The sequence below is a fragment of the Euphorbia lathyris genome, chromosome 3 (genome assembly GCF_963576675.1).
Source record: "Euphorbia lathyris chromosome 3, ddEupLath1.1, whole genome shotgun sequence".
Taxonomy (NCBI): Eukaryota; Viridiplantae; Streptophyta; class Magnoliopsida; order Malpighiales; family Euphorbiaceae; genus Euphorbia; species Euphorbia lathyris.
This window is the reverse complement of record NC_088912.1, coordinates 37,205,549-37,273,226: the sequence shown is the minus strand read 5'-3', so window position 1 is coordinate 37,273,226 and position 67,678 is coordinate 37,205,549. Positions and strand designations below refer to the sequence as shown.

General features: G+C 36.1%; 5 protein-coding genes across 5 annotated transcripts; 1 reads left to right on the top strand and 4 right to left on the bottom strand.

Moving 5' to 3' along the window:
• Positions 1 to 4,426: 4,426 nt before the first annotated feature.
• Positions 4,427 to 5,466, bottom strand: LOC136223628 (adenylate kinase isoenzyme 6 homolog). Its single transcript, XM_066011740.1, has 3 exons — positions 5,198 to 5,466; positions 4,896 to 5,041; positions 4,427 to 4,771 (listed from the first exon to the last, which is right to left on the bottom strand). Exons 1-3 carry the CDS (start codon positions 5,396 to 5,398, stop codon positions 4,597 to 4,599), a joined length of 522 nt encoding a protein of 173 aa, XP_065867812.1. The 5' UTR covers positions 5,399 to 5,466; the 3' UTR covers positions 4,427 to 4,596.
• An 11,889-nt stretch (positions 5,467 to 17,355) lies between these two features.
• LOC136223350 (adenylate kinase isoenzyme 6 homolog) lies at positions 17,356 to 20,221 on the bottom strand. The gene is made up of 4 exons (XM_066011285.1): positions 20,018 to 20,221; positions 18,127 to 18,374; positions 17,825 to 17,970; positions 17,356 to 17,700 (listed from the first exon to the last, which is right to left on the bottom strand). Exons 2-4 carry the CDS (start codon positions 18,325 to 18,327, stop codon positions 17,526 to 17,528), a joined length of 522 nt encoding a protein of 173 aa, XP_065867357.1. The 5' UTR covers positions 18,328 to 18,374; positions 20,018 to 20,221; the 3' UTR covers positions 17,356 to 17,525.
• A 9,108-nt stretch (positions 20,222 to 29,329) lies between these two features.
• LOC136222617 (exonuclease V, chloroplastic-like) lies at positions 29,330 to 48,816 on the bottom strand. Its single transcript, XM_066010362.1, has 7 exons — positions 48,577 to 48,816; positions 32,862 to 32,969; positions 32,601 to 32,722; positions 30,439 to 30,591; positions 30,192 to 30,345; positions 29,859 to 29,935; positions 29,330 to 29,785 (listed from the first exon to the last, which is right to left on the bottom strand). Exons 1-7 carry the CDS (start codon positions 48,814 to 48,816, stop codon positions 29,557 to 29,559), a joined length of 1,083 nt encoding a protein of 360 aa, XP_065866434.1. The 3' UTR covers positions 29,330 to 29,556.
• Positions 48,817 to 54,950: 6,134 nt separating this feature from the next.
• On the bottom strand, positions 54,951 to 58,440 carry LOC136224936 (exonuclease V, chloroplastic). The gene is made up of 7 exons (XM_066013362.1): positions 57,909 to 58,440; positions 57,706 to 57,813; positions 57,234 to 57,355; positions 56,363 to 56,515; positions 55,849 to 56,002; positions 55,517 to 55,593; positions 54,951 to 55,396 (listed from the first exon to the last, which is right to left on the bottom strand). Exons 1-7 carry the CDS (start codon positions 58,308 to 58,310, stop codon positions 55,132 to 55,134), a joined length of 1,281 nt encoding a protein of 426 aa, XP_065869434.1. The 5' UTR covers positions 58,311 to 58,440; the 3' UTR covers positions 54,951 to 55,131.
• A 6,320-nt stretch (positions 58,441 to 64,760) lies between these two features.
• Positions 64,761 to 66,528, top strand: LOC136223556 (vicilin-like seed storage protein At2g28490). The gene is made up of 4 exons (XM_066011623.1): positions 64,761 to 65,104; positions 65,183 to 65,364; positions 65,445 to 65,525; positions 65,613 to 66,528. Exons 1-4 carry the CDS (start codon positions 64,795 to 64,797, stop codon positions 66,438 to 66,440), a joined length of 1,401 nt encoding a protein of 466 aa, XP_065867695.1. The 5' UTR covers positions 64,761 to 64,794; the 3' UTR covers positions 66,441 to 66,528.
• The last annotated feature ends 1,150 nt before the right edge of the window (positions 66,529 to 67,678 follow it).

Here is a 67,678-nt window from a genome sequence, read left to right as displayed (position 1 = left end):
CTGATACTTCCTTGTTGCTGGTTGATCAAAGCAACCCTTCCAACTGCATTGCTAAAGCAAAATAAGCCATCACAAGAACCCACTATCTTGATATTATCACTTGGAAAAGTATTAATGATACTATCACTGGACACAACAATTTTTAAAGGATAATCGAGTTGGACAACTTTATCATGTGCATCAAAACTTAGGGAGCGAAGGGAATCGAGATGAGCATCAGAAAAAATCATATTTAGATTAGAAATGGAAATTCAATTGATTTTAGAGAAAGAAATTAATAAAAAGGAGGGAGAAGAGAGAGAAATAAAAGAAATTAGAGAAGATGGTGTATTTGATTTTTATTTTTTATTTTAGAGTTTGTTTGTGATAATTGGATAATAATGGAGTTAATTTATAAAATAAATAAATATAAGGATTAAATGAACTATTTTTCGTTTGACTTTTAACACCGTTAATCAATTTGGTCTGTGTTTGCTAACGGAATGAACCTCAAGGTACCATTTTGCAAACTTTTAAACCACGGGGTGCCAATCGAAAACAGATGTAACCACAAAGTTTATTTTTTATACTTTTCCCTAGTAAATATGATACTAAAAAACTTTAATTCTTGAAAATTTTCATTTTAAAGTCAATATCAGCCAAATTTGAAAAAATAAAATTTTTACCAACCATAAGTACCGATATGTAAAAAAATATGAAAACACAGTGCATTTATTTAAAAGGGATAAGTACAAAAAAAAAATGCATGTGGTATACCGGTTTTGCGAACTGGGACCTGTGGTTTTTTTTAACAAACTCAGGTCTGTGCTACACGCTGTTAGCAAACAGAGGCAAAATTGACTAACGATGTTAAAATTCAAAGAGAAAAGAGTTAATTTGGTCCTTATATTTATTTATTTTATAAATTAAAACCCCTAATTATCTAATTATCACAAATAAACCTCAAAATTAAAAATAAATATAAAAAATACCATCTTTTAATTTTTAATTTTCCTTCTTCTTTCTCTCTCTTCTTCTTCTTCTTCTTCTTCTTCTTCTTCTTCTTCTTCTTCTTCTTCTTCTTCTTCTTCTTCTTCCTTTCTTCTCCTTTCTTCTTCTTCTTTTTTTTAATTTTTTTTTTTGAAATTCCCGTTCTTCAACGTCTGTTCCAGACGTTGAAGAATGTCTGGAAATTCCAAACGTTCTTCAACGTCTGGAATTTCCAGACGTCTTCAACGTCTGGAATTTCCAAACGTTGAAGAATGTTTGGAATTTCTAGACGTTTTTCAACGTCTGGAATTTCCAGAATTGAAGAACGTCTGGAATTTCCAAACGTTCTTCACTGGAAATTTCAAAAAAAAAAATTTAAAAAAGAAGAAGAAGAAGAAGAGAGAAGAGAGAGAAAGAAGAAGGAAAATTAAAAATTAAAAAGAGATGGAAAGATGGTATTTTTTATATTTATTTTTGATTTTGGGGTTTATTTGTGATAATTAGATAATTAGGGGTGTTAATTTATAAAATAAATAAATATAAGGACAAAATTAACTCTTTTCTCTTTGAATTTTAACACCGTTAGTCAATTTTGCCTCTGTTTGCTAACGGCGTGTAGCACAGACCTGAGTTTGTAAAAAAAAAACACAAGTCCCAGTTCGCAAAACCGGTATACCACATGCATTTTTTTTTTGTACTTATCCCTATTTAAAATTACCGTATTACAAATCCCTTTGTATGAAATCATTAACTGTGGTATCAATTTTGTTAGTCCGTCAATAAATCATGTAGTGCAGTGGCGGAATCAGGACTCCGAATGACCTGGGGCTCAAACATATCAATAAAAAAATTTCAAAGTCCAGCCCGTTAGGGCTAGGCAAAATTTTTTTAGCCTCCAACGCATTAAAACTGTAAAAATATTACTACCTCCGTTTCATATTACATGTCTTTCTAGAGATTTTTTTTTTGTTTCATATTACATGTCATTTTATATGATCAGTACACGTTAAGTCATCTTTTTTTCTGCTATAAAATGCAGGTTTACGGAAATTAATTAGAATAATAGACTTATTATAGAATAAATAAATATTGGAATCAATAAATAAGGGATAACAACGTCTTTTTTCCAATATCCTTAATTTCTATACAATTCTCTAAAAAGACATGTAATATGAAACAGAGGAGTATCATTTTTTTTAGAAACTAGCATGGAACTAATTGAATATTAAATATGTTTATTTTTTTTAATGATAAAGACATAGGTCCTCTCAAATAAAAGAAAATGAGGTTGGAGGGAATTGAACATAGGTCCTCTCAAATAAAAGCAAGCATTTTTAACCATCTCATCTACCTTTAAACATTGATATAATACTACATAGAGTCAATATAATTCTGTCCAAAATATTACGAGACACCATTACGAAAAAAAAATTTTCTCAATTCTCGGACGGCCGACCGGGGCTGGAGCCCCCCAACCCCCCCTGGTTCCGCCCCTGATGTAGTGCATGCTCTAACGAGAGTTGCCTCTGTTGTTGAGTGTGAGATTAAATTCCTCTCCGTTTCTTTAAATCATTTTGCTTGAAGATTCTTAATAAAGTTTCTTTTTCCATAATATTACAAGTTCTCATCATTCTTTATGCAAAAAAAAATACTATTACGTTAACATTTTCAATATTGCTCATTTGTTTGTTCTTGAGACATGTAGAAATTTTCAATTTCAAATAATTGAAAATGCCGGGGAGGAAGGATTACAAATTCATCCCCAAAGACGGAGGAGTTTTCATTTATTTTTGTTTCATTTATTTTCTCCATGGATTAGAAATGAGAAAAAATATATCCACATACAGGAATAGGATGAGAATGGGCACAAGAATGTAAAAACAAGGAAAATGTACTTAGGATATATTTTGTTAACAAAATACAGAATTTTAAATTAGATTTTAAGATGACAACTAATGACACTTTATTTTTAAAAAAAATTAAATTTACAACAAAACAAATTCCCTCAAATTAAATTACAACTGTCTAAAATGAATTTAAGTATCAATTTAGTTTATAAACTGTCAAATTAAAAAAAACAAAAACGTAAAATATCTATCATATTTAAGGTGAATATTTGGGGGTTGTATTTTACAAGAGTTACGTTTTATCGACATTTAAATGTAATTTTTTTAAAACACAAAAAATATATTAATTGTTCTCTAATATATATATATATATATATATATAGTCTTGATCACATGCACCTTAATGACCATAACCATGTAAAATTTTATCATTCACCGTTAGATCTAGGCTTATTAAAATCTTAAGGTAGAAATTCAAAGCATCGTGAGGCTTAGATTTAATAAACCTAAACCTAACGGTGAATGACCAAAATTCACTTGGTCATTAAGGTGCATATGAACATTCATGTTTGTATATATCTTCAGAACTTAATACAGTAATTTAAAATATTGAATTTTACTGCAAATCTCTATTTGTAAACTTTGCTTATGTTTGCAATTAGGGGAGTTTTTTTTGTTGGCATAATACATCATTTGCCCCTGAACTTGTCCAAAATGGTTGATTGACCCCTGAACTTTCAAAGTGTCTCGATAGCCCCCTGAACTTGCATAAAATGTTCAGTTAGCCCCCTGAACTTGCGTAAAATGTAATCAATTAATCATTCGGTTGTAAAAAAGTAAATCAAATGCGGAAGATATGTTACACGTGTCTTAAAATGTTATTACATACTTCACAAAATAGATTAAAACATGTTAAAAAAGAATTTCTTAATTATTCAACTATAAAACATTTTCTTCGCTAATATTATAATTGCATACCCCGACTTTGGTCGTTTTATTTTTTTAAGATTCGTGTAACATATCTTCCGCATTTAACTTACTTTTTTACAACCGAATAATTAATTGATTACATTTTATGCAAGTTCAAGGGGCTAACTGAACATTTTATGCAAGTTCAAGGGGCTATCGAGACACTTTGAAAGTTCGGGGGGCCAATCAACTATTTTGGACAAGTTCAGGGGCAAATGATGTATTATGCCAACAAAAAAAACTCCCCTAATTGCAAACATAAGCAAAGTTTACAAATAGAGATTTGCAGTAAAATTCAATATTTTAAATTACTGTATTAAGTTCTGAAGATATATACAAACATGAATGTTCATATGCACCTTAATGACCAAGTGAATTTTGGTCATTCACCGTTAGGTTTAGGTTTATTAAATCTAAGCCTCACGATGCTTTGAATTTCTACCTTAAGATTTTAATAAGCCTAGATCTAACGGTGAATGACAAAATTTTACATGGTTATGGTCATTAAGGTGCATGTGATCAAGACTATATATATATATATATATATTAGAGAACAATCAATATATTTTTAATGAACATAAGACATGCATGCCCCTCTCTAATCAACAGTCTAATTGAAAAACATGCATGGGAATGGCATATTCATGTAGCAAATTCCAATATAGAGCTGGTAAATATTCAAGATTTTAGTTACATTATATAATAATTTCCACGAAACAAAATCTAACAGCATTCTAAAAGCGAAAACGATATATCAGAAACATTCCCAAGCAACATCCTTCAAACAGAAAAAACAGGATTACACTGCCAATTACCAATTCCTCACCCAATCTGTCAAACTACCAACATTTCTACTGATGTCTTCAATAGAATCACTCCTTAGTGCCACAACAATGTCTTCTGAGTAACTGTCTTTTGCCTCCTCTAAGAGTATTTGGAATATTTCACACTCTACATTGTTCGATATCTTCTTCTGCGAGTAATCCCTATAAAACATGGTTTTATTTTACGGAAACTTTTTTCGGTCAATAAGAATTTTTTGTCCCCAAATCGCACCTCCATATCAGGCCTCTATATATGCAATAAGTAAATGAAAGGGAAATTAGTTACCTTTTACTCAGCCGATCATACAAGAAAGAAGTTTCGGTTTGAAGCACCACAACTCGATCAAACCATCGCTCAGGAAAAAAATCACAGCCATGGTAGTCAACTATGTTTCCCCCTTCTTGCATAATATCTTCAAGCTCATCACATACCTTGCATAGTCACAAGCTTTTACACTCAACACTTTTGTCATTCAATTTAATATCACAAACTTCAACACATCCCTAAATAATTTTGCTACTTATATATGAATTGGTGCCAAACCATGCCTAAACTGAGGTAAGATAACATAGAAACAAATAGGATACCAGGTCCTCGTTGATGACATGACTTTCAAATTGCTCATCCCAACCGTCATGCAAATTCTTCTCTCTAACCAAATCTCCTATATTGATGTGGCGGAGCTGGGTTGCTTCTGCTAGAGCCAATGAAGTCGTGGTTTTCCCAGTTCCAGGTGTTCCTGTTATCAGTATATTTGGTTTACTCCTCTTGTTGCTATCTTGCGCCATGACAACCACTATGAACTTGCAGAAGGAAAATTTTGTGGCTGATTACTCTGCTAGGGTAACAGATTGAGATATTCAGAAATAGTAAATAAGAGATTTAAACCATCTCATAACATATACACATAGCACACAAAATTTTTACTGTCAAGATTGTAGAGTTTAGGTATTTATAACAGATTTGATTAATAATTTTTTGGATATTTTACATTAAATATAACCATAGATAAAGTTCATAAGCAGAGATTTATTTATTTTAACATACATTTTTGTAATATAATTGGGGGACTAAGGAATGAAGATGCTGAGTTTCAAACTCAATACAATTTACCTCCATTTTTGTGCAGATGTATCAACTGAGCTAACCCATTAGCTTTTTTAAAAATGCATTTTGAATTAACGTGATTATCATTCATACAAGATTAACTATTTTTATTTAACAAGTTTAGACAAATAAGATAGTAATTAATTAGGGGTGAGCCGTGAGCAACAGCGAAGCAAGCGGAACCACATTAACCAAACACCGTTTTAGACATTAGGGGTAAAATAAAATTGAATATGAGGATGTAAAATATAATGCTGTAAAATATTTCCTGATGTTGCATTGGAAAAGATAATGTTGCCTTTGTTCGTGGAAATGGAAATGATGAATAAAGCATTGACATGTATGATAAACAAGCACATAAATATTTTATTTATCCAAGTAAAATAAAGAAGTCCACATCATATAAGTTCTAAAACAAAACTACAACTACATCATGGTCCTATGATCTAATCCTCCTTGGAATCATCAGCATCCACGTCCAAGGCAGCTCCCGAAGAGGAGGCACCATACCGACGCTCCATGGCCTGAATCTGTGCTCGAGCCTCTGCCAACTCAGTCCTGCTATCCAGCAAGTCCTTATGCTTCCTCGATAGAGCGTTCTGCATTTTACATAAATTAGGAGTCATAAACATGCTTATATATACATACATATATACATACATGCATACGTTCATAATCGTATAATAAGCATGCTTACCGAGAACCGGACATTTTCCAAGAGAATAAGACGTTCCATCCCACGGAGGAGATGAGTCATCCTGACACTAGTGGATCGAGGGATCTATCTCAAGCAAAAAGTCAATAAATTAATACGAAAAGCAGCCAAAATAAAGAGATAAAGTGGTGATGATCAAAACTCACATGAGTGGTAGTCGATGGGTCAAAAGATGGCTGGAAGGTCGTCACTTGAGGCACCATCACAGTATCTTCATTACCGTCAAGACGAGAAAGTTGGAAACTGGTGTGCAAAGGCTCAGTCAGCTCCCCTATCACAAAGTCTAACATCGGAGCATGAGTCCTTGAGCCGGAGGCAGGTGTAATAGTAGTATCAAAAGTGGAATCGGTGTCTGATCCAACACTCTGAGCAAACTGCTCAACTCTGGGTCTCCATCTAGACTGTGCATTTGCAGATTTATCAGTGAATTGACTCCCTGAACCATCAGACATACCACCACCTTGATCGGTGATCGACCTTACCTTCCTCTTCTTCCCCTAGGGACAAACAAAAAAGAATGCACTCAAGTCACCAACAATAAGGTAAAAGATACATGTACATGTATGACTAATGCAGGTACCACTCACTGTATGAGGAGCAACGGAAGGACTATTAGTGGAAGGCTCTGGAACCGGGGGTGTGATCCTCGGGCGAGCAGGGAGAAGGCTCGTACAGAAGGTAGGATAGTCGCCCACCACACTAGATATTTCCACACCAACCAAGTAGCGACTAAGATCGATCCCTCCCACAAGCCCAGAGATCCACAACATATTTTCGGGAGGCGGCGGTGGCACAGGTCGTGCAATAGGGCCCTTGGTCCAATCCCGGACCCTCTCTCCCAAATACCAGACCCAGGAGTAATGACACTCCATCAGGAACCTTTTATACATGCGAGATTTGGCACCGATCATCACCGGGGACCACCCATCCTCCTCACCCCACGGGTCGACGCAGACCTGGTGCAAAACAAATAGAAAATTAGACAACACCGTCAGGTAAAAATAAAAGTGTACACATGTAATCAACAACAAACTCGGATATGTGTAGTTACGTTATCCCAGTTCAGTTGACAAAGCTCCTCCCTCGCATCGTCGGTATTGGAATGCGCCAACCTAGACCAGCTACTGTACCACCGCTTCAGATGCGGGAACTTCTTCACCCGGTCCGACAAGATAGGAGGAGAAAGGAGACGGTACTCGAAGGCCCATATCTGTGGAAACAAAGGAAGCAATCAGTAAAGGTAGTAAATAAAAAAGGAAAAAATATATACATGATAAAAGAGAGAAGGTGGTTGAGTTAAACACACAAACCTGGACGATAATGCTGAGCCCTTTTACCATTCTTACCCCATTTCGGATGCACGTGTCTAAGCCGTGTATTAGATGAGCAAGGCCAGCTGACCCCAATCGTAGGAGGGAACCTTCGATAAATCTGCTAGTGCGGAAAGCAAACTCAGACATGCCTCACTCGATCCCATGGTGAAGACCGTCGCGGATAGAGCGACTAGTATCACTGTTTGAGCGCACTGCTCCACCTGCTTCACATCAGTAGGGTCTATTTCCTGCACCGCCCACCACTTCTTCAAAGCCTTCAGTTGTATATGCTTGGACGGGAATGGGTACCCAATCAGCTCAGTGATCAATTCACCGTGCAAATCGTCGTGGGTGAGCCCCAGATCCCAAGGCAAAGCATCCCCTTCAAAAGGTAGGCCAGTAATGGCGGAAAAATCGACGGTTGTAATTGTCATCTCCCCCACATTTAGATGGAAGGTGTGCGTTGTGTCCATCCAACGCTCAATGAGGGCGGTCAGGGCTGGGGGGCTAGTAATTGGGGTCCTATAGGGAATGATCTCCATAAAACGATCAAAACCGGTCTCTCGAACTCGGTTCTTCACGATTAAATCAAGTTTGTTCCACCATGTGTTGAGATTCTCCACGCCTCTAGCAGACCTGTTGTTCTCGCTCGGCTGAAAAGAATAGGACGATGCAAAACAAAACATCAAAGATATGAAGCAATAAAAATTAAGCAATAGAGAGAAAAGCAAAAAAAAAAAGAGGGGAAGGACTAACCAGATTAGAACTGACGTGTGAAGCCACATCGAAACAAACAGGGACGGGATCCCCGTACTTTAACTTCCTTACGACAACCCCATGGGTCCTACCGTTCGTAGAACCAGCAGGAACACGCATCATGGACGATAGGTCTACGACCCTTGGGTCTGGAAGAGAAGGTGGTATGGAAGAATTATCGTCCATTTTGTGAGAACGGGTGATGTAATCGCTTGAAATTAGTGTATTTTGATCTATAAGATGTTCGATTTTAATTAGGAAGAAATTTAATGATTATTAGCATATAAATGATTTCTTAAAAAGAAATTAGTATATAAATAAATGAAGAAATTTTAACACTCCGGACTTATAAAAATCATGTTGAATGTCACTAAAAGTTTCCATATAAATGATAATAATCATAATGTCTTTCGATTATCATTATTATTTAACTTCCATATACTCCTACATGCCTTTCTTTAACTAATTAGACCAACAAGTCATTATCAATATCAAAAGTAGTTAAAAAAAATGAGCATGATTTTTTTTAGAGAAAAAACCGTTGACATCATGATTTGAAACCATGAATATGATAATTTATAGTTGAAAATAGAATAAGGGATGAATCTACCGGTTGGAAGGGATTTGAACACCCATTAGTTGTTAGAAAACTATAACAAATTTAAAACTTTAGAACCTTTTGGTTCAACCGTTAGCTAAAAACTGTTGTTATTAGCTTTTGTATATAAAACTATTGTATAAATCTAACCAAACAACATATTTTATATGGTTTGGAGTCAAAACATTGATAGCATTTCTATATATATATATATATATATATATATATAAAAAGTAAAACGCTACTGTTTATGTATATAAACTAAAACTATTGTATAAATCTAACCAAACAACATATTTTATATGGTTTGGAGTCAAAACATTGATAGTAAATCATGAATCTGTCACTGAAAGGAGATGCTTAATGATATTTACTAAGTCCCCATTCAGTTTTGGACAATCAACAATGGATACTCAAACATCCATACTCTCCTAGATCTGTTCCAGAATATTAAGAAAATCAATCTCCTTCAATTTCAAATATGGATAAAAGAAAAGAAATCCAACTTTGAATTGGAAAGCATGCATGTAATGTAAATGTAATTACAATTTTGAGAAGAAAATGTGCCTCTTGGCTCCTACCTATCCCTTTCCTATGAGCGTCAAAACGAAGGAGATGAAGAATTGGTCTTTATATAAGCAGGAGGAGGTTGTTGAACATGTCCCTCTGGACCGTTGATTAACTTGTCCTATTTCTATCACCGTTGATTACAATCGACTTGGATTGGTGCCTAAATTTCCTTTTTTTTTATTTCCCTGTAATCGGTTCCTAAATTTATGTATTTTCGTTAGAGCTGATTTATTACTTTTATATATTTACTTTTTTTTTTTGGGAAGATTTTGTATATTTACCTTTAAATAAATTAAAATATACATACAAGTTTTTTTTTTATATATATATATATATATACACTACATAAGAGTATTTCTTCAAAAAAAAAAAAAAAAAACTTTAAGTATTTAAAAAAAGGTCACAAAAATATTGTCATCAATATATATGTGTAGTTTCTTCAATTTAAATTTAATCTTAAACTCAATCGGTATATTTTTAAGCTAGGACTCTCAACTCGTTTAAATTAGAAACTTCAAGTTAAAATAAAATTGAATATGAGGATGTAATGGGTTTAAGGCTCTCTTCACCACTAGCCGACGAAATATTAAGGCATAGGTTGTAAAAGTACATGCAACTCAATTACTTAAAACACAATTTTAGTGTTACGATTTAACTTAATAGATAACATGTCATTTATGGATTGACGTATATATTTTTTGGTTGGGTTAGGGCTAACATGTTAACCTCAATATGACACGAATATTTAAACTATTATTATATTCTCTTATTTTTTAGAACCGAATGATATGCAATTGGTGCAGAATAAGGAACAAAATATATGTGTTTTATAATAATGTCTGAAATTGATTAAACTTGCAAACGTTAGTGGTAAAATTGTTCTTGGCTGTCAATGTTATGTGTAAAATTGCACCGTTTTAGACGTTAGGGGTAAAATAAAATTGAATATGAGGATGTAATAGATTTAAGGCTCCATTCACCACTGGCCGAAGAAATACTAAGGCAAAGGTTGTAAAAGTACATACAACTCGATTACTTAATACGCAATTTTAGTGTTACGATTTAACTTCATAGATAACATGTCATTTTTGGATTGACGTATACATTTTTTGGTTGGGTTAGGGTTAACATGCAAACCTCAATATGACACGAATATTTAAACTATTATTATATTCTCTCATTTTTTAAAACCGAATGATATGCAATTGGTGCAGAATAAGGAACAAAATATATGTGTTTTATAATAATGTCTGAAATTGATTAAACTTGCAAACGTTAGTGGTAAAATTGTTCTTGGCTGTCAATGTTAAGGGTAAAATTGCACCGTTTTAGACGTTATGGGTAAAATAAAATTGAATATGAGGATGTAATAGATTTAAGGCTCCATTCACCACTGGCTGAAGAAATACTAAGGCAAAGGTTGTAAAAGTACATACAACTCGATTACTTAATACACAATTTTAGTGTTACGATTTAACTTAATAGATAACATGTCATTTTTGGATTGACGTATACATTTTTTGGTTGGGTTAGGGTTAACATGCAAACCTCAATATGACACGAATATTTATACTATTATTATATTCTCTCATTTTTAGAACCGAATGATATGCAATTGGTGCAAAATAAGGAATAAAATATATGTGTTTTATAATAATGTCTGAAATTGATTAAACTTGCAAACGTTAGTGGTAAAATTGTTCTTGACTGTCAATGTTATGGGTAAAATTGCACCGTTTTAGACGTTAGGGGTAAAATAAAATTGAATATGAGGATGTAATGGATTTAAGGCTCCCTTTCACCACTGGCCGACGAAATACTGAGGCGTAGGTTGTAAAAGTACATACAACTCGATTACTTATTACGCAATTTTAGTGTTACGATTTAACTTAATAGATAACATGTCATTTTTGGATTGACGTATATATTTTTTTGTTGGGTTAGGATTAACATGCTAACCAGAATATCACACCAATATTTAAACTATTATTATATTCTCTCATTTTTTTTTTTTTTTTTTTTTTTTGCACACTTCACTTTAGACCCTCTTGCATTTACTTCCCAGGATACAACTCCTCTATAATACAAGATTAGATTAGAAACACACACAATAACGAAAACTAACCTTTTTTTTAGATAAGGAAATTAAATTACTGCTAAGTGAATTTTCATTTGTCAGAATGAAATACTTTGGTCTGTAAAGTAAATTACTTTTTATTTCTGCAAAATTGAATTAGAATAAAACCTTAAAATAAAAAATTTCAAGAATTAATTGATATTTTAACCAACTTTAATGTTTCAACTTTTTAGGTTTGATGTCATTTAGGTTTTAATTTTTCATGAGAGAGAAAGTTAATGTTTAGAGAGAAAACTCTACAAATGATGATTTTGAAAAATAAAAATGTGATTCCATAGTAAATAGGGAAAAGTACAAAAATAAACTTTGTGGTTACGTCTGTTTTCGATCGGCACCCTTGTGGTTTAAAAGTTTGCAAAATGGTACCACGAGGTTCATTCCGTTAGCAAACACGGGTCAAATTGACTAACGGTGTTAAAAATCAAATGAAAAAGAGTTAATTTAACCCTTGTATTTATTTATTTTATAAATTAACCACCCTTATTATCTAATTATCACAAACTAACCCCAAAATAAAAAATAAAAATCAAATACACCATCTTCTCCATCTCTCTTTAATTTCTTTTCTTTCTCTCTTTTCTCTTCTCTCTCTCCTCTTTGTTAATTCCTCTTTCTAAAATCAATTGAATTTTCATGTCTTTCTATATAATCTTTAATTAATTTACTGCTCTAAATCAAAATCTATGACCAAATTAAAGATTTGATGATAGCCATTTTCCAACAGTTCCTGTGCAGGTGGAAAGTGGTTGTGGTCCTTCACTCCCATTGAGCTGAGGCTCCGGCACCTCCATGAAATTTTCAGTACTGAGATTAAAAGCAACAATCACGGAGGCGCTGGGCGTGGGTAAAATCCGATCTCGACTCAATAACCAATGCAAAGCATCACCAAGAAGCATACCCATTTTGTGATCAGCACCAAGAATATAAGACATTCCTGATGTCTTCTTCCACGAATTTGTTTCAGGTTGTAAATCATAGTTTCATAATTCATTATTATAGTATCGCGAAGAACACCCAATATACTGACCACAACCTTATAATCGTCACTAACAGGATCATACCCAAACCCCAATGTCCAAGTATTCCAGTCTAATTTTTTCTTAGTTTTGGGGTGAAGAGGCAAAAGTGGTAAAATCTGATACTTCCTTGTTGCTGGTTGATCAAAGCAACCCTTCCAACTGCATTGCTAAAGCAAAATAAGCCATCACAAGAACCCACTATCTTGATATTATCACTTGGAAAAGTATTAATGATACTATCACTGGACACAACAATTTTTAAAGGATAATCGAGTTGGACAACTTTATCATGTGCATCAAAACTTAGGGAGCGAAGGGAATCGAGATGAGCATCAGAAAAAATCATATTTAGATTAGAAATGGAAATTCAATTGATTTTAGAGAAAGAAATTAATAAAAAGGAGGGAGAAGAGAGAGAAATAAAAGAAATTAGAGAAGATGGTGTATTTGATTTTTATTTTTTATTTTAGAGTTTGTTTGTGATAATTGGATAATAATGGAGTTAATTTATAAAATAAATAAATATAAGGATTAAATGAACTATTTTTCGTTTGACTTTTAACACCGTTAATCAATTTGGTCTGTGTTTGCTAACGGAATGAACCTCAAGGTACCATTTTGCAAACTTTTAAACCACGGGGTGCCAATCGAAAACAGATGTAACCACAAAGTTTATTTTTTATACTTTTCCCTAGTAAATATGATACTAAAAAACTTTAATTCTTGAAAATTTTCATTTTAAAGTCAATATCAGCCAAATTTGAAAAAATAAAATTTTTACCAACCATAAGTACCGATATGTAAAAAAATATGAAAACACAGTGCATTTATTTAAAAGGGATAAGTACAAAAAAAAAATGCATGTGGTATACCGGTTTTGCGAACTGGGACCTGTGGTTTTTTTTAACAAACTCAGGTCTGTGCTACACGCTGTTAGCAAACAGAGGCAAAATTGACTAACGATGTTAAAATTCAAAGAGAAAAGAGTTAATTTGGTCCTTATATTTATTTATTTTATAAATTAAAACCCCTAATTATCTAATTATCACAAATAAACCTCAAAATTAAAAATAAATATAAAAAATACCATCTTTTAATTTTTAATTTTCCTTCTTCTTTCTCTCTCTTCTTCTTCTTCTTCTTCTTCTTCTTCTTCTTCTTCTTCTTCTTCTTCTTCTTCCTTTCTTCTCCTTTCTTCTTCTTCTTTTTTTTAATTTTTTTTTTTGAAATTCCCGTTCTTCAACGTCTGTTCCAGACGTTGAAGAATGTCTGGAAATTCCAAACGTTCTTCAACGTCTGGAATTTCCAGACGTCTTCAACGTCTGGAATTTCCAAACGTTGAAGAATGTTTGGAATTTCTAGACGTTTTTCAACGTCTGGAATTTCCAGAATTGAAGAACGTCTGGAATTTCCAAACGTTCTTCACTGGAAATTTCAAAAAAAAAAATTTAAAAAAGAAGAAGAAGAAGAAGAGAGAAGAGAGAGAAAGAAGAAGGAAAATTAAAAATTAAAAAGAGATGGAAAGATGGTATTTTTTATATTTATTTTTGATTTTGGGGTTTATTTGTGATAATTAGATAATTAGGGGTGTTAATTTATAAAATAAATAAATATAAGGACAAAATTAACTCTTTTCTCTTTGAATTTTAACACCGTTAGTCAATTTTGCCTCTGTTTGCTAACGGCGTGTAGCACAGACCTGAGTTTGTAAAAAAAAAACACAAGTCCCAGTTCGCAAAACCGGTATACCACATGCATTTTTTTTTTGTACTTATCCCTATTTAAAATTACCGTATTACAAATCCCTTTGTATGAAATCATTAACTGTGGTATCAATTTTGTTAGTCCGTCAATAAATCATGTAGTGCAGTGGCGGAATCAGGACTCCGAATGACCTGGGGCTCAAACATATCAATAAAAAAATTTCAAAGTCCAGCCCGTTAGGGCTAGGCAAAATTTTTTTAGCCTCCAACGCATTAAAACTGTAAAAATATTACTACCTCCGTTTCATATTACATGTCTTTCTAGAGATTTTTTTTTTGTTTCATATTACATGTCATTTTATATGATCAGTACACGTTAAGTCATCTTTTTTTCTGCTATAAAATGCAGGTTTACGGAAATTAATTAGAATAATAGACTTATTATAGAATAAATAAATATTGGAATCAATAAATAAGGGATAACAACGTCTTTTTTCCAATATCCTTAATTTCTATACAATTCTCTAAAAAGACATGTAATATGAAACAGAGGAGTATCATTTTTTTTAGAAACTAGCATGGAACTAATTGAATATTAAATATGTTTATTTTTTTTAATGATAAAGACATAGGTCCTCTCAAATAAAAGAAAATGAGGTTGGAGGGAATTGAACATAGGTCCTCTCAAATAAAAGCAAGCATTTTTAACCATCTCATCTACCTTTAAACATTGATATAATACTACATAGAGTCAATATAATTCTGTCCAAAATATTACGAGACACCATTACGAAAAAAAAATTTTCTCAATTCTCGGACGGCCGACCGGGGCTGGAGCCCCCCAACCCCCCCTGGTTCCGCCCCTGATGTAGTGCATGCTCTAACGAGAGTTGCCTCTGTTGTTGAGTGTGAGATTAAATTCCTCTCCGTTTCTTTAAATCATTTTGCTTGAAGATTCTTAATAAAGTTTCTTTTTCCATAATATTACAAGTTCTCATCATTCTTTATGCAAAAAAAAATACTATTACGTTAACATTTTCAATATTGCTCATTTGTTTGTTCTTGAGACATGTAGAAATTTTCAATTTCAAATAATTGAAAATGCCGGGGAGGAAGGATTACAAATTCATCCCCAAAGACGGAGGAGTTTTCATTTATTTTTGTTTCATTTATTTTCTCCATGGATTAGAAATGAGAAAAAATATATCCACATACAGGAATAGGATGAGAATGGGCACAAGAATGTAAAAACAAGGAAAATGTACTTAGGATATATTTTGTTAACAAAATACAGAATTTTAAATTAGATTTTAAGATGACAACTAATGACACTTTATTTTTAAAAAAAATTAAATTTACAACAAAACAAATTCCCTCAAATTAAATTACAACTGTCTAAAATGAATTTAAGTATCAATTTAGTTTATAAACTGTCAAATTAAAAAAAACAAAAACGTAAAATATCTATCATATTTAAGGTGAATATTTGGGGGTTGTATTTTACAAGAGTTACGTTTTATCGACATTTAAATGTAATTTTTTTAAAACACAAAAAATATATTAATTGTTCTCTAATATATATATATATATATATATATAGTCTTGATCACATGCACCTTAATGACCATAACCATGTAAAATTTTATCATTCACCGTTAGATCTAGGCTTATTAAAATCTTAAGGTAGAAATTCAAAGCATCGTGAGGCTTAGATTTAATAAACCTAAACCTAACGGTGAATGACCAAAATTCACTTGGTCATTAAGGTGCATATGAACATTCATGTTTGTATATATCTTCAGAACTTAATACAGTAATTTAAAATATTGAATTTTACTGCAAATCTCTATTTGTAAACTTTGCTTATGTTTGCAATTAGGGGAGTTTTTTTTGTTGGCATAATACATCATTTGCCCCTGAACTTGTCCAAAATGGTTGATTGACCCCTGAACTTTCAAAGTGTCTCGATAGCCCCCTGAACTTGCATAAAATGTTCAGTTAGCCCCCTGAACTTGCGTAAAATGTAATCAATTAATCATTCGGTTGTAAAAAAGTAAATCAAATGCGGAAGATATGTTACACGTGTCTTAAAATGTTATTACATACTTCACAAAATAGATTAAAACATGTTAAAAAAGAATTTCTTAATTATTCAACTATAAAACATTTTCTTCGCTAATATTATAATTGCATACCCCGACTTTGGTCGTTTTATTTTTTTAAGATTCGTGTAACATATCTTCCGCATTTAACTTACTTTTTTACAACCGAATAATTAATTGATTACATTTTATGCAAGTTCAAGGGGCTAACTGAACATTTTATGCAAGTTCAAGGGGCTATCGAGACACTTTGAAAGTTCGGGGGGCCAATCAACTATTTTGGACAAGTTCAGGGGCAAATGATGTATTATGCCAACAAAAAAAACTCCCCTAATTGCAAACATAAGCAAAGTTTACAAATAGAGATTTGCAGTAAAATTCAATATTTTAAATTACTGTATTAAGTTCTGAAGATATATACAAACATGAATGTTCATATGCACCTTAATGACCAAGTGAATTTTGGTCATTCACCGTTAGGTTTAGGTTTATTAAATCTAAGCCTCACGATGCTTTGAATTTCTACCTTAAGATTTTAATAAGCCTAGATCTAACGGTGAATGACAAAATTTTACATGGTTATGGTCATTAAGGTGCATGTGATCAAGACTATATATATATATATATATATTAGAGAACAATCAATATATTTTTAATGAACATAAGACATGCATGCCCCTCTCTAATCAACAGTCTAATTGAAAAACATGCATGGGAATGGCATATTCATGTAGCAAATTCCAATATAGAGCTGGTAAATATTCAAGATTTTAGTTACATTATATAATAATTTCCACGAAACAAAATCTAACAGCATTCTAAAAGCGAAAACGATATATCAGAAACATTCCCAAGCAACATCCTTCAAACAGAAAAAACAGGATTACACTGCCAATTACCAATTCCTCACCCAATCTGTCAAACTACCAACATTTCTACTGATGTCTTCAATAGAATCACTCCTTAGTGCCACAACAATGTCTTCTGAGTAACTGTCTTTTGCCTCCTCTAAGAGTATTTGGAATATTTCACACTCTACATTGTTCGATATCTTCTTCTGCGAGTAATCCCTATAAAACATGGTTTTATTTTACGGAAACTTTTTTCGGTCAATAAGAATTTTTTGTCCCCAAATCGCACCTCCATATCAGGCCTCTATATATGCAATAAGTAAATGAAAGGGAAATTAGTTACCTTTTACTCAGCCGATCATACAAGAAAGAAGTTTCGGTTTGAAGCACCACAACTCGATCAAACCATCGCTCAGGAAAAAAATCACAGCCATGGTAGTCAACTATGTTTCCCCCTTCTTGCATAATATCTTCAAGCTCATCACATACCTTGCATAGTCACAAGCTTTTACACTCAACACTTTTGTCATTCAATTTAATATCACAAACTTCAACACATCCCTAAATAATTTTGCTACTTATATATGAATTGGTGCCAAACCATGCCTAAACTGAGGTAAGATAACATAGAAACAAATAGGATACCAGGTCCTCGTTGATGACATGACTTTCAAATTGCTCATCCCAACCGTCATGCAAATTCTTCTCTCTAACCAAATCTCCTATATTGATGTGGCGGAGCTGGGTTGCTTCTGCTAGAGCCAATGAAGTCGTGGTTTTCCCAGTTCCAGGTGTTCCTGTTATCAGTATATTTGGTTTACTCCTCTTGTTGCTATCTTGCGCCATGACAACCACTATGAACTTGCAGAAGGAAAATTTTGTGGCTGATTACTCTGCTAGGGTAACAGATTGAGATATTCAGAAATAGTAAATAAGAGATTTAAACCATCTCATAACATATAACATATAAAAAAGGGCAGTCCGGTGCAGTACGCGTCCCCGCTTAAGCGAGGGTCTGGGAGGGGTCCCACCACAAGGGTGTACTGGGGGCAAGCCTTCCCCTGCCAATATTTGGGCAAGAGGCTGCTCCTAAGACTCGAACCCGTATAAGAAATGAAGTTTATAAGCAGAGATTTATTTATCTTAACACACATTTTTGTAATATAATTAGGGAATAAGGAATGAAGATGCCGCATTTCAAACTCAATACAATTTATCTCCATTTTTGCGCAGATGTATCAACAGAGCTAAACCATTAGCTGTTTTAAAAATGCATTTTGAATTATCTAAGTTTTTCAATAAGTTTAGACATATAAGATAGTAATTATCTAGGGGTGAGCCGTGAGCAACAGTGAAGCAAATGGAACCACATAAACCAAACACAAAAAAAAAAAAAAAAAAAAAAAACAATGCAAGAAGTAAGAACAATCGAACTAATCAATCTAAGACGACCAAACAGAAGATTCCGGCTCAGTTTGTTCGATTCTATCATTTATCCCACCCAATTTGATTTCATTTTAGATAAGCTTCATCTATGGATTTTAATATCAAATTACAAATATCAATGATTCATCAATTGCCCTAATGTTTCTTATCAAAAAAAGCTAACTGCCTAACCATACATCAAAAAGCAATAGAAAAATGGCATCATTGGAGTAAAGCAAACAGAAGCGTCTCTAATTTTTTTTCTCAACCTATGAGAGTCATGAGATTTGGAATTTGAATTCCTTTTGAGTTTTGAGACAAAAAAAAAAAAAAGTCATAGATGTTGGACATTTTCTTTTCATTATGTGCTCCGGACAGAGGGCGAGCCTTGACGCAACGGTAAAACGTTGTTGTCGTGTGACCAAAGGTCACGGGTTCGAGTCTTAGGAGCGGCCTCTTGCCAATTAAATTGGCAAGGGAAGGCTTGCCCCCAATACACCCTTGTGGTGGGACCCCTCCCCGGACCCTCGCTCAGCGGGGACGCGTAATGCGACCGGGCCGCCTTTTTTTTTTTTTTTATGTGCTCCGGACAATCTTAAAATTATTCAGAACAATGTTTGTTCCGTTGATTTCCATGAATAGGATATAGTTGAGTACTTCACATCAAATTAAGAAATTTTGATGGAAGTATGTCTTAATTATATGTCTAAACCTTAAAGAAATTCACTAAACTCAATAATTTAGGGGAAAAAGAAACAAAGAAGTACTAATTATATAGAAGAAGAAAAAAAGAGCAGTGATCTATAAAAAGACCTAATCACTAATCAGAAAACATATAGGTGCATATCCAATTTTGGAGCAGAAAACATAAAAGACATAATCATATCTTCATTGCTTCAGTTCAGAAAGCCAACCAACCCAAGCATAAACAGACATGGAACAGAATAAATTTCCAGAACCCAACAACAACAAGTGCTTGATGAAGGCTTTGACATTCCATCTGGGATTAAGCCATCAACATTTTAGATGAAAAATCAACGAGCAAGAACACATTCTCTCGCTATATCAAATACAGAAACTATAAATCATTAACAGAGAAATTTCCACAAACCTGTGAAGCTATGCAGTAGGAGGCGTTGAAGTTGTCCGGTCGGAGGCTTTGAGGTGGCGCAAGCCTTGCCACGGCGGAAGAAATGTCAGGCGGCCGGGCGTATAGGGAAGAAAGGAGGTGGCGGCAGTCGATGGGGAAGAAGAAACAGAGAAATCGTGATTTTTTGGGTCTGATCTTTAGGTTCAGTTGTTCTTCTGTTTTAGTAAAAATAAAACGTTTTATATTTTTTTTAATTAATTTTATTAAGTTTTTTAGACACAAAAAAGATAAGTTCAAATTAAAAAAATATAAATAAATAACGGGGTCACACCGAGTTCCGGTTTGACCCCGGGTCTCTCCGGTTATTTGAGTAATCAAATAACCAGAGTGGTTCAGATCGATTTTCTAACCAGTTCTCGATCCGATCGGTCGAACTAACAGTCCGATCCGAACCTATTAACATTGGTCCAATCAAACCGGCCAAAATCACAAATTTCTAATCATTATATTATGTTTTTGTGCTTTGATGGATATAAAATTAATTTAATGGGTAAAAAACATAAAGATTTATTAAAAAAAAAAGTGTTGCTATTTACCGTCCCTTTTACTGTTACCGCCCCCTACATACCCATTACGCCCTCTTCATTATTTTCAAAAAAAAAATTGAACTACCTCTCTCTCTCTCTCTCCTGAACAAAGAAGAAAATTGATTCAAGAACTCCGAAACACGAGGATTTCGAAGACGAGGTAACGATCTAGCTTTAAGTTTTATTTTTACGTTAAAAAAAAATTCATGTTTTTTTTGCGATGGCGGGTCACGGACCCGCCATCAAAAGGGGGAGGCGGATCCAGGACCCGTCCTTACTCAGAGAAAGAAGGGTTGACCCGTCTTCCTCTCAATAAGGGCGGGTTCCTAGATCCGCCTCCCCCTAAATGGTGGTGGGTCCGTGACCCGCCTTGTGTTATAGAGAGGCGGGTCCTGGACCTGCCTGCCTATAGGCAGGAGGTTCCTAGACCCGATTATCCCCTAATTTTACTTCGATTTTTCCATTTTAGACTATACATATTAATAAATTGCATCCATTTTCAAGAGGCAGCTGGAGTTTGGATTGGAGACGAGATCAATTATAGTCCATGTTTCATAACGAGCACATTATTTCAAACAAGTATGGAAGCAATGCGTAAGACATTGCAATAAAAAATTGTTTCGAGATCGTTATTTCTTCGCATAAACACAGAGGTAAACAAAAGCTTCTGAGATGTTCACGTGGCGAACGGTATAAAGGATTGACTAATCCTTTAAAAGATGATTTAAGTAGGAAAACAAAAACTAAATCGTGCAGCTGTCAATTCCGGCTAAAAGTCAGACAGATGCAAGATTTTTCGGGTTGGGAGATCGTTGTTTATACCGGGGAGAAGGGTATGCATAACCATGAATTGAGGGTTTATACAGAGGGACACCGATGGATAAGCGGACTCAGTCCCGCAGCGAAGTAAATTGTGTGTTACATGAGTTCGTATCAAGCAAAGTCGTGTGCTATTACGACGGCACGTCATAAGAAACATCCAGAAGATAACCCAATAATAAAGCATGTCTACAGTTACAGAGACCGGTTTAGGAAGGATGAGTTTGAGGGTAGAGATGTGATTAGTCAGTTTTTCAATATTGTCGTCAAGAACAAGTATTATCATTCTTCGCTTGCTGGTTCAGAAACTGGTGTGTTAACATATGTATTTATGGCACATCCAGCTTCTGTGGATTTATTGCGGACATACTACTAGTATATTGGCATGGATTCAACCTATAAAATCAACAAGTACAGAATGTCATTCTTTGAAATTGTTGGGATGACTCCATGCAACAACAATTTCAAGATAGCTTATGCGATTATGCAGGATGAGACCGAGTCGAGCTATCATTGGGTCATGGAGTGTTTGATAAATTTGATCGGGTTTGATGTGAACCCGACAGTTATTTTGATTGATAGAGAGTTGGGGTTGATGAGGCCTGTTAGAGAGGTTTTTCCAGATTCTACACACTTGTTATGTACTTGGCATATTAACAATGATGTACAAAATAAGGTCTACAAACTCATGGGTGAAGACATGACATTTGCTTCATAATTCAAGAATGGAAGGTGGAAAAAAATAATAAATTCTCTAACACTAGATGAATATGAGTTGCATGTGGCCAAGATGAAGGATACAATGAGAATGCTAGGTCATGTGATAGGTTATGCTGAGAATACGTCGTTAATCCACAAAGAGAAGTATGTTGTTGTGTGGACAAAAAATTTCCTACATTTTGGCAACACAACTACTTGTAGAGTGGAGACTGAACACTCTTTTTTAAAGAAATGGCTGAATTCCTCTACTGGAGCCCTCGATACAGTTTGGCCCAAGGTTCACAACGAAATTGAATTGCAAGTAATCAATATCAGTTATACCTTTATTCCATTTTATCAATGTTATTATTATATTTGCATTTAGTAATATATATTTTGATTGTTACTGCATTTTTATTCGTACCAGGGGTAATTTTGAGTCTTCAAAACAGAGAAAACTTGTATTGCACTCCGGATTTCTGTTCCAATACTTGATGTGCAAAGTGTCCCACCACTTTTTGGAGTTGCTCGGTGCTGAATATTTGTGTATGAAAAAATTGAGTAATGAAGTGGATGAACGTTGTGGTCACAAGTTGAGAACCTCTTATCAGATCTCGTGTGCATGCGAGCTTAGCCGAGCATTTCGTTCACGTAAACCGGTTAGTATTTCTAAGATACATCCATTTTGGAAGACACTTGTCATTGGTCATTCTGACACTAGTGACAATATGGAGTATGTTCATGGATCGAGGATCGGGAATACTTTCACTCTCTTGTTGACGAGGTAGATAAAAGCGACCCAACCTTTATGCGCAATATTTTTCAATTTATTCACCGTCAACTTCATCCGGACGAAGCTAGATATTTTGAACCGGAAGTCAAAGCTGATGTTCGAGGAATCTGCGCAGTATTTCTCAATTTATTCACCATCTATAAACAAGGTGGAACCGAACATCAAAAACATCCACCCGATCGCCTCAGAATCTGACATCCGACCTACAAAGCACAAAGAGACGACTGAATTGCTAAATGTTGGTCCCTTGTAAGGTTGCAAGTATAGTTCCAAGGGGGGGGGTTAGGAACTATTTAAACTTTTTTACAATTAGGGCAGACTTCTTTTTCTAAAGAAAAAGGTTTTAACAGCGGCACTGAGTAAACAGCAAGATACTGGCTTAGTCAACTGGTGACTAGGTCAGTTTCTTAGCTTGAGTCAGGAGATAGCACTTAGAGTCTATTCCTGAGCTCAGACGTTTAACACGCACAACTCAACTTGACCTCTTTACTTGGTCAGTTTTTGGTTATTTTAAGCAAACAATATAAATAAGGAGTTAAAGGTAAGAAATACTTCACTCAGCAGATTTATCCAGGTTCGGCTTCTTCTAAGCCTACGTCCTGTCCCCGGAACACGTTCCGAGATTTCGAATCCTCTACTGAGCTCTTTAAAGGTAGAGCCTCAAACCTTTTACAATCTTAGCAACTGAGTATAACAAGAGTACCTTCCTCTATACCTCTACTCAGTCCTAATCTCTCGCTGAGTACTATAACCGAGTACTCAGCCCCTCCTTTCTAATCTCTAGAAATGATAAGTGTTTTGTCCTATACAAAGATTTGCTAAGACACTTTAGACGATTGAAATAATCACTCTAGACTTTTACACAAATGTATGAATTGTAGTGTAAGATTTGCTTTGCTTCTTTGCTTGCAGAACTTGCGTAGAAATTTGGTCAGCGTAATGGCTTGATCAAGTTCTGTATGGAATGAAGCTTCTGATGACACTATTTATAGAGATGTCTGGGCATCGGTCATTTCGAATTTCGAAATAACCGTTGGAGGGAAACGGCTACCTGTCGTTGTCATCCTGACTTGCTCAGAGCTCTCGGCCAATCAGAATTGTGTATCTTCTATCCTCGGTCAGCTCAGCAGACTGTCTCTCCTTTTATGGTAAAGTCAACTGGACATCATACTGTGTCGTCTGAACTTTACCCAAAGTAGAAATACTTTGTCTGGAAGTTTTCATTAGCCAGCTGCTGTCTTGTACGCTTTGTCGATACTACTCAGCAGCTTCATCTTGAAGTTGTTCCCAAAGGTCTTCTAGATCCTTCTCTTGCTGAGTTGCGTTTTATCCAAAACGGCAACGTTGTGACAAACGCGGGCCGAGTTGTACTGAGTTGTTTGACTTGGGCTTTAACACTTGTATTGGGCTTGGGCCTTTTAATTCTTGTGTCTTATAAACAGTTTTAACTCAACATTGAACAAACACATTAGTATAATAAATCAAAGCATTTAAACTTAGTGTGTTTAGAATATGTATTTCAATTATACTTAAACAATTTTGTCAAATCAAAATTATGTGGAAAGGTGTTTCAACACTAAATACCCCGATACCTCTCCAATAGGAAGCCAGCAGCACATCCCTAGTAGGGATGCAACTGGGGCGGGGAATACTCGTACCCGTCGGGGCCCCGCCTCGACGGGACGGGGATTCCTCGCCCCGTTTTTTGACAGGGACGGGGATGGGGACCAATATGGTCCCCATAGGCGGGTACGGAGCGGGGACGGGAAATGGTATCCCCGCCCCGCGGGGATCCCCGTACCCGTACCCGTGAATCCCCGATGGGTAATCCCCGATTAATCCCCGTTTATATAAATGAAATGAAAAATAATTACTTAAATGTAGACATGGAGGATCAAATTTCTAAACTCTGAAGTTATTTAAATTCTGTTCTAAACATGTTTGTGCTCTTGAATTAGCCTCCACAACTTCTCCTGGTCCTGAATAACTACTTAAAAAAGGACCAGAGTTGGTATCTTAACGAATTTTGATGGATTATGAATTCAGTAGGTTGAGATTACATTACTAAATATTATCCCAATGTGTCCCATTGCATTTTAAAATTTGGGGGATTTTGATATCTACAGACTACATTTAATGCTTGGGATATCTTGCATACTTTATTTTTTTATTATTATATTGAACTCATACATGGAGCTTCACTTGTATAAGTGTTGTAAATATATAGGTACAACTTAATTACTTTATTAATTCACAAAGAGTTCCTTCGGTGGATTATAAATTAGTTGGTTTAGATTGATACTAAATGGGTAAACGGGGATTCTCCGTACCCGCGGGGATCCCCGTGGGGCGGGGACGGGGACAGTTTTCGTCCCCATTTAGGTGGCGGGGACGGGGACGGGTAATCCCCGTTTAGACGGGGACGGGGATGGGAACCCAAATCCCCACCCCGCCCTGCCCCGTTTACATCCCTAATCCCTAGTCACCCCAAACAACTCCATCACTACCGTCTGAAGCTGTTCCCCCCAATGTCAGCAGACACTAGTCGTCCATCCACTAGGATACGTAGAATCTCCCACACGTCATGCAGCATAATCGTCATCTCACCAAATGGCATGTGAAATGATGACGTATCCGGCTTCCACCGCTCCACAAAAGCACATATAAGGGGAATATCAATGTGTGCGTACATGGTAGATGGGAGGTGTGATAGTCTCGATCCCCGTATAAGTGCCCTGACCTCTAGGCTAACGGCCTTATACAAATCATTCAGTCTCCTGCAGAATGTCCCTCTAGTATGGCCACTGAGCTGCGACCTCAGCTGCCCGCTCCACATCCTAGAAGCAACATGTCCTAAGAAGCTGGGAATCACAGTACCATCAACTGGTCCACCGGGGACCGGATCCGTCACAACCCAATCATCGTCTATAGCATCCCTCGAGCGCTTACTGCTCCATGCAATTATATTACATGTATAACATTTAAACAATTGAAGTTCTATAGTAATAATTAAAGTAAACTAATCACAAAATAAAAGAAGAATGTAAATTATTTACCAGATGACTCGGCACGACCAAAACTACCGCTTATCCCCTTCGTCGCCAGACGAACTGGGATAGGGTCAACCTCGAGATAACGCTCACCATTATCCATAGCGACATAATCCTCATCGTCACTCATAGGTCGATGCACTATCTCGTGCGCCCTCTCTGCGTCCGCCATGAGCCTCTCTGCTCCTCGGTTCCTCCGGGCAGAGGCTGTGATGCCACATCTAGAAGTGTGGCACTGTCCGAAAGCCCCTAAAACTCACACTGCAAAATAGACATTGAACGGTAAAAAAAAGAATGGGATTCTATCCCCAAAATTCGGGGACAATACCTGTTTTTTTGTAGGATGGCGGGTCTAAGACCCGCCGTTCTCTAAGAAGGGCGGGTCTAGGAACCCGCTCGTCTTTTGAGAATGGAGGGTCCTGGACCCGCCATTCTTTGAAGCATGGCGGGTCCTAGACCCGCCCTCGCAATCTTAGAATTTTCGAAATTTTAGAATTTCCGAAATTGTAGAATTTCTGGAATTCCAAAATTTCAGAATTTTTAAATTTTTTAAAAATCTAGAAATCTGGAATGCTATAATCTTGAAAGAATTTAGAATTTTTTAGAAATTCCAGAATTTTAAAATTCTAGAAATATGGAATTTCATAATCTGGAATGTTTGAAATTTCAGAGTTTCTGAAATTTCATAAATCTGAAATTCTAGAAATTTGAAATTCTATAAAATTCTGGAATTTTAGAATTTCTGAAATTCTGAAAAATTTTGGAATTTAAAAAATATGGAATTCTAGAAATTTGATATTCTTGAATTTCTAAAATTCCAGAAAATGAAAAAAGAAAAAAAATAAGAATAAAGTGTATTTTTTTACTTTTCAAAGTCAAAATTTTGTTTGTCTAAAAGTAACATCTGTCACATCAACAATATAACGATTTCAAATCATCTCCTTTGATTCTACTAAGGGCACAAACCGCAGAGTTTGTTTTAAAAACCACAGATACTAATCTATTGAAACATAAAACCACGTGGGTTTTTTAAATTAATACTTAATTTTATAAATTTTATTTTGAGGATATATAATAAAGGTAGTTAGTGTGTGGCTAAAGCCAATATTGTGGATGTTAAGGAAGACTCCAAAAAGAAGGGCAAACAGATTTTGGCCCCGAAATGAGGCATTTCCAAGAAACCAAAGTTCATCGAGAAATGTTATAATTGCAACAAGCTAGGCCACAATTCAGCAGATTGCAGAATGCCCAAGAAGGCCAAGAAAGATGAGGCTAATATGTTAGAGGTTATTACTCAAGATGTTTCAAATATCAACTTGTCAGATATAGTTTTGAAAATAAACATGGTTGATTCCAATCCAAAGGAATGATGGCTTGATACCGGCGCTACACGTCATGTTGGTTGTGACAATGAGTCCTTTGCTAAATTGACTCCTCAAACTAAAGAGAAGTTCTAAATGGGCAATGATGCTACTTCAAAGATCAAGGGAGTTGGCACTGTGATACTGAAGATGACCTTGGGGAAGAATGTGACTCTAAGGAATGTACAATATGTGCCTGAAAAATCTGAAAGAATCCGGTTTCTAGAAGCCTTTTAAGCACTCATGGGTTAAAGATGGTAAGTTTGTTTTGATGAAGTTTGGGATGTATGTAGGAAGGGCTATATATCCAAAGTTTAATGCAATGACTTGTAAGTCTAATGTTATGAATAATAATGCTTTTGTTCATATTGTTGAGCCTCTTAATTTATGGCATGGTAGGTTTGGACACGTTAATTACAATGCATTAAAAAGATTGATAAATCTAGAACATATTCCTTCATTCCAAATTGATCATAAACATAAATGAGAAATTTGTGGTGAGACTAAATTAACCAGATCTTCATTTTATTCACTTGAAAGAAATAATGAACCGCTTAATCTTATACATAGTGATATTTGTGATTTAAATTTGTTAAAAAACGAGGAGGTAATAAGTATTTTATTACTTTTTTATCAATGATAGCACCACATATTACTATGTGTATTTGCTTAAAAGCAAATATGCTATAGAAAAATTTAAACTTTATAAGCAAGAAGTAGAAAACCAACTTAATAAAAAGATTAAAGCAGCTATAAGTGATTGTGGTGGTGAATATGTATAACCATTTGGTGAGTTTTTCTCTCAACATGGTATTATTCACGAATATCACCTTATTTCCTCAGTCTAATGGAGTAGCAGAACGCAAAAATCGTGCCTTAGAGGCAATGATGAACGATATTTTAACATTTTAGGGTTGCCACAGAACATGTAGGGGGAAAGTTGTTTTATCAGCCAATCACCTTTTAAATAAGGTATCCCCAGAAGAAATTAGATAAAACTCCACATGAATTATGGAAATGTCGACAACCTTCCTATAATTACTTGAAAGTGTGGGGGTGTCTTGTCAAAGTAATGTCCTCATTACCGAAGAAAATGAAAATAGGTCCAAAGACTGTGGATTCTATTTTTATTAGTTATGCTCTGCATAGTAATGCATATCGTTTCATGGTGTATGAATCTAAGGATCATGAGATTCATAAGAACACCATCATGGAATCAAAGAATGCTTCTTACTTTGAAAACGTTTTTCCATGGCAAGAACATAAGCATGGATCTTCATCTTCCAAATGGCATCTTGAAACTGTTGGTGAAGAAACTTCAATGAGAAGATGAAATTGAGGCTAACGCTGTGGATGAAGCTGGAGAAGAAGTCGAGTAGCTACAAAACTTCTTGGAGGATGGATTAACATGGGATAGAACGTGATGTATAACGATAAAAAATCAACACATGCATCGGCGACACAACACCATTAGATAATTGATCTCAACAAGTATCATATATATTGATTTTGTAGGATTAAAAGATAACAATGTGGATCCATTACCCAAAGGGTTAAACAGAGAGTAGGTTGAAAACGCATTGAAAAGAATGGGACTAAACTCATTAACATTTAAGGCGTTATGTGAAGAAAAACCCTACCATGTTGACTAGAGATTCCAAGATCTAAATTTAAAGGGACAACCTAATTCCATAAACTTTGTGAGACCATTTTGGGGTCACTGTTATATAACATGGAATTACATTCAATTGAAACAGTTTTTACATTTTAGCTTAATTACAATTAATTGACTGATTAAGTAATTTGTTAATGAGATGTTTATGCATTACATTATTTTGTACTTATCATCTTGTTAGTTAGAGATAATTACATTTGTTCATTAATAAGCTAATTACAACTTTGGTGATCATTAATAAGCTATTATATTATATTCTTCCCAACACTAACTACAAAAATCATTTTATCAATGTTGAGGCATCCACATTAAATATTAGAGGTGAAATTAACAAATTTAAAATGTTAAGAGCAATAAATATCATTAATCATTAATAAAGTTGAAAATTACAAGCAGAAATGATACCTTATCAAAGGCAATGACATTAAATAATGCATAGGCTTGAAAGAAAAGATCCAAATAGGATAGGATAGGATAGGAGTGGATAATCTAAACCAACTGAAAAATGAACACAATAACTTATAAGAACATCAATTCTTACATTAATCTAACAATAACTGATTCAAAGAATGAAAGTCAGTCAGCATGTTTCTTCTTTAGGGAGATTTTCACATTCGCAGTAGCTGGGCACACTGATGAATATGGACAATTAAAGCATTTCCAACGCTCGTCCTCGGGAGCGAAACTGGCTTTTTTTCCATACAACCAGAAATCCAAACACTTCTCCATTTGAGTCTTGACCCAATCAGCTTCATATGGAAATTCAACTTCATCAATCAAAGAGTAGTCTTTCTGAAACTCGTATCTGCCTCAAACTCAAGAAATGAACAACGGTTTCTGCCATAAATGAAGACAAAGAAAATGCAAGAAACTTTCACCTCAATATCATCTGGTTACTGGCTGGTACCAGCACGCTACATGTATTTAACATGTATCTGATCATGTCTTCAAGGTTCTGCATCGCAAACTGAAGTATAAGAACTTCTTGAATTAATAGCAAGGTTATGAGTTAGTTAGTATTCATCTCAACAGCTTCTACTCAACATCTTAATCCTCAGTCAGTAATCTCCCCTCAGCTAGATCTAAAACAGCTCCCATAAATTGATGTTATCTTTCATTGACATTTGATATTGGATATAAAATAGAACTTCTAACACTCTGAATTTGCAGAGTGAATGCAAGTAACAAAGTAAAATGGGAAAAAATTTCACCTGTGCTGGAAAACCTGCAGCAGCAGTGATTCTTCTGACATCACTAGACAACACACTATTTGGATCCAGCTCATAGGAATCAAAGAATTCTTTGGCCTGGAACCTTTGAGCAACTAAGTAGTCCCACAAAAGCTTATAGAGCATCACCTGTAGCCTGATTGTCAAACCATAGAACCATAACATATTAACATATGCACATACTGAAGGTTGAAGTTCAGAACAAGCACCAGTGAATAAAGAATAATACCTTCCATTCCTTTTTTGTGGTTCAGAAGGAAGGGTGTTGCTTGCACGGGTTTTTGTATCAACTAGTATTGGGTTTCTATTTTCTCCCTCAGCCTCAGGCATTCTGATTTCATCAACACTTCCTGTGAGCCATACACCATGTACCAAGCCAAATCTGAAGTTAAGAGAAACTTACAAGTTACTAACAGAGTAAGGAAATAATGCTTGCAGAATGTACCACCCAAAGCTCCATGTACATTATGTATGCCATATGGAAAGGTTATTATAATGAGGTTCAGCCAATTTACAAGATAAAGATAACATTCTGGACCACACCGAACAGAATAAATCACATTCAGGATTAAGGCTTTGTATAAGAACAAAGGCGATGTCCAAGATTGTGCCAACTATCGGGGAATCAAATTAATGAGTCACACTATGAAACTTTGGGAGCGAGTGATTGAACAAAGGCTAAGGAGGACGGTGAAGATCTCGGAAAACCAGTTTGGCTTTATGCCGGGAAGATCAACTATGGAAGCCATCCATCTAATGAGACAATTAATGGAGCACTATCGAAATAAGAAGAAAGACTTGCATATGGTTTTCATTGACTTGGAGAAAGCATATGATAAGGTACCAAGGGAAGTACTTTGGTGGGCCTTGATAAGGAAAGGCATTTCGCGGAAATATATTGACATCATAAAGGACATGTATGAGGGAGTATGCACGAGTGTACGTACTAGTGTTGGGAAAACTGAAGAGTTTCCTATTACGATTGGAGTGCATCAAGGTTCCGCACTAAGCCCATTTCTTTTTGCCATCGTTATGGATGAACTAACAAGTTCACTTCAAGATGGTATACCATGGTGCATGCTGTTTGCAGATGATATTGTGTTGGTTGATGAGACGAAAGAAGGAGTGGAGATGAAGTTGGAACTATGGAGGCAAACTCTAGAATCTAGAGGCTTTAAGTTGAGTCGAAGTAAGACAGAATATTTGGAGTGTAAGTTTAGCGGCCGTAGGAGTAGGGAGGCAGGGACAATCACCCTAGATGGGAGAGTTGTTCAGGCCTCGGATTGCTTCCGGTATTTAGGATCTATTATCCAAACGGATGGAGAAGTAGATGGAGATGTTGCCCATAGGATTAAAGCTGGTTGGTCGAAGTGGAAGAGTGCTACGGGTTTCCTTTGTGATCCCGGCATGCCTAATAGATTGAAGGGAAAATTCTACCGGACGGCAATTAGACCAGCATTGTTATATGGTACGGAGTGTTGGGCAGTGAAACACTGCCACATCCATAAGATGTCGGTGGCGGAGATGCGTATGTTGAGATGGATGTGTGGTCACACGAGAAAGGACCGGGTGCGTAATGAAATAATTAGGACAAAAGTAGGGGTTACATCTATTGAGAATAAAATGAGAGAAAACCGACTAAGGTGGTTTGGCCATGTGAGACGTAGAGCGCTTGATGCGCCGGTTAGGAGAACCGAAGAGTGGCAAAGGGATGTAGTGGTGAGGGGTAGGGGAAGACCTAAGCAAACTTGGAGGAGGGTGATCGAGAGTGATATGAGTTTATTGGGAATTGAGGAAAATATGGTAGTGGATAGGACGGAGTGGAGGGAGCGAATCTGTGTCGCTGACACGACTTGATTTTCACGGTTTTATATGATGGTTCATGTTAGCCGACCCCGAATCATTTCGGGACTAAGGCTTTGTTGTTGTTTGTTGTTGTTGTTGTATCATGTTGAAACAAGACTAAATTGCATACTATAGTTAATAAAAAGCAAAAACTAAACCATGAGCTTCTGGTTCTTTAGCAGAGATGGAACCGTAAACAAGTATGATCCCATAAGGTAAGAACAAAAAGAACACCATTTCCTTGTAATCACATGATATAAACACAACTTGGGGAGCAAGCCATGACAAAAAAAATTGCACTATGTGATGGAAAATTCTGTATACATATCATTAACCCAGGTCAAAGTAGCAGAAAACATAAAGGCTATTTCAGTGGCATTATCCAAAATGCTAATTAAAACTCAATTAGCTAATTATTTGAGATAAGAATTCAGAATCTAAAAAAAAAGAGTTCATAGATACTAAAAAGATATAACAGGTTTTGTGTTTTGTTTTAGAAACATAATATATTACTTCAATTAACCAGTTAATGAAACAGAAACTTACACTGGGAGTTCACGTGTTAATCCTTCATATAACAATTGATTTACACCAGTTATGAAATTGAGGAACTTGACTGCCCATTTATCTTCATCTGATTCAACACTAACTTTTTCTATTTTCATAACCTGCACACGAACAAAACCGGGATAATAACAATACAAAAGACCTTGCAATATCACAAAATCAATATTTGAATTTTCAAAGGAACAAACCATGATCCATCATATAATGATGGTATGAGAAATTAAATGTTTAAAATCATACCTCTTTTTCTTTTCTCTTATGGTGATGAACGCCTACTTTCATAGCTTTAGTACTTATTTTTCTTTCCCCACTCTGGAGAATAAACGCCATTTTTCTTTGGCACCATTCCTGTAGTTACCAACATGAAGCAGAAAGAAAATATTTAGGCAAAGGACGTTTATCAAAATTCACAAATTCAACAAACATGAAATATATTAACCAGTCATTCCAAACAGCATATAAATTAAACTTGAGAAAAATTGTAAGTCGTTGTTTTCTATTACAAGAATGATGCTGGGTAATCAAGTCAGCATAATTGTAAGTCAACCCGTCAGCAAGAGTAAAATCAAGAAGTCGGAATGCTGAGTTATCAAGTCAGCATGGCTGTGATCAGCATGGTACTGAGGTGATAATACAGGTCAACATGGTCTTGCTGTGTTACCACTGGTCAGTAGGTCTTGCTGAGTTTGTACATTTTTTAGTAAGGATATTTTGGGTATTTTCACAACTTTGTAAAGGCTATAAAAGGTCTGGGTTGGGAAGTAGTTTTATACGAGAGATTCTTAGACTAAGTCATAAGTGTACACTGTGATAATCTGAATTGGGGATTGGGAAAACACGAGAGTTTCTGGAAAAGGAGAAACTGTTTCAATCTTGTTGTAATCTCCATTGATTAGTGAAGTTGCTGGATGTAGGCAGTTAAGCCGAACCAGGGTAAATTCTGTGTGTATTCTTTTTATTGTTGTTTCAAGATCCAATCTGTGATCTTTGTGTACTTTGTTTCTCTGTGTGGTTGATTGATCGTTCGAAGCGTAGTTCAACAATTGGTATCAGAGCTAATCAAGAACAGAGCAATGGGTTTTACAAAGATCGAGATCGAGCGTTTCAATGGTAAGGGAGATTTTGCTGGAGACAGAGGATGAAGGCAATCTTGGTTCAAATGAAGGTTGCGAAGGCTCTGAAGGGCGAGAAGGAATTTCCGGCGACAATGACGAAGGAGGAGAAAGAAGATCTTCTTGAATTGGCTTACAGTACGATCGTCCTGTATCTTGGCGATAAAGTGCTAAGAGAAGTTTCGAAGGAAACCTCAGCTGCTGGGGTTTGGCTCAAGCTTGAACAGTTGTACATGACGAAGACACTTACCAATCGGGTTTATCTTAAGGGAAAGCTTTTCGGCTTCAAGATGAACGAGGACAAGCCAGTAGAAGAATATCTTGATGATTTCTCAAAGATCATAATTGACCTAGAGAACATAGAGGTAAAGATTGAAGATGAAGATCAGGCCATAATGATCTTGAATTCTTTACCCCAGTCTTTCAGTCATTTTGTTGAAACCATGAAGTACGCTAGAGAAACACTAAGTCTGGAAGAAGTTCTGATGGCGCTAAAGTCAAAACAGATTGAGGCCAACACCAACACTGAAGCTGCAGAAGGATTGTTTGTTCGTGGAAGGTCTGAGAAAAATGACTCTCACAAGCCAAAGAACAAGAACGGGAAAAAGTCCAAAACTACATCCTCAAGCAATAAAGAAGGCAAGGTCTACAAGTGTTTTCACTGCCATAAGGAAGGACATTTCAGGAAAAACTGTCCTGAGAGGAACAAGAGTCTAGGTCAGCCTAAAGATCAAGGTGAAGCCGCTGTGGTAGAAGAAGGTTATGAGAGCGCTGAGGTCCTTGCTGTCACTGATAAAGATCCAAACACTGACTGGATCTTGGACAACGGATGTACGTTCCATATGACTCCCAACAGGACGTGGTTCGAAGACTTTCAAGAGGAAGGTGGGAGGGTTCTTCTAGGCAACAACAAGTTGTGCAAGGTACTGGGTCAAGGCTCCATTAGGCTGAAGATGTTCGATGGTCAAGAAAGGATTATGACCGGTGTGAGGTATGTGCCAGAACTGAAAAGAAATTTAATTTCTTTGGGTACGCTTGATAAACAAGGATACAATTATAGAGCCGAAGGGGGTATCATAAGGATATCTAGAGGACCTTTAGTTGTTATGAAAGGTACCATGAGTAATGGCCTATACACACTCCTAGGTAGTACTGTGTTAGTCTCTACCGCAAATCTCACCGAGTCTAAAACTGATAGAACCAATCTTTGGCACCTTAGACTAGGTCACGTGAGTGAAGTTGGTTTACATGAACTTAGGAAGCAGGGTTGTCTTGGTAAAGATCACATAGGAAAGATAGATTTCTGTGAGAACTGTGTCTTAGGGAAGTCTAGTAAAGTCAAGTTTCCTAAGTCAGCAATACATAGAACCCAGGACATTCTTGAGTACATTCACTCTGACCTATGGGGGCCAACAAGAACTAAGTCTCATGGTGGGAGGACCTATTTTATGACTCTTATTGATGATTACTCTAGAAGAGTATGGGTTTATATTCTAGCTCATAAGAATGAGGCTTTGCAAACGTTCAAGGATTGGAAAGTGTTAGTGGAAAACCAAACAGGAAAGAAAATCAAAAGGTTGAGAACCGACAATGGTTTGGAGTTTCTTGACAAAGATTTCATCACTTTGTGCAAGAAGTCAGGTATAACTAAACATCATACCGTTCCTGGAACTCCACAGCAGAATGGCCTAGCAGAGAGGTATAATAGGACTATCCTAGAAAGAGTTAGGTGCATGTTAATCCAATCCAGTCTCCCTAAGTCTTTCTGGGCTGAAGCAGTGCAAACTGCGTGTTACCTAATCAATAGGTGCCCATTGTTGGTCCCTTGTAAGGTTGCAAATATAGTTCCAAGGGGGGGTTAGGAACTATTTTACCCTTTTTGAACAGATTTCTTTTCTTTAAGAAAAGTTTATAAAACAGTGGCACTTAACACTCAGCAAGACACTGGCTTAGTCAACTAGTGACTAGGACAGCTTCGTTGCTTAGGTCAGGAAATAGCACTTAGAGTCTATTCCTGAACCTGCTCGTTTGTAGCGCACAACTCAGCTTGACCTCTTTTACTTGGTCAGTTTTAGTTTGTTTTAAGCAAGCAATATGAATAAGGAGTTAAGGTTTAGAAATACTTCACTCAGCAGATTTATCCAGGTTCGGCTTCTTCTAAGCCTACGTCCTGTCCCCGGAACACCTCCGAGATTTCAAATCCTCTACTGAGCTCTTTAAAGGTAGAGCCTCAAACCTTTTACAATATCAGCAATTGAGTATGACAAGAGTACCTTCCTCTATACTTCTACTCAATCCTAATCTCTCCGCTGAGTACTTAAAACCGAGTACCCAGCCTCTCCTTTCTACTTCTAGAAATGATAAAGATTTTGTCCTAAACAACAATTGCTAGAACACCTTAGATGATTGAAAAACAATCACTCTAGACTTTTACACAAATGAATAGACTTTGTAGTGTAAGAACTTTGCTTTTCTTTTGATGGAGAACTTTTGTATACGTTTGGCCAGCGTAGCGGCTCTTGCTCAAAGTTCTCTGAAGAATGTGGATTCTGAATGCTCTATTTATAGAGAGCTATGAGAGCTTCTGGTTATTTCGAATTTCGAAATAACCGTTGGAGGGAAACGGCTTCATGTCTCTTTCACTTAGTCTGTTCAGCAGTTCTCCTAGCCAATCAGATTCCAGCATCTTCTGTTCTTCGGTCAGTGTGGCAGTATGTTCCTCCAAATCGGGTAATGTCAAACAGACAGCTTTCTGCGTCTTCTGTTCTTTACCAACAGAGGAAATACTTGGTCTGGAAGTTGCTTTGTAGTCAGCGGCTGTCTTGTACGCTTTGTCGAGACAGCTCAGCAGCTTCATACCGAAGTTGTCTACGTGGATCTTCTCGATCCTTCTTTTCTCAGCATGCGTTTCATTACTTCAACGGCATCGTTTTGGAGATACGCAGGCTGAGTGATCTTTGGCTTGTTTGACTTGGGCCTTGATTTCCATATAGGGCTTGAGCCTTATGATCTTTATGTCTTATGATAAATTATAAACTCAACATTGAACAAACACATTAGTAACACTAAATCAAAGCATTTAAACTTAGTGTGTTGTAGAATATTTACTTTCACTTAATTAATTTTGTCAAATCAAAATCTTGTGGAAAGGTGTTTCAACAATCTCCCCCATTTTGATGTTGGCAAAACTAATCAGTAAGGAACTCAGCGTTGAGCTCCCCCATGATAGTTGACCTTTTTTATTAAGTGAACTCCCCCGTCAGGGCTGAGCTACTGACTTAGTTTTATTCTAAACATTCTAAGGTTTAATTGAATAAGTCTAAGGTCAGTTTTCAGATATAGGTCAGCTTATGGGACATATTCTATTTTACTCAGTATTCAACGGAAGTAATGTATAGTGACAGAGCGCTGAGTAAATTATTTGTTCAATGGTTTATATTTGACAAGTTCAAACATTTATACGCAGCATGCATTCAGATAGTTAAATAGTAATGCAAGTATTCCAAAAGTAACAGAAGTTAGGCATATTGAATTTTTTTTAAAACAGAAAAGAATAAGGACAAGGCAAATAATAAAATTCTTCTTCCTAACTTCTATCTTCTAACTCTCTAGTTTCTAACTTAGAGTTCCTTCTCCTTAGTTGCCACTTTTCTCCCCCGTTTTGCCAGCATCAGCAGTAGGCAAATTGACGGTAGGGGCAGGAGAATTGGCCTGATCCTGCAGCACACGTATTTGACCCTCCAAGGAATTCATGTGACTGACCATAGTCAGCATGAGTTCGGTCATTTTGGTCAGTTGAGCATGTGGTGGTGGCTGCGGCTGGACAGAGGAGAAGTGATTGATCAAATCATGGATTTCACGCAGAATATGGTGAGTGACAGGTGGATCAGAGGACTGAGCATGAGTTGGTGGAGGATGGGCTTGTTTTTGAAGCAGAGTGTTAGCTGAGGCGATGACACGCCGTCCTGACTCAGTGGCACCTAGATGTGCATATTTGGCAGGAGAGGGCTCACACTGAGTGCCTTGTGTAGTGACAGGACTACAAGGCTTGTTGACCTCAGGTGCTGAGTTGCTTTGAGTTTGAGGTGGGAGTGGAGCTTCTTTTGGACTTACAGGGGTCTTGGCTTGTTTCTCTACGGGAGGAACAGAGGCTTGATTTTGTGGAGACCCCTCTTGAGCAACATGACCCTCAAGAACAGGTTCTTCAGCTGTTCGCAGCTTCTTCTCAGCTGACTCAGCTAGGTCTTGATCAGCTTTCCTCTTGTTGCTTTCTATCAGCCTTATCTTTCTCGGGACAGTATGAATATCCTTCGAGCATGCTCCCTTTTTCTTCTTCTTCTCAGCTTCAGCAACCTCAGATGGCACAGTGGACGGATTCTCAGTTAGAGGTTCATTGATTGGTTCTGTACCCTCAGCAGTGTGAGCGGCTTCAGCCATAACATCATCTATAATGGCATCCAGGTTAGCCAGATTTTCCATTTCTCTAATGGGTTGCTCATCCTCAGCCATAAGATTCTCCTCCTCAGGAGTGGCATTTTCATCATATCCTCTAAGAGGTTGGCTATGTGAGAGTCCATTCAGCAGACGTGCAGTGATAGCAGTTCCCGTTGAACTTATTTCACCAACAGTCTCTATGTTCTTGTCTTGTATTATCCTGGTGATGAGAGAACCTAAACGGAGCTTCCTTCCACTTCTTTGGAAAGCCCTGACCAAAAATACAGGCATGTTGAAAGGAGTGCTGGTCAGCATATTCCAGATGAAACATTGTTCAAAATTAGAGGTAGATGAGGGAGAGCTGAGTTTAGGGAAGATAAAGTTGGTCAGCAAGAAGTGGGCCATCTTCTAATTTTTCCCCATGCAGGTGCTGGGTACTTCTCCCTTGTAGTTTCTGGGTTTACAGAATCCCTTCATCTTCTCTGTGATGGCTTTCGGTATCGGCTCCTTTGTGGTTCTGAACTGGATCCCTGTATTTGGTATCTCTAGCAATGTAGCTAGATATTCAGGGGTTATCACTATCTTTTGACCCTTGACTGCGATCTCTAGATAGTCAGAGTCATCTGCATCAACATGCAGGTTGGAGTAGAACTCTCTTACCATTGTCGGATAGGTTTGCCCGGACAGAGAGAAGAGACCTGTCCATTTGTTGTTTTTGATCCATTCACAGAATGGAGTCTCTGAAGAGATGAAGTCAGGGTGGAAGAATCGACTTCTTAATACCTCTTGATTCTTAGCCCAAGAGTGTACTTTAATCATTTTTCTCATTAGGCTAGTTGAAGGACCAGCCTGGTCAGAGGATTTGAGAGTTGGAGAGAAATAACTTTCGTTGTAAGACATTTTTGAAGTTTTGAAGCTCTTTGGAAAATTTTGAAGCTTTCTTAGGGTTCAATGTATATGTGACGAGGGTAGTGGGTTAGTATTTACTATTTATAGATTTTATGGTTTAGGGTTCCGTTTGAATTTTATCCAGTTTTGCTCTGGGTTGTCCAATCGACAGAAACCCTGACACTTATGACACTATTAAGACGTTATTCGGCGCATGCGCAGTACAGGTGTCACTTCGCGTGTAGTGACATTAAATGCTAATAAGTGCTTTTACTTAGCGTTTGTTGATATAAACGTTTCATATTCTAAGTAGTCAGTGCATTCTTTAAGGATGGTTTTTAGTTCAAGTTCGAAAACTAATTTACTCAGTGTGCAAGATTACTCAGTATTGTATATTCAGTCAGTTTCAATGACATACTCAGCAAACAATAAATCATTCAGCATGTAATTCATTCAGCATTCAATATTCATTTAGCACAGAAATTTACTGAAGAGGATTAAACATACCAATTGCTTCTCTCAGTATGCTAAATTGCTCTCGTGCTAGAGGCTTTGTAAAGATATCAGCAAGCTGCTCGTCTGTTGGCACATAAGTCAGCTTGATTTCTTTCTTGAGTACATGATCTCTGATGAAGTGATGTCTTATGCTGACATGTTTCATCCTGCTGTGTTGAACTGGGTTCTTTGAGAGGTCAATTGCACTTTTGTTGTCGCATTTGACTTCAATTGTCTTTGTTTGAACACCATAATCTTCAAGCTGTTGCTTAATCCAAAGGACCTGAGCAACACAGCTTCCAGCAGCAATGTACTCAGCTTCAGTTGTGGACAGGGCTACTGATGCCTGCTTCTTGCTGAACCAAGATACAAGACATCTTCCTAGGAATTGGCATCCTCCAGAGGTGCTTTTTCTTTCCAGCATGTCTCGTCTATAGTCAGCGTCAGTGTATCCGATGAGTGTAAAGTCATGAGTGTTTGGATACCACAGACCTGCATTTACTGAGCTTTGCAAATATTTAAGGATCCTTTTTACGGCTATGTAATGGGATTCCTTAGGGTTAGCTTGATATCTAGCACAATAACATACTGAGAACTGAATGTCCGGTCTACTTACTGTTAAGTAAAGTAAAGAGCCAATCATACCTTGGTATAACTTGCTGTCTACTGACTTACCATTCTCATCAGCACAAAGGACAGTGTCAGTGCCCATAGGAGTGGATATTGGCTTACAATGTTCTAGTTCATATTTCTTCAATATCTCCTTGGCATATTTAGCTTGACTTATGAATATGCCATTCTTTCCTTGCTTGATTTGAAGTCCGAGGAAGAAGTTGAGTTCTCCCATCATTGACATTTCGAATTCAGTCTACATTTGTTTGCTAAATTCCTTGCACATAGATTCATTAGTAGCACCGAATATAATATCATCTACATATATTTGTGCCAGCAGGGTATCTTTACCCTTTCTCTTAATGAATAAGGTTGTATCAGCTTGACCCCTGACGTAACCTCTAGTCAGTAAAAAGTTGGTCAGCCTCTCATACCAAGCACGTGGTGCTTGCTTGAGTCCATACAGAGCCTTTTTGAGTTTGTAAACGTGGTTTGGGAACTTAGAATCCTCAAACCCTGGAGGCTGATTTACATAGACCTCCTCGTCTATTACTCCATTAAGAAAGGCACTTTTGACATCCATTTGAAACAGTTTAAAGTTCATGTAAGATGCATATGCACATAAAATCCTAATAGCTTCTAGCCTTGCCACTGGGGCAAAGGTCTCACCGTAGTCAATACCTTCTTGCTGACTGTAGCCCTGAGCTACAAGTCTTGCCTTGTTTCTGACTACGTTTCCTTGCTCATCTAGCTTGTTCCTGAAGACCCATCTCGTTCCAATGGTCTTTTGGCTCCTAGGATGTGGCACTAGCTCCCATACATTATTTCTCCTGAACTGATTGAGTTCCTCTTGCATGGCATTCATCCAGAATTCGTCATCCTCAGCTTCGGCAAAGTTCTTCGGCTCAAGTACTGAGACAAAAGCTACATTGCCGAGATACTTCCTTAGTTGATTTCTTGTCATCAGCGTATTTCCAGCTGAGTCAAGAATTGCATTTTCTGAATGCCCTCTTGGGACTCTTATCTCCTTTGGTAGACTTGTGTCTTGTTCTATCTGTGTTTCAACATTCTCTGCAGAAGTAGATAGGTCAGTGAAAGTAATTTTAGGTTCACTCTTACTCTTGGTCAGCCGTTTTATGAAGGACTCAGTAGCTGGTTCTTGATCAGCAGGTGCTGAGTTTGGTTCATCTTCTGTCAGCGGCTGGTATCTTCCTGCAGGGTTAGTTTCATCGAATTGCACATGTATAGATTCTTCTAATACTTGAGTTCTCTTATTAAAAACTCTGTATGCTTTACTGTTTGTTGAGTAGCCTAGAAAGATAGCCTCATCAGCTTTTGAATCAAATTTGGCTAAGCTATCTTTGGTATTTAAAATAAAACACCTACAGCCAAAGGCACGAAAGTATCCAATGTTGGGCTTTCGTCCTTTCCAAAGTTCATATGGGGTTTTCTTAAGTATAGGTCTAACTAAAGCCCTATTCAGAATATAGCATGTTGTGTTGACAGCTTCTCCCCAAAAATACTTTGGAAGCCTATGCTCATCCAGCATTGTCCTGGCAATCTCAACCAGAGTTCTGTTCTTCCTTTCAACAACCCCATTTTGCTGAGGCGTTCTAGGAGCAGAGAAATTATGGTCAATGCCGCTGGCTTCACAGAATTCAACAAACTTTTGGTTCTTGAATTCTCCACCATTATCACTACGGATATGAGCTAATTTTAGGTCTTTCTCATTTTCAATTTTTCTAACCAAGTTTGAAAATGTCTCAAAAGTCTCATCCTTACTGGTCAGCAGGATAACCCATGTGTACCGAGAGAAATCATCTACAATAACCAAGGAAAACCTTCTTCCACCCAGACTCAGCGGCTGGACTGGACCAAAGAGATCCAAGTGTAGCATTTCTAACGGACGCTTAGTTGAGACAATGTTTTTACTTTGAAAAGATTGCTTGGTTTGTTTTCCAGCTTGGCAGGCATGGCATAATTGATCTTTTTGAAATTTAAGTTCAGGCAGTCCCTCAACCAATTGCTTTCTTGCTAATTTGGCCAGGAGGTCCATGCTTACATGACCAAGTCTCCTGTGCCATAGCCAGGAATTTTCTTCCTTTGTGACTAAGCATACAGTTTTTGAAAACTTCTTTTCGAGGTTTAGCATAAAGACATTGTCTATCCGAGGGGCAGTTAAGATTAACTCATTAGTTTTACCCTCGTATATTTTACATCCAGTAGCATCAAATATAACTTTTCTCCCATTGTCACATAGCTGAGCTACGCTGAGTAAGTTATATTTGAGTCCGCTGACTAGGGAGACAGATTCAATAGTAGGGTTACCTCCGACGGTTCCTGAGCCTACTATCTTACCCTTCTTGTTGTCTCCAAAACTTACACTCCCTCCTCGTTTACGTTCAAACGTGATGAACTGAGTTTCATCACCCGTCATATGCCTTGAGCATGCGCTGTCAATATACCACATCTTTGACTTCTCGGCACATCTCAGGCTTACCTGCATTGTAACTAGTTACTCTTAGGTACCCAACTCTTTTTGGGTCCTGACTTGTTAGGTGCAACAGGTATAGCATCATATTTTATTTTATGGCGGCATGGACAGTATGGCCATTCTTTCCACAAAAGTCACAACTGACCTTCTGTTTAGGATTTTTTACTGACTTGTCAGCACCCCAGTGCTGAGCGTGCCAGCACACTTTAGTAGTGTGTCCTAACTTCCCACAAAAATCACATTGGACTTTTCGCTGGGGATTTCTTCTCTGCTGAGTACCTTGGTACTGTGTACCTTGATACTGAGTTCTCAGCGGAAAATTGTTTTTGTTTGGAACCTTTAATTGGTTCTGAATGGTTGTGACATCCTTCCTCAGTTTCTTTGAAACTGACTGGACTTCAGAGACAGACTCATGAATGATTTTCATATTTTCATGCAAAACTGAGTTGTCTTGAAGAAGGTATCTGAGGTCACTCAGTTTGACCTCTTCTACTTCATCACAGCGCCGGCTGAGTGCTTTAATCTTCCTATTACACTTTTTAACAAGTGTGTAGAGATCACTCAGGGCGTTACCCATTTCATTTCTGAGTTGAGAGAGTGAGATTACCTCATTAGATTGCTCTTCATTATCTGACTCATCAGATTGGTCAGCATGCTCAGAAATGCATGGCTCAGCAAGTTCGTCAGCCATAAAGCATATCTTCGCTGACTCGGTGGCCTCAGTTTCTGTTGATGAAGATTCATCACTGTCACTCCAAGTAGCCACCATTGCCTTCTTCCCACTTTTCTTGTCTTTCCTCAGCGCGGGGCAGTTTGACTTAATATGGCCATCTTGGTGGCACTCAAAGCATGTAATGGGCTTTGAGCTGTCCTTTCTGTATTTGCTGTCGCTTGAGTCAGCCTTATACTTATCAAAATTTTTGTAAGGCTTTTTGGAATATTTGTCGTTCTTCCTGAACAGCCTCTTCATCTTTCTTGTGAACATAGCCATCTCCTCATCATCAGTTGAACTCCCATCAGTGGAGTCAGCCTTCATGACAAGTGACTTCTGCTTCTTGTCATCAGATTTTTCTTTCACCTCAAAGTTCTTCATTGATATCTCATGGGTCAGCAATGAACCGATGAGTTCATCATATTTGTAGGTGGTTAAATCCCGAGCTTCCTCAACTGCTGTCTTCTTTGCTTGCCAGTCTTTTGGAAGACTCCTGAGTATCTTTTTGACTTGTTCTTCCTCAGTGAAGATTTTCCCAAGTCTCTTGAGCTCATTAATGATGTTGGTGAACCTTGCGTTCATGTCTGAAATGCCCTCATCATTGTTCATCTCGAACAGCTCGTACAATCTCATCTGCTGATTCACCTTGGATTCTTTTACTTTGTTTGTTCCCTCGTAGGTGACTTCCAGCTTTTTCCAGATCTCTTGTGCCGACTCACAACCTGAGATTTTATTATATTCTGCAGCATCGAGCGCACAGTGAAGCATATTGATAGCCGAAGCATGGTTTTGAAGCTTCTTAAGATCATCCTCTGTCCATTCAACCTCAGCTTTAACAACTGACTGGTCATCAACAACTTTCACAGGTACAAACGGGCCTTGGACTATAGATAGCCAGGCACTTATGTTTGTAGCTTGAATGAAGTTTTTCATCCTATTCTTCCAAAAGGTATAGTTTGACCCGAAGAATAGGGGAGGCCTGTTAATGGACAGCCCCTCAGGTAATATCTGAGTTGTTAGACCTTTAGTAATGAGCTTTTAGGCTCTGATACCACTTGTTGGTCCCTTGTAAGGTTGCAAATATAGTTCCAAGGGGGGGTTAGGAACTATTTTACCCTTTTTGAATAATTTGGGCAGATTTCTTTTCTTTAAGAAAAGTTTATAAAACAGCGGCACTTAACACTCAGCAAGACACTGGCTTAGTCAACTAGTGACTAGGACAGCTTCGTTGCTTAGGTCAGGAAATAGCACTTAGAGTCTATTCCTGAACCTGCTCGTTTGTAGCGCACAACTCAGCTTGACCTCTTTTACTTGGTCAGTTTTAGTTTGTTTTAAGCAAGCAATATGAATAAGGAGTTAAGGTTTAGAAATACTTCACTCAGCAGATTTATCCAGGTTCGGCTTCTTCTAAGCCTACGTCCTGTCCCCGGAACACCTCCGAGATTTCAAATCCTCTACTGAGCTCTTTAAAGGTAGAGCCTCAAACCTTTTACAATATCAGCAATTGAGTATGACAAGAGTACCTTCCTCTATACTTCTACTCAATCCTAATCTCTCCGCTGAGTACTTAAAACCGAGTACCCAGCCTCTCCTTTCTACTTCTAGAAATGATAAAGATTTTGTCCTAAACAACAATTGCTAGAACACCTTAGATGATTGAAAAACAATCACTCTAGACTTTTACACAAATGAATAGACTTTGTAGTGTAAGAACTTTGCTTTGCTTTTGATGGAGAACTTTTGTATACGTTTGGCCAGCGTAGCGGCTCTTGCTCAAAGTTCTCTGAAGAATGTGGATTCTGAATGCTCTATTTATAGAGAGCTATGAGAGCTTCTGGTTATTTCGAACCGTTGGAGGGAAACGGCTTCATGTCTCTTTCACTTAGTCTGTTCAGCAGTTCTCCTAGCCAATCAGATTCCAGCATCTTCTGTTCTTCGGTCAGTGTGGCAGTATGTTCCTCCAAATCGGGTAATGTCAAACAGACAGCTTTCTGCGTCTTCTGTTCTTTACCAACAGAGGAAATACTTGGTCTGGAAGTTGCTTTGTAGTCAGCGGCTGTCTTGTACGCTTTGTCGAGACAGCTCAGCAGCTTCATACCGAAGTTGTCTACGTGGATCTTCTCGATCCTTCTTTGCTCAGCATGCGTTTCATTACTTCAACGGCAGCGTTTTGGAGATACGCAGGCTGAGTGATCTTTGGCTTGTTTGACTTGGGCCTTGATTTCCATATAGGGCTTGAGCCTTATGATCTTTATGTCTTATGATAAATTATAAACTCAACATTGAACAAACACATTAGTAACACTAAATCAAAGCATTTAAACTTAGTGTGTTGTAGAATATTTACTTTCACTTAATTAATTTTGTCAAATCAAAATCTTGTGGAAAGGTGTTTCAACACCCATCATCTGCTATAGGTTTTAAAACACCTATGCAAATGTGGTCTGATTACCCAGAGGATTATGAAAAACTTAGAGTGTTTGGTTGTTCAGCTTTTGCACACGTTAGACAGGGAAAATTAGAACCTCGGGCTCTAAGATGTGTTTTTATAGGCTACCCTATAGGAGTCAAGGGCTATAAGTTGTGGTGCCTAGAATCTGGTTATAAGAAATCCATAGTCAGCAGAAATGTTGTGTTCAATGAGATGGATTTTCCTTATCGGAAAAACCAAGAAAAAACTCAGTTAGAACCGAGTAGTCCTAAGTCCATTCAAAACCTTGAGAGTGTTAAGAATGAGGTGGAGCTTGAAGAAAATAGTGAAAACACCCGTAAAACCGAGCAAGAAGTCAGTGATGGTAATGATACTGAGTCCAGTCAAAGCTATAGACTTGTTAGCGACCGTGAAAGAAGAGTCCCTAGGGCCCCGGTTAGATATGGTTTTGAGGACCTTGTAGCTTATGCATTTAGTGTTGCTAAGGAAGTACAAGAGTCTGAACCTGTAACCTATAGGGAAGCTGTGAATTCGGTTGACAAGGAACAGTGGCTTAACGCTATGAAGGATGAGATAAAATCCCTTGATAAAAATGAAACTTGGATTTTGGTAGATAAACCTTTTGATAAGAAGTTGGTCGGTTCAAGGTGGGTGTTTAAAAGAAAGGAAGGGATACCTGGTGTAGAGGAACCTAGGTTTAAAGCTAGGTTGGTGGCCAAAGGGTTTACTCAGCAGGAAGGTATAGACTTTAATGAAATCTATTCACCGGTTGTTAAACATAGGTCTATCAGGATTATTCTCTCTCTTGTAGCTCGTTTTGATCTAGAATTAGAACAGTTAGATGTCAAAACAGCTTTTCTTCATGGAAACCTGGATGAGGTCATATATATGCAACAACCAGAGGGTTTTGAAATAGGAGATAAAGACCAGCGGGTATGTTTGCTTAAGAAGTCTCTATATGGTCTGAAACAGTCCCCTAGACAGTGGTACATGAAGTTTGATGAGTTTATGATAAGTCAGGACTTTCATAGGTCTAGTTATGACTGGTGTGTGTATAGTAGAGACCTTAGTGATGGCTCTAAGATTTATCTCTTGTTATATGTTGATGACATGCTTATAGCTTGTCAAAACAAAGCAGCCATAAATCAGTTAAAGGCACAACTAAACACACGGTTTGAGATGAAGGATCTCGGGTCAGCACGGAAAATTTTAGGGATGCAAATTTCTCGAGACAGAGGAAGAAAGAAGCTATTCCTAAGTCAGTCAGTTTATCTGAGCAAGGTGTTAGAACGTTTTGGTATGACGAATTCAAAGGCCGTTCTCACTCCACTTGCAAGTCACTTCAAGCTGAGCAGTAAGCAAAGTCCTCAAACTGATGAGGAAAAGGAAGACATGGAAAGGGTGCCATATTCGAGTGTTGTAGGCTGTCTAATGTATGCGATGGTCTGTACACGTCCAGATTTGGCTCATGCTGTGAGTCTCATCAGCAGGTTCATGGCAAATCCAGGAAGAGCTCATTGGTCAGCGGTGAAGTGGGTGCTGAGGTATGTCAAAGGCTCACTGAGTAAAGGTTTGAGTTATGGTGGAGCTGAAGCCCTAGTGGATGATGTAGCAGGTTTTGTTGATTCTGATTATGCTGGTAGCATTGACACCAAAAAATCCCAAACCGGGTACGCATTCACTGTGTTTGGAACTGCAATAAGTTGGAGGGCAAGTCTACAGTCAGTTGTGACTTTCGCAACAACCGAAGCTGAGTTTATTGTTGTTACAGAGGCAGTATAAGAAGCTATGTGGCTGAGAGGAGTCTTAACGGAACTTGGAGTGACACAGATTGATGGTTTGAAGATTTACTGTGATAGCCAAGGAGCTATACATCTATCAAAACATCAAGTTTTTCACGAGCAATCCAAACACATAGATGTGAGAATGCATTTCGTCAGGGATGTGATTAGCACTGGTACTGTTCAGGTGGTGAAAGTGGGAACTGAGGATAACCCAGCCGACATGCTGACCAAATCTGTTTCAAGTAATAAATTTGAACATTGCTTGAAACTGGTTAGGATGGTCAGTGGTCCTTGAGTGTATTTTCTTCACTAGTTGATGGAGTGATTAGAAAGACAAGGTGGAGATTGTAAGTCGTTGTTTTCTATCACTTGCTGATGATGCTGAGTCAACAAGTCAGCATTGTAAGTCGTTGTTGTTTTCTATTACAAGAATGATGCTGGGTAATCAAGTCAGCATAATTGTAAGTCAACCCGTCAGCAAGAGTAAAATCAAGAAGTCGAAATGCTGAGTTATCAAGTCAGCATGGCTGTGATCAGCATGGTACTGAGGTGATAATACAGGTCAACATGGTCTTGCTGTGTTACCACTGGTCAGTAGGGTTTTCTGAGTTTGTACATTTTTGAGTAAGGATATTTTGGGTATTTTCACAACTTTGTAAAGGCTATAAAAGGTCTGGGTTGGGAAGTAGTTTTATACGAGAGATTCTTAGACTAAGTCATAAGTGTACACTGTGATAATCTGAATTGGGGATTGGGAAAACACGAGAGTTTTTGGAAAAGGAGAAACTGTTTCAATCTTGTTGTAATCTCCATTGATTAGTGAAGTTGCTGGATGTAGGCAGTTAAGCCGAACCAGGGTAAATTCTGTGTGTATTCTTTTGATTGTTGTTTCAAGATCCAATCTGTGATCTTTGTGTACTTTGTTTCTCTGTGTGGTTGATTGATCGTTCGAAGCGTAGTTCAACAAAAATGTTGCAGATTCATCATTCATACCGCGCCAGTGACATCAGAAACAAACAAGCCGCTCCTCTTCCTATAACGAAGATAGAAAGATTCTGGCGCCATATTGATATCCTTCTTCTGGATATAACTCAATTTCAAATCATCCGAATCCTGAATTTCAGATTTAGTAATAGCAGCAGGGGATTTTCTTTTGGAAAGAAAAGTGATTGGCCGGATTGACCTGACATTATTTTGAAAGAGACATGAACGAGTTGCTGCAATAAAAGCCATTTCTTCTTGAGATACAATCTGAATTGGAATGTCGTAGGTATTTGTAGAAGCATCTTTGGCGCCATGATTAGTCGGTTATTCTCAGATGAATTAGTGGGTGATTTTTGGTGGAGAAGTGAGCGTTAAGATCGCAGTGTTGAAGGTTGAGACATGTTCGTGACTTCCCTTTGTGGGATTGATGCTCTTTTGAAAGTTAAAGCAGCTTTCGAAAATGGGGATTTGTTTTTGTGTAGTATAATATAAAATTTAAAAATGAAAGAAGAACACATTTATTTAATTAGAAAAAGAAAAGATTTTTTTTTCAGTTTTTGTTTTTAGCTGCTATATATTTATTTAATTATATGTTGATTGTTTTTTTTAACCAGAATAAATGATCATATATAAATCCGACAAGCGTCCTCAACAATAGTGTTCAATAGCCAATCTGAAGGTTATCAAATCCGGACCGGACCGGCCGGTTCAACCCAGTTCGACTGGAACCAGTCACAGTTCCAGGCCGGAGGTGGTCCGGTTATTAAATCTTTAAAAACCGTTTAAAACCGGCCGGTTCAATCACAAACCGGTTGACCTAGTGTCGGTTATGCGGTTTGATCCGGTTTGATTTTAGACAGGTTTACTCAAAAAAAATATAAATTTTAACAAATGTAAGATTCAAACCTTGGACCTTTAACATGTAAACTTTAATGTTCACCACTACACTATCATTTCACTTATGTTTATAATTAACTATTTAAGAATAAATAATAATTGGTCCAAAAAAAAAAATAATAATGTTACAAGTTAAATAATTAAAATATGATTTAGTATTATTTTTCTATTTAGATAAATAAAGGGCGGCCCAGTGCATTATGCGTCTCCGCTAAGCGAGGGTCCGGGGAAGGCTCCCACCACAAGGGTGTACTGGGGGCAAGCCTTCCCTTGCCTTTTTTTTTTGGCAAGAGGCCGCTCCTAAGACTCGAACCTGTGACCTTCGGTCACACGACAACAACGTTTATCATTAAAAAATTATTTTATTTTCTCAATATTAACAAAGTTTAATTAATATTTTTTTAAAAAAATTTAATTAGTATTAAATTTTAAATATATACAAATAAATTTTAAAAATCTAATAAATTAAGATTGAAGTTGAATTATAAAATACATATCCTATTAACATATTTACATGTTAGTTATTAATAAAAGTAATCACTATTAATTTTAAAAGTATATTTTTTAATTTTTATATTTATTTGTTATGATATTAAATAAATATTATTAGTATAACTTTGATGGATATAGTTAATATTATACTATATTATAAGATTAAATTCGAATAGAATTATAATTTTCATATGATTTTTTAATACCGGTTAAACCTCGGTTGGACCCCGATTAAACCTCAAACCCTTAACCATTTGTCTTTTCCGGTTCTTTGACCGGTCCAGTTTTGACAACCATGAGGTTGAGACATGTTCGGGACTTCCCTTCGTGGGATTGATGCTCTTTTGAAAGTTAAACCAGCTTTCGAAAATGGGGATTTGTTTTTGTGTAGTATAATATAAAATTTAAAAATGAAAGAAGAACACATTTATTAATTAGAAAAAGAAAAGATTTTTTTTCAGTTTTTGTTTTTAGCTGCTCTATATTAATTTAATTATATGTTGATTGTTTTTTTATTTTTGAACCAGAATAAATGATCATATATAAATCGGACAAGCGTCCTCAACAATAGTGTTCAATAGTCAATCTGAAGGTTATCAAACCCGGACCGGACCGGCCGATTCAACCCGATTCGACTGGAACCAGTCACAGTTCCGGGCCGGAGGTGGTCCGGTTATTAAATCTTTGAAAACCGTTTAAAACCGTTGAAACCGACCGGTTCAACCACAAATCGGTTGACCCAGTGCCGGTTATGCGGTTTGATCCGGTTTGATTTTAGACAGGTTTACTTAAAAAAAATATAAATTTTAACAAAGGTAAGATTCAAACCTTGGACCTTTAACATGTAAACTTTAATGCTCACCACTACACTACCATTTCACTTATGTTTATAATTAACTATTTAAGAATAAATAATAATTGGTCAAAAAAAATAATAAATAATAATGTTACAAGTTAAATAATTAAAATATGATTTAGTATTATTTTTCTATTTAGATAAATAAAGAGCGGCCCGGTGCATTATGCGTCCCCGCTAAGCGAGGGTCCGGGGAGGGCTCCCACCAAAAGGGTGTACTGGGGGCAAGCCTTCCCTTGTCATTTTTTTTTTGGCAAGAGGCCGCTCCTAAGACTCGAACCTGTGACCTTCGGTCACACGACAACAACGTTTATCATTAAAAAATTATTTTATTTTCTCAATATTAACAAAGTTTAATTAATATTTTTTTAAGAAATTTAATTAGTATTAAATTTTAAATATATACAAATAAATTTTAAAAATCTAATAAATTAAGATTGAAGTTGAATTATAAAATACATATCCTATTAACATATTTACATGTTAGTTATTAATAAAAATAATCACTATTAATTTTAAAAGTATATTTTTAAATTTTTATATTTATTTGTTATGATATTAAATAAATATTATTAGTATAACTTTGATGAATATAGTTAATATTATACTATGTTATAAGATTAAATTCGAATAGAATTATAATTTTCATATGATTTTTTAATACCGGTTAAACCTCGATTGGACCCCGGTTAAACCTCAAACCCTTAACCCTTTGTCTTTTTCGGTTCTTTAACCGGTCCGGTTTTGACAACCATGAGGTTGAGACATGTTCGTGACTTCCCTTCGTGGGATTGATGCTCTTTTGAAAGTTAAACCAGCTTTCGAAAATGGGGATTTGTTTTTGTGTAGTATAATATAAAATTTAAAAATGAAAGAAGAACACATTTATTTAATTAGAAAAAGAAAAGATTTTTTTTCAGTTTTTGTTTTTAGCTGCTCTATATTAATTTAATTATATGTTGATTGTTTTTTTGAACCAGAATAAATGATCATATATAAATCGGACAAGCGTCCTCAATAATAGTGTTCAATAGCCAATCTGGTACTACAGAAGCAAAAAAAAATTGCTAGCATTGGAACAAGCAAGTCTAGCTACTAAATGAGCTGCTCTGTTCGCTAAACGAGGAATAAATTGTAGTTTAAAAGACGGATTGGATCGTAAGAGCGCACGACAATCCTGAATAATCAATCCAAACTCGGAGATATCTTGTTTATCAGACTTAATTATGTCGACAACCAGTTTAGCATCGGACTTAAATTCAACAAATATATATCTCAAAGAAGCGAGCCATATCATGCTCGTGCGAAGAGCAAGAGCCTCAATGACTCGAGGCTCTTTAATACCTGGGATGAAGCTGCTACTACAAAATAGGAATATTATATGTTGATTGTTAAAAATGAATATTATTAAATTTGAAGTATTGAATATTATAAATATTAAAATTATTGAGCAATTGATAAATATTAAAAGTAAAATATCTTTTTATAAGAAATGTATATGAAAAGTAGTTGATGCACTTAAATTTTAAGTGTCCTGTTGTAAGCTTAAAAATAAGATAAACAAAATATGGTGAAAGGCCGGATTGGAGTCTCGATAACTTGCTTTGATGGTTAAGTCAATTTTTAAGAAACTATTTGAAAATGCATACAATGGCTAAATTACATAAATGATGTATTTCACAAGTTGGTGTACAATCTTTAATTTCGCACGTAAAATTGTACAATCTTTTGATGATCTCGCACTAAAGTATACGACGGTTAATTATGACCGGTTAACACAAAGTAAATGCACCATATCAGTAATTTGACCTCTCTAAAAGTCAAAATTGCCGATGTGGCGTATTGACTTCGTGTTGACAGCCAAATTTTGACTTTTAGGGAGGTCAATTTGCTGGCGTGGGGGTGTTGACTTCACGTTCACCGGTCACAATTACTGGTTTTACACTTTAGTGAGAAGTCATCAAAAGGTTATACAGTTTTGTATGCAAAATTGAAGGTTGTACACCAAATTGTGAAATAAAGCAAAAGTTGTACACCAATTATGTAATTTATCTTGAATACAATAGTAAGGCAAAGCTAGAGAATCAACTTATGCCTTATTTGATAACTCACTCAATCACTTAAATTAAAATGTTAAGTACTTATTTAATTTAAGTGCGTTTGAGAACAGTTATTTCTCTACCACTTAAATTAGTTAATTAAGTTAAAAATCACTTATTTTGACAAGTCAAAATATTTAACTTAACATTTTAAGTTAAATATTATCAACTAATATTTTTATATAAGTTACATCATTTCAGCACTTATAATATTCAGCACTTAAAATTCAGTACTTATTTTTTTTTTCAGCACTTAATTTTCAGTTTTATCAAACAACACCTTAGTAAATATGAAATGAAGTAGTGTACCTTGGAGGATGTCTTACTATACTATAATCGAGCAAGGAGAGGCAATTATAAATTTTGAAGCGTGTTGTGCTACGTGTCACCCTGCAGATTGAGGTTTGGTATCCCTTGGGTCTACTTGGCCCGTGATCGCAGGACTGGGCATGATTGTTGTAACATATTGATCTTTGACGAGGTCAATGGAGATCTCCCGGGCCAAGACTGTGAGACTGAGTCGTGAGGGACTGGTAAGGAGATTTTACATGCTTTTGTGGATTGATCTGTCCATCTTTTTGTCTGCTCTTAACTTTGGATGTATTAGAGTGCATTTATCTGTGTTGAGCGTCTTTGAGGACGGTTTGTCTTTACTCGCAACATATCGTGTTTCACGTTCTTGAAGGGGCGTGTCAGAAGTAGTCAATGCTCTTTGATCATTACTAGTAAGAAATAATGATGGTCTTCGTTTCAATTTCTTCTTTCATAGTATAGAAAGGGGAAGAGGTTGATGAGTTTTTCTTTACATTTTGTTCATTGAGTGCTTCTTACTTTTTTTTTTTTTTTCATTTAGTTTGAATGTAAGTATTTTTTTTAATCTAGTTTTGCTTTTCCATTGCTTTTATTTTTTGTTATGACGCCCAAGAAGCAAACCTTAAAAAACCTTCAAAGGCCAATAAATCAATTGGGAATAAGATGGCAGACAAGTCATTTAGGAAGATAATTAACCCATGGCCTCAGGAGCATCCCTCATTATTGATTACAGAAAATTTACAATCTTTTGTTTCCAGCCGCCCTAACTTGCAATGGATGGTCTCAAGTGAAGAGTACAGAAGTGTGGTTGGAGCACCGTAATATCTCGCACTCACACAACCAGGCATTGCTTTTGCGGTGAACAAATTGTGTCAATTCCTTCACTCACCGATTGATGAACATTGGATGTTAAACAAGTTCTACGCTACATTCAAGGCACTTCAAATCATGGTCTTGTTCTATCTTCAGCACTAATTAAACATGTCCACTGTTACTCTGACGGTGACCGAGGTGGAACAGGTCTATACTCATCTGAAATTCAGAATTGGATGATTTCAAATTGAGTTGTATCTAGAAGAAGAATAGCAATATGGCGTCTGAATCTTTATATCTTCGTTATAGGAAGAGGAGCGGCTTGTTTGTTACTGATGTCACTTCCACGGTATGAATGAATGATGAATCTGCAACATTTTTCTCAAATTTAATTTATATGATGTTTGGAATGAATGGTGTAATGGTTAATATGTTTCATGTTTGGTTAATATATAAAGCAAGTAAGAGCAGACCATGAGATGAGCGCGAGTGAGAAGAGAAATGAAATCGAAGAAAACCAAACTTCGTTCAACCCTTTCGAAGACAGACACCACCGGACACGCATCCATTAAGACTCCCTATATCACAATTAAGCCTTTCGAAGACAGACACCGCTGGACACACATCCATTAAGACTCCCTATATCACAATTAAGCTTCAAGTGGCTGATTTATTAACCAAAATCTTTATGAAGTTCACAGATGAAACTAGTCTTGGGTCACATTTTATCTAACCTCAAGCTTATTAAGGGAGGAGTGTTGAATATCAAGAAAATATGTTTTTAATTCTATATAAATATATTATCAAAAAAAAAAAAAAAATCTACATAAATATTGGTAACATATTCTATTTCCTCTTTGAGCTTTCTATCGTTTCTACAATACCAAATAGGATTCAAGAACAAAAAACATGGATTACTGTAGTATGTTGTGAATGGGAGTTTCACTTTCATAAATGACTTCTGTACTGTTTACACAACAATAGATAATAATAACTTACAACAACATCAATGATTAGTATACGAATGAGCTTCAGCTTTACTGAATGACACCATTCCAAGTCCTACCTAACATTTACTGATTCAAAGAATGAAATTCAGCATGTTTCTTCTTTAGTTATTATGTTATTTGTAGTGTTCTCTACGGGGCTTGATGTACCGGAGGTTTTCGCATTCGTAGGGCAGTCTGATGAAAATTGACATGACCGGCATTTCCACCGCTCGTCCTCAGGGGTGAAACTAGCTTCTTTTCCATCTACCCAGAATTCCACACAATTCTTCTCCATTTGTGTCTTGAGCCAATCCGCTTCATAAGCAAATTCAACTTCACCAAGCAAAGAGTCGTCTTTCTGCGACTCATATCTGCCCCAAACTAAACATATGAACTTCTAGCAAAAAGGGCACACCTTTTTTCCATACACCTTCATAACATGTACGGTTTCTGCAACAAATAAAGAAAAGGAAAATGCAAGAAACTTTCACCTCAATATCATTTGGTCACTGGCTGGTAGCAGCATGCTACATGTATTTAAGAAGTATCTGACAATGTCATCAAAAGTCTGCATTGTAAAGTGAAGTATAAGAGCTAGAATACAATATTCATCCGAACAGCTCCTACTCACAATGTTAAATCCTCATTAATCTCCCCAATTTCATGTCAGCGAGGCCTAAACAGCTCCTCTGGAACCAATTGGTTAAACCACCCAGTTAAAATAATTGATGTTACTTGGTAAATTATTCCAAATAGGCAGAAATGTTTGATATCTTTCATTGATATTTTGACTTGGATACAAAAAAGAACTTTTATTGTTCACCTGTGCTGGGAAACCTGCAAGAGCAGTGCTTGTTCTGATATCTTTAGACAGGACATTATTTGGATTCAATGAAAAGAAATCAAAGAATTCTTTAGAATGGAACTTTCCAGCAACTAAATAGTCCCACAAAAGCTTATACAGCATCACCTGTAGCCTGGAAAAATTGATATGCATATTGTCAAACATTTGAATGCTTTATTCAAATTTAATGGTATCAAATACTGAAGTAATGCAATGAGTCTGGGACTTCCCAGACTTCCTTTTTGCATGCAAAAGGATAGTCCAGGACTTTAAGTCCCGGTAAAGGAAACAATTTTAAATGCACCCGGGAAAATAAAGCCCATAACTCCCATTCTGGGTTTTTGAGCCCCAGACGGACAGGTTGACTACTATAAAATTAGAAAATGTTTACAAAAAACCATGATTTTGTAATTTGTTATCTCAATTAACCTAAACCGACCTTTAACCCACAAGCACGCAATGAAAAAAGGAATACAGGCCATGATAATAATACCTTCCATTCCTTCTTTGTGGTTCAGAAGGAAGGGTGTTGCTTCCGCGGGTTTTTGTGTCAACTAATATTGGGTTTCTAGTTTCTCCCTCAGCCTCAGGCATTCTGATTTCATCAATAATTCCCATGATCCATACACCATGCACAAAGCCAATTCTGAAGTTACAGGAAACTTATCAAGTTACTACTAACTGAGATATCAACAATAGGCAACTGCACCAAGTAGTACTGAGGAGTAAAAGAGCAAGGAAATTATGTAAAATGCACCACCCAAAGCTCCACATACTTATGTCTTCCATGGGAAGGTTAGAATAATAAGGATTGTGTACTCAGTAGCGAGCATTGAGTTTCAGCCAATTTACATGCTAAAGTATAAATTGAGGACCACACTGAACATATTACTGCTACAGAAATAGCACCTTTATCAATATATCATGTTGAAACAAGTTTTACCACCTTCATACCCAATCAAAACATGAGAACTAATCTAAATCCCATATTGTAGTTGAGGATGACAATAGTAATAATAAAAAGAAAAAAAATAGACCATGAGCATCTGGTTCTCTAAATCCTAAGGGAAAAGCGTGTGGATTCGACAAAAGGATTTTTGGAACATCCGTAGCTGTCACTAATTGAGAAAAATAGCAGAAAACATATGGGCTAATTTCAGTAGAATCATCCAAAATGCTAATTAAAACTCAATTACTTAATTATTTGAGAATAAAATTCAGAATCTAAAAAAAAAAAGGAAAAGAAGACTTCATGGAGACTAAAAATGTATAGCAGGTCTTGTGTTTTGCTTGGAAAGACAATATACTACTTCATTTAACCAACAATTTAATGCATACCAACAGTTACTGAAACAGAAACTTACACTGGGAGCTCACGTGTTAGTCCTTCAAACAATAATTGATTTGCACCAGTTATGAAATTTAAAAACTTAATTGCCCATGTATCTTCCATGGATTCAACACTAACTTTTTCTCTTTTCACAACCTACACATAACCAAAACCGCCATAAGAACAATACAAAAGACCTTGCATTGTGTATGCCCTTATACACTTAAACATCCAAGTGGAGCTTAAATCATACATTTCCATTTTCTAATATCACAAACTTAATACAATAACATGAAAAAACATAATACAATTTCCAATTATTCATATCGTGCTTCATTAATGAAAAATAAAATCACAAAAAGGAAAAGTGGCTAAGAGGAAATTATATAATTGGATAGCAAGTAAAGCTTGTGCAAGATTAATAATCAATTTTTGAATTTTCAAAGAAACAATCCATGATCCATCATATAACGATGGTATGAGAAATTAAATGTTCAAAATCGTACCTCTTGTTCTTTTCTCTTATGGCGATCAATGCCTGCTTTCATAGCTTTAGTACTTACTTTTCTTTGCTTACGCAGGAGAACAAACTCCTTTTGTTTTTGGCACCATTCCTGAAATTCAAATTCAAGAAACATGAAATACACCATTCATACCAAACAGCCTATGAATTACAAATTAAACAAAAAAAAATGTTGCAGATTCATACGGTGTCAGTGATATCAGTGACATACAAGCCGCTCCTCTTCCTATAGCGAAGATAGAAAGAAGATTCAGGCGCCATATTCTTCTTCTGGGCACACCTCAATTTCAAATCACCCAAATCCTCAATTTCAGATTGAGCACTAGCAGCAGGGAATTTCCTTTTGGAAAGAATAGTAATTGACTGGATTGATCTGGCATTGTTTTGAAAAAGAAAAGAACGAGAAGAGGAACAAATAGAAGGAATGGCAGAGGAGGAAAGACAGGACCTAGTTGCTGCAAAGGCAGCTTCAATAAAAGCCATTTCTTCTTCAGATATGATCTCGATTGGGATATCGGGCACGATGCTGGTATTTGTAGAAGAATCTTTGGCGCCATGATTGAGTGAGTTGGAGGATGTGTCGGACATTTTTCACATAATTCGTGGGTGATTTTGGCTGAGAAGTGACCGTTGAAATCGGAGGCTTGAAGGCCGAGACATGTAGTGACTTCCGTCTTTTGAAAGTTAAACCAGCTTTTGAAATGAGATTTGTTTTGTGTATAGTGCTCACACCACGAATATCTAATATGCACCCCCACCTCAATTTTATGTTTTTTATTTTTTATTGTTACTTTTCGTTGAATTGTTAAGAAAGCTTTCCATTAGAAAAAGAAAATGTTAAGAAAACTATTAAAAAGAAGCACCAGCTCACTAGCTAATGTTCCGGGCCTAGCCGCAGGAGTGGAGCCAGTCCAGACTCGAGAGCCGGATCCTTTTACTATCGACTTTATTTTTTAGTAGCATTGGTCATATTTTTTATAGTTTTTTCTAAGAGCATCTTCGTGTTTGAAATGGTGTTTGATAGAATTGAGAGTGTTTGAAATAGTGTTTTGCATTGGAGTAAAAAAGCTGCTTAAATAATCATGATTGTGTTGTCAATTTTTGATATCCCTTTAAAAAAAATGATTTAATTATCTATTATTAGTGAAATTTTATTACAATATTTATTATTAAAATAAATTATATATAAAATAATAATTTATGGGAAAATAGTGGTAACTTTTGGAGTTGCTTTTTTTTGGGGATTTTTTTTTTTAAAGTTGTCAAAGGTGATGTGGACGAGAGAAAAAATAAAATAATGTATTATGAGATGATGTATTAAGTTTTTCAAATTCTTGCATTGGAGATGCTCTAATATTAGTTTATATTTACTAGGAAAAAGTACAAAAATAAATTTTATGGTTCCACTCGTTTTCAATCATACGTAATATATGTGGTTTAAAAATTTACAAACAGATATCATGTGTTACCTTCCGTCAGCAAACACAGTCCAAACTGATTAATAGTGTTAAAAAAGTTAAAAAAAACAAAAAAACAAAAAGTTATTTTTGTTTTTATATTTATTTATTTTATAAATTAACCATTTATTATCTAATTATTACAAAAGAAATCCCAAAACAAAAATAAAAAATCAAATTTGGGATCTCTTTTCCTCTTTATTCTTCTTCTTCAATCCATTTCTTCATACTTATCCCGGAATAAAGAGATCAAATGGATTTTTTTTATTTTCTTTTTAATTATTATCTATTTTAGATCTAATTTTTTCTATGTATTATTTAACATATATTTTAAATTTCCAGTAGTGTTCATATAGACCCTAATGAGCACAGTGAATTTCATTCATCATTAGATGTAGGCTGGTTAAAATCTTAAGGTGGAGATTCAAAGTATCCTAAGATTTAGATTTAATCAGCCTACATCTAACGGTGAATGACCAAATTCACGTGATCATTAGGGTCCATATGAAAAATACTGTTTAAATTTCATAAAGTTGACTATTTTACAAAATATCAACCCACATCAGATCTTTTACTTATATTTAAAAAAAAATGCAAAACATTTTAGTATATGTTATCCGTGGATCAATAAATCTGCATGGTTGCAACAACAAAAAGGACTCGGATCCAAATGTTCGGAACGGCCTAAAAGATGAAATTTGGATTGCAGATGCTTTTCTACAGATTTGGATTTACGAAAAGTATATGTTACATTGTTGTTTGATGTTTTTTATACCTTTTATGGTTTTTTTTGCTCTTTGTAGTCGTTTTCATCTCTTGGTGGATCTTGTATTGGTTTTAGCCTTTACTTGTTTGAACTTTTATTTTTTATATTTTGCTTGTTGTAATCCTTCTTTTTTTCATCTAATGAAAATACAAGCCTATTTCTTAAAAAAAAAAAAAAAAAAAACAAAACAAAACATTTTAATATTTTTTTTATTGTATCAATTATTGACTGCCAGTTATCAATAACCATTACTAGCTAACTGTTATTTTAAAAAAACTATAAACATAAGAGGTCTGGTTATAATGTTTAATACCACCACCAAGCATGTGAAACAAGTGGGATCAACTTAACCATTCAATAATTCTCGAAAATAGAAACACGTATGTGATTAAAATATTTAGCGAGGGAGCTTTTATTTAAAATAAATAAATGTGTTTAATAACCACTTAAATTACTCGATTAAATTAAAATACACTTAAAAAATAAAGGATAAGTACAAAAAAAAATATATGTGGTTTACACTTTTTATAAACGCGAATCTGTGGTTTTTTTTGTTTTACAAACAGAGGTATGTGTTAAACGCCGTTAGCAAACAGATGTCAAATTGACTAATGGTGTTAAAATTCAAAGAGAAAAGAGTTAATTTGGTCCTTATATTTATTTATTTTATAAATTAACCCCCCTAATTATCTAATTATCATAAATAAACCCCAAAATCAAAAATAAAAAAATACCATCTTCTCCATCTCTTTTTCATTTTTCATTTTCCTTCTTCTTTCTCTCTCCTCTCTTCTTCTTCTTCCTCTCTTCTCCTTTCTTCTTCTTCTTTTTTAATTTTTTTTTAAATTCCCATCGAAGAACGTCTGGAAATTCCAGACGTTCTTCGATGGGGATTTCAAAAAAAATTAAAAAAAAAAAAGAAGAAAGAAGAAGAAGAAGAAGAAGAAGAAGAAATGGAGAAAATGGTATTTTTTTATTTTGATTTTAGGGTTTATTTATGATAATTAGATAATTAGGGGGATTGATTTATAAAATAAATAAATATAAGGACCAAATTAACTCTTTTTTCTTTGAATTTTAACATCGTTAGTCAATTTGACATCTGTTTGCTAACGGCGTTTAACACATACCTCTGTTTGTAAAAAAAAAAAACCACAAGTTCGCATTTGTAAAAAGTGTAAACCACAGACTTTTTTTTTTTTTGTACTTATCCCAAAAAAATAAGTTACAATTTTTAACTTAAAATATTAGCTTAACACACTCAGTACATGTTCTTAATTATATATATATATGCTATATATTAAATCTGTAGACAAATTTACCATGTGGCACATTCTCACATATATGTAGCCGATGTGTCTATCACTCCAATTTTCGAACAATTTTATACTCAATTATAGGTTCAAACTTCTCTCCCACTTCCTCAATCTTAATCATCACTCAACTGCTTATCCCTATTGATTCATCTCTCTCAACTGCTCTCTCCCTCGATCGGAATATTATGTCTAGAGAAATTTGTTTGAGTTGCTTTGAAGTTTGGATCGGTTTGTGCATTTTCATATTTTGGGTGACAAGAACGATGAATGGTGGATGGGAGAAGATTAGGTCACGAAACGAGCTTGACCGACGGTTTGACTAGGCCGCGTCCAGCCTCTAGCTCCTAGTCATCACACTATCTTCTGCGATGATCGAGATGCTAATTTCCCCATTTGATTCAAAGGTTCCTTATTATATCATAATGCATGCTTCATTTTATTTTTATATATAAACGCATTTCATTCCCAGAAATTTAGAGTTTTTGATTTTATTTTGTCCACCGGTAAAACAGAAGAAATTTACTCATTTGGATAAGGTGGAAAGTGTTTGACTGCAAATGCAGGGAACATGAAACTGACAAATTACATGTTTAATTTCACATTCTCCCCAGCAATGACATATTTTTCATTGATCGCAATTCCAATATCTCACCCCAAGCGTGAGTTTGATTTCTGATGCATTTACCAAGCTGATGTAAAAGATATTGAACAAGTGCTCAAGCTTCTGCAATTCAAATGAAAAATATATTCTATTTCCAACGTGAAATATTTATTGCACGGAAGAAAATCTAAAAGATAGAAAAACAAGTGCTCAAGTTGATGGCAGCGGGAGAATATGAATATGCAATCTTTTTTTTTTTGGAAAGCTTTGAAATATTATTAATGATTAAGGCGCATAACATCACTTAACAAAAGAGCACTAATGGAAGCTGGCTCATTTTGCCAAGACATAGGCGTAGCCAATTGCAAGGCATCACTAGCTAACGAGTGAGCAACTTGGTTGGCTCATTTTGGAAGGCTTTTTTCATGAACGGAGTCTTAAGGAAAGTCACTTACTCTGTATGGGGCTATGGGAGATTTGGTGTCAACGCAATCTATGTTATTGGGAAAATCGTTTCTCCCCTCCTTTTATTGCCTCGCGAATTTGTAAGGATTATCTCCATCATTTCGTTCAAGCTCGCCTCGTCGTCCCTACTGCTACTGGTCTGACCAGAACTGTAAAATGGAGTGCACCGCCGACTGGATTTCAAAAACTTAATATCGATGCAGCTTGCCGTATAAATGAGGGCAAAATAGGCCTGGGTGGTGTGTTGCGTGATCCTCAAGGCGCTCTCTTGTCCGCTTATGCAGTCCCTCGGATGGGCATCTTCGCCCCTCGGATTGCTGAAGCGCTGGGCCTGCAGCATGCTCTACACGTCGCCACGGCGCAAGGCTGGTCTAATCTAATAATTGAAATGGATGCAAATGAAGTGGTGTTGGCCATGCGAGAGGGGACTGTAGACGACTCTGAGTTTGGAGCTATTATCGGAGCTTGCAAACGTTTGATAAGCAATATGCAATCTTAATTAGTTTTTCTTTTATATTCTTTTATAATGATATTAGTTTTTCTATTATATTCTTTTGTAAAGATAATATATCATTTTAGATCAAATTTAAATAATTGTGGAATGCTTTTTTTAATCGATTTAGATCAATATGTCAACCATCAATATCAACATATTATATCCTATTTACTTAATAGTTCTGATTTGGATTTTTTTTTTTTTTTTGCTTCTTTCAAAGTTAGATTAAATAGCATATTAGAATATTATAATAAGAATAATTTTGCAGAGCAATGTACTTATATTTTGATTTGAATTTACTTTGATGAATTGTGGAAACCTTTACTCGTTTATTTTTTAATTACTTGCACCCGTCTCTTTACCATAATGGGTATATGTTTTGCATCTGATACTCATTCCATTTAATTCAAAGGTACTCGTGGGTACCCTTACCTGTTAAGAATCAATAAATAAAATAAAAATATTACAAATTTAACAAAGTATAAATTTAATAAATCATCCATTTAAAAATTGAACAAATTGAATCTTAATCAATAAAAATAAAGTAAGTTAGTGGTATCACTTAACAATCGAAGAACAAAAGGTTGATGTTCAAATCTCAGATCTTACATCTAAAACACAATAATATTTTTTAATATATAAAAGAGTTATGGCGGGTAACGGGTATCAGACCCCTATGGGGTATTTTCATACTCGCCCCATTACCCTAATGGGTAATAGTTTTGATCTCGTACCCTTTTATACAAAATACAGGTAGTCTCATTAGAGTCGGATAGTACCGGATATTCGCGGATAGAGTACCTGTTACCATTTCTAAAAACAAATGATGATGATTTTCATACATCAACCTTTTATTGATTTCATTTTAAAAATAAATGTTTGTACATCAACAAATAGTTCTAATTGGGTTTTTAAAAAACTGGGCAGGGTGTAAAACTAGTTCACTATTATATCCTTAAATTTTGAGGTGTTTTCTATGCTTACTTTGTTTTTGACAAAGTAAGTTTTACTTTGTCTTTTCTATCATTGGATGAGTTTACTCTGTCAAAGTTCATTACCATCCAATGATGGAAAAAACAAAGTAAGACTTACTTTGTTAAAAACAAAGTAAGCATAACCTAACCCTAAATGTTGATGGCAAATCAACCTTTTTTCAGATTTTTTTTTTCCGATTTTTTTTCATTAGTTTAGTGTGATTTCTATATGGATTCTTTAATATATTCGTTATTAAAGAGCCACGATGTATTATAAATTTAATAAATATTATAAATTTTTAAATATAATTTAATATTTTTAACGTTTATAATATTGAGCACTTCTTTTTTCAATTTTAAAAAGTAACAAATATTCATTATAAAAAAAATAACAAATATTCAACTAAACTTTTATTATAAATTATCTAAAAAAAATAAAGTATAAAAATATTCTAAATAACATTTAAAATGGTATAAGTTTATTTTTAAATAGTGCTTGAGGGGACCAGATGTCCCGGGTCGCTGAAACCACCCTATCATAAATGGTTTCGACCTCTCCTATCGTTAGAACCAGACATGTCCATGAATCGGATCGGACCGGATTTGAACCGGATTTACCAAACTTTCATATAAAAATCGGTCTAAAAACTTTTATAAACAAATTTAAAGAACTGGTGATATGAAATAAAAATCGTTCTAAAAACTCCTAATTTATTAGTCCTAATTAAATACAATAACAGAACAAAACCCAATCCAATGTAAGAAAAAGCATATTGACAAAAACAACAGCAAAGAAATAGAAGAAAACATCGGTATAGAGTGATGGACTTTGTCTCCAAAATGATATTGTATTTCTCGGAACAGTGTCTAACCCAAAACCCGCCAGCAAAATCGAAACTCCTGCATGCAAGACACGTGCCTCTCCAAATCTCTCCTCCTTCCACTCAATAAATCCAACCCCTCTCTTCCTCTCCATTCCACACCAAGCAAATCAACAATGGCAAATTATAATCGAGCTGTTCTTTTGCTATCAGTAGCTGCGCTGTGCTATGGAGTTATGGCAACTGAGTTTTATTACGAAGATCGCACAGCAGAGACGACGACGACGGCAGAAAGAGAAGATAGATTCTTATTGCAGGATTCAAAGCATGTAATTAAAACTGATGCCGGAGATGTGAGAGTTGTGAAGACTTACGGAGGAAAGTTAATTGATAGGCCTATGCATATTGGATTTATCACTATGGAGCCTAAGTCTCTTTTTGTTCCTCAATATCTTGATTCCAGCTTGATCCTCTTCATTCGCAGAGGTATATTTTGATTGCTATGTTTTGAAATTTAATTGCATTTAAGTTGTGGAGATTTGAAGTTTTTGCGATGGTTTTTAGGGGAGGCGCGAATTGGATTGATTTACAAGGATGAGCTAGCGGAAAGGCGATTGAAGATAGGCGATGTGTATAGAATACCGGCTGGTTCTGCTTTCTATTTGATAAACACTGGCGAAGGTCAGAGACTTCATGTCGTTTGCAGCATTGATCCTTCTGAAAGCTTGGGATTGGGTCTTTTTCAGGTAATTTATATTTGGAGTTTATGATTCTTTTAACAGGGATTTAGATGAAGATTATTAACTTATTTTATGATTTATTGCAGTCTTTCTTCCTCGGTGGAGGAACTTACCCAACGTCTGTTCTTGCTGGTTTTGAGCCAGAAACACTCTCAACTGCTTTTAATGTAAGCAAACGTGAATCTATTCATCTTTCTTGCACTTTCTAATTGATGAAATCAAACATGAAAAACCGAATTGAACACTAATTTCAGGTCACAATAGACGAATTGAAGGATGTTATGGGCAGTCAAAGACAAGGACCTATTATATACATAGATGATTCCCGAGCACCGAGAATTTGGAGAAGTTTCATTAAAATGGAGGAGCAAGAGAAGCTAAATCACCTGAAGAAAATGATGCCGACCTTCCAGATTGTAGAAGAAGAAGAAAACATAGCCTCCTGGTCATGGAGGAAGCTCTTGCAATCTGTAATAGGCCGTGAGAAAAAACGCGAAACAAAGGGAAAATCTCCAGATTCCTACAATTTATACAAGAGATCTCCCGATTTCCGAAACAACTACGGCTCCAGCGTCGCTCTCGACGAATCCAGCTACGATCCTCTCAAAAACTCCGGCATCGGAGTCTATCTTGTGAACCTCACCGGCGGATCAATGATGGCGCCTCATGTGAATCCAACAGCGACTGAATACGGAATAGTGTTGAGAGGATCAGGGATAATTCAGATAGTGTATCCAAACGGAACGCAAGCGATGAATACTAAAGTAAAAGAAGGCGATGTTTTCATGGTGCCGAGGTACTTTCCGTTCTGTCAAATTGCATCGAGAACAGGTCCTTTTGAGTTCTTTGGATTCACAACATCGGCGAGAAGGAACAGACCGCAGTTTTTGGCGGGTGCGAATTCGCTGCTTAGTAATATTGGAGGGCCTGAGCTTGCAGCGGCTTTTGGGACGACGGAGGGGAGGCTGAGGGGATTTGTGGATGCGCAGCGTGAAGCTGTTATATTGCCGTCGGCATCGGCTGCGCCGCCGGATAAGGTTGTGAAGAAGGGGATAGATGGGTTTGGTAAGAATGATATATGAAAATAGGTAGTGTTTATTAGTATTTATAGTTGTTTCTTTGTCTTTGTAATAATTTAAGGTGTTGTTAAATGAGTTTTTTTTTTTGTCCTGAGTGTGAATGAAAATATTTGTGGTGGTTCATAGTGGAAAATGGATTCTAGCAGATTCATGGGAATGATGAAGGATTTTCAAAACAGCAAGTTTAGTGAAGGGTTTAATATAATGAAAATTACTGGAATAATAATAAAACTTAAAAGAAAAAAAAAAAACAAAACTTAAATAATTTTATTGAAAACAAATTAAAATTTTGTGATGAAAACATTATCCAAATTTTTATAATGAATTTATTTTGTTTATTAAATTGTTAACAGTATAAATTGGCTTAATAGGTATCCAATTGTAATTTTTTTGTTCATCTGGTCCCTAAAGGGATAACCTTTTAATTCTTCAAAAACATCACATATAATCCCTTATATTTTTATGTTCGGTCAAAATATTGACCCATGTAGAAAACGTGTTTGATTGTTGACCACACTGATATCACGTGTCATTTTTTCATTAAATTTTTCTATTGAGACCTCTGCTCGGTGAGCAAGTCCATTTGTGCTCGACGAGCAACTACCAGAGATGGATTTTGAACATAATTCTTATGCCAGAATCCCAACTCGAATCAACTCGTAACACTCCAATTCGATCAAAAGATCCAATCTGACTATGAGGCGACATTAAACACTATAATTTTTAGACAAGTGTTGTTTTGAATATACAGGTTATGTATCAGTGATTTTGTAACAAGTGATGATGCCCGCAAAGTTGTAGGGACATATCGCAGGAACGACCAATATCCATTTCACCTCGACGACCACTACCGCCAACCTCAGCACCTCGATAAGGCTGCGACGACAAACAGGGACAGCACCTCGCATACAATAATCACTTGGAACAAAATCACTTGGATACATAACCTGTATATTCAAAACAACACTTGTCTAAAAATTGCCCTTCAATATAGTTTTAACTCCTATTTATAGTGCTCAATGTCGCCTCATAGTCAGATTGGGTTTTCTGGTCGAATTGGAGTGTTACAAGTTGATTCGAGTTGGGATTCTGACATAAGAATTTTGTTTGAAATCCATCTCTGATAGTTGCTTGCCGAACAGGGGTCTCAGTGGAAAAATTTAATGAAAAAAATGTCACGTGGCATTGGCGTGGTCAATAGTCAAGCGCATTTTCTACACGGGTCAATATTTTGACCGAAC

Bases quoted from the DNA above. Each gene is read 5' to 3' on its own strand.
- LOC136223628 (XM_066011740.1), bottom strand. From the start codon at position 5,398: ATGGCGCAAGATAGCAACAAGAGGAGTAAACCAAATATACTGATAACA. The intron at 5,042-5,197 runs GTATCCTATTTG...TGACTATGCAAG, and splicing joins ATGTCATCAACGAGGACCTG to GTATGTGATGAGCTTGAAGA. The intron at 4,772-4,895 runs GTAACTAATTTC...CATGTTTTATAG, and splicing joins TATGATCGGCTGAGTAAAAG to GGATTACTCGCAGAAGAAGA.
- LOC136223350 (XM_066011285.1), bottom strand. From the start codon at position 18,327: ATGGCGCAAGATAGCAACAAGAGGAGTAAACCAAATATACTGATAACA. The intron at 17,971-18,126 runs GTATCCTATTTG...TGACTATGCAAG, and splicing joins ATGTCATCAACGAGGACCTG to GTATGTGATGAGCTTGAAGA. The intron at 17,701-17,824 runs GTAACTAATTTC...CATGTTTTATAG, and splicing joins TATGATCGGCTGAGTAAAAG to GGATTACTCGCAGAAGAAGA.
- LOC136222617 (XM_066010362.1), bottom strand. From the start codon at position 48,816: ATGGCTTTTATTGCAGCAACTCGTTCATGTCTCTTTCAAAATAATGTC. The intron at 32,970-48,576 runs GTATGAATGATG...TGGTAACTACAG, and splicing joins TTTCTGATGTCACTGGCGCG to GAATGGTGCCAAAGAAAAAT. The intron at 30,346-30,438 runs GTATTATTCTTT...TTTGACAATCAG, and splicing joins CCACAAAAAAGGAATGGAAG to GCTACAGGTGATGCTCTATA.
- LOC136224936 (XM_066013362.1), bottom strand. From the start codon at position 58,310: ATGTCCGACACATCCTCCAACTCACTCAATCATGGCGCCAAAGATTCT. The intron at 56,516-57,233 runs GTAAGTTTCTGT...CTGTAACTTCAG, and splicing joins CTAACACGTGAGCTCCCAGT to AATTGGCTTTGTGCATGGTG. The intron at 55,397-55,516 runs GTGAAAGTTTCT...AGTTTGGGGCAG, and splicing joins AGTGACCAAATGATATTGAG to ATATGAGTCGCAGAAAGACG.
- LOC136223556 (XM_066011623.1), top strand. From the start codon at position 64,795: ATGGCAAATTATAATCGAGCTGTTCTTTTGCTATCAGTAGCTGCGCTG. The intron at 65,365-65,444 runs GTAATTTATATT...GATTTATTGCAG, and splicing joins TGGGATTGGGTCTTTTTCAG to TCTTTCTTCCTCGGTGGAGG. The intron at 65,526-65,612 runs GTAAGCAAACGT...CACTAATTTCAG, and splicing joins CACTCTCAACTGCTTTTAAT to GTCACAATAGACGAATTGAA.